General features: G+C 35.3%; 1 protein-coding gene across 1 annotated transcript; it reads right to left on the bottom strand.

The window, feature by feature from the left end:
• Positions 1 to 35,127: 35,127 nt before the first annotated feature.
• Positions 35,128 to 60,409, bottom strand: Polr3F (RNA polymerase III subunit F). The gene is made up of 7 exons (XM_069839731.1): positions 60,214 to 60,409; positions 58,734 to 58,850; positions 57,675 to 57,792; positions 50,382 to 50,630; positions 49,776 to 50,027; positions 40,378 to 40,539; positions 35,128 to 35,267 (listed from the first exon to the last, which is right to left on the bottom strand). The coding sequence occupies exons 2-7, from the start codon at positions 58,808 to 58,810 to the stop codon at positions 35,193 to 35,195; spliced, it is 933 nt and encodes a 310-aa protein (XP_069695832.1). The 5' UTR covers positions 58,811 to 58,850; positions 60,214 to 60,409; the 3' UTR covers positions 35,128 to 35,192.
• Between the last annotated feature and the right edge of the window lie 11,680 nt (positions 60,410 to 72,089).

Raw genomic sequence — 72,089 nt, 5'->3', positions numbered from 1 at the left:
GATTATTATTATGTTTTATTTTAAAATCATTTTCTTTGGCTGCTTTAAAATACTCGTTTTGACTGTACACTTAAATTAAAACCATCATTTGGCAAAGTCGGCCTGGATAGCATAGTTGGTATACCGCTGACCTTCTATGCTCAAGGTTGCGGGTTCGATCCCGGCCCAGGTCGATGGCATTTAAGTGTGTTTAAATGCGACAGGCTCATGTCAGTAGATTTACTGGTATGTAAAAGAACTCCTGCGGGACAAAATTCTGGCATACCGGCGATGCTGATATAACCTCTGCAGTTGCGAGCGTCATTAAATAAACCATATTTTTTTTTTTTTTGGCAATCAAATTTTGATTAGCTACTCGAAAAAGAAAATGTTTGTAGTTTTATTGTATATGTGTTTTTTTTTATTATAATGCGACTTCGAAATATTATTGATTTTTCTTTGTGTGATATTTCGAACTTTTTAACTGTAATTCTCTCAATGTTTCATTATTTGTATTGCAATTAAAATATCCTCATTAAAGAAGTACGTTATGTTGATATTATGATTTAACTCATCTTGATATTTTTATTTAATGTAAACGAATTCCCTGTCACCAAGAGTCGTAAAGTCAGTGCGAACCCGGAATATTGACATATACAATCAACCAAAAATATGTTTTACATGCTTTGTTAATTACACAATAACATCCTTCAAAGGATGAATTGAGTTCAGTACAATAAACAGGCCTACTGTCCTATCTTGACTTCAGATTGGTTCTCTCACGTTGATGACTGATTTTTCACTTTGGCCCAATTTTTTTATCAATAATTGTCCAGAATTGGTGGAAATCAGCCTAGTAGTCCTAAGGTTACGGCCGCTTATTTCTTGGAAGTTTATAGCACTTAACAAATTACTCCCTAGCCGCTTCTTGTACAGTCCGTAGGTCTACATTTCTTTCTGTTGAAAATGTATCCTATTACTACCAAAGCGCAAATAGCAGTTAACAAAACTTCCTCGTTTTCCATGGTCGTGCATCGTGCGAGATAGAATGGAACTAGAAAGGTGTTTGAGGCTTGCGCGCTGCTCAGATGGTTCGTATCGTGCGCACCGCTTGTTCGAGAGTACACAATTTCCTCCGCGCATTACATGTAATGCCGCGCTACTGCCGCAGCGCGTCCGTGTATTCCCGGCCTTGTATCTACTGTTACATGTATTTTGTGCAACATTTCAACGGAGAGTGACTAGATAAGCGTTTGTAGTTTTTCTTGTAATTGGCGATGTCCTCTGCTGGACCATAAAAAGTCTGGTCAGCCTATTTGCAATACATTTCTTTATTTTTAATTTATTGTTGCATTTAACTTAATACTTATTCTGTATTTATTTTATTTCATTCATTTACTTCTTTTAATTTGAATATTTGCAAATTTCTTCATATCTATAAACATATGAACTTATTCCAATCCACAGACATTATGACCGCTACCATTCTGATAGCATCTTCTGGGAACGTAACTCCGGTTCATATGGTGTCAGACCGTCGCGTCAGTTGACTGAACCACAACTGAGCCTTTTCGATATTCTGGCAACCAAGACCGTTCGCGAACCCCGGGTTGATTGCCTGTGAAATAGACAGTATTCCCTAGGCGACGTTATGCGGCACAATTGAGACTGGTTTCGCCTTGCAACAACATCGTGTTCAAAGGCATGCAAATTCCGACAAGTGGAACGTATAAAGTCTCCTATCTACTCGCAGTGTGGCCACGTATCCCCGAGAGTCATTTTGAATTCACCACCTTTGTGGCTGATTTCATATCTAACGTTCAGCCGAGACAGAGAGGGAATTCTTTGAGCCCCGTTCCAAGACTGTTATGTGTTTGGTGCATGAATATATGACAGACCGCCACCTCCCAATGTCTTCTTAGGAACTCCATTGTCCCTGCTCTTCGACGGAACCTCCGATCCACTTCGTAAGATATGGGCAAATTACAGAAGTCAACAACAATGACTATAATTAGTTTTGCTATATTATGTCTGCAATGTCAGACAAGAACTTACTTTGTCCATATGTCTGCTTCTATGTGCCTACTAACGTTTTATTTATGTGGTATAATATCACAAATTCAAAAATGAAATAAAAAAAGGTGAATTAAATAACGAAGTGTTAAAATCTCTTCCCAAAAATAACACAAAATAATTTACTTAAAATATAATACATATTAAATCGAAATAATGATGATGTTAATAGGAATAATAATAATAATAATAATAATAATAATAATAATAATAATAATAATAATAATAATAATAACATACCAATCCTGATCTGTGTGTTTTTTGTTTATGAAATATGTGATATATTTTTAATGTGTGTGCGAATGCGTGCATTTGTCTGTCTGTCTGTCTGTCTGTCCCAGTCTGAGTCGACTTCACATTCCTCGCAATAGCGTAAAATTAAGTTAAAACTTTCAAAATCTCACATATAAAAGTAGTTATTTCAGGTGAAATTGTAATTATTTTGATTTCTTGCTTATTGGAGCTGTCATATCTTAAACTGAAAATTAAATAATTTAGCATTCCCTCATTTCTATCCATATCTTCCACTTCGCTTGTTTTATTAATTACTCTTTAATATTTCATTCTGTAAACTCATCCCCAGTTCTTGATCTAATTCCTATACTGTATTTATAAATCAGACTCTTTGTGTGTACTCTTTAACACCCATATGCTAGCCATATTTGACTGCTCTCGTTCTATTTGATAGCTTTGGTGCGACCATTATTCTATATGAGTTGTTTTTATTTTTCATCCAATTTATTTTAAATGATGTCACATTTAGCCTAAAGCGTTCATATTTCGCTTTTCATATCGCAAACTATGATGATTTTTAATGTTTGTTGTAATATGATGCTTCACTATTTACATGTCCTATATCAATTGAGGCGGTAGCCGGAAAAAGGGCCCATAAGCAAAAGTCAAGTTTCGGGAAAACAAAGATTTAAAGATTTATTTTTATGTAATTGCGATTTGAATGCACTTTTATCGATACAACAATTTGCATACTGTTACAATAATATTTGTCTACAAGTTTTTGTTAATAATGCATTCCGACTTCAATAGTGTTATTTATATATTAAATATCAGCATTGAACAGCGCACATTACAGAGGTTTACAAGTTCATAATCATTTTAGTAAAATTATACAGGGTCATCATTTATTTTTACTTCAATTTTTATTGTACCTGAGTTTTTTAATGTACTTCACTCCCACCCTTCTACTAGTAAACTTCCAATCGTCCATACACAGAACCAAGGCCACGTGTGCAGTCAAAGTCACCTTACAGTCATAGTAAATAGTATGTTCGCGTTTTCCAGTGACGAAAGAACTTTCAATATTGAATCATATTTTCGCACAGGCACTGTCATCCTTTTGCCTATGTCGCATTCCAGTTTCCCCCACCCGCTTCTGCTCGCCCCTCTGTAAAGGCTAGTGGCTGGGCTGCCTTAGCTATTTTCTGAAAACATTAATTTCTGTTAGGAATTGGACGTCTACGTAATATTATACAACTGTTTAAAATAACTTAAATAAAAGCACCTCGTTAAGTAATTAACAGTCACGTGTTTTCCCCCTTTCTACGACTCTGCGACAAAACCACTTGGACGGACAGATAGCATGTCTGAATGATTTTATCTTTTCGGATCGGGCAGAAATGAAGATTGAATTTACAGTACGTCAGGCACTCTTTTATAGAGTAGGTACAGAATTATTTCAACATGAGTTACTAGTACGAAGGACGAAACTGGTAATTGGAAATAGGTACAATAGTCTATAGTGCGATAATATGCAAAAAAGAACTGCAGCCTGTATCGAAATGAACGACCACCATTTTCAAAATTGTGTTTAAATATCCATATTATGATTATTTTTCAATTTAACTTAATTCTCTATATTGTACGCTAATGTGCTGTAGACAGTATAATATACACTGAATAATGAATACGTCCGAATGGATAGCTCAATTGGTGAGTAAAAACACTTATTGTTAATACAGTACTATATTGTGGTTAAACAAAAACCTAATGAAAATTATCAAACTCAAAATCGCAATATTTCCTAGTTTATGTAAATGGATGAACTACTTTTCTTCCCTCCTGTACCTAGTAAAGTAATTTTTTTGTACTTTACGCCAGTATAATCGAACTCCAGTCGTGGAAGGAGGTAGCAAACGGTGTTTCCGGTTCTCAATCGTTAATCCATGGGTATAGCCGGGTTAATATTAGGATGTTATTAAAAATAAAATGGTTCCCTGTATTTCTAACATACAGAGTGTAAGGGGTATAAGTGCCGTCCTTTTCACAGTCCTCGGGGACAGTCTACAGCAGCGGTTCTCAAACTTTTCTATCCACGGAACCCTTTTAAACCTAAAATATAATTGTGGAACCCAGCGGAATATTAGTGATATATATATATATATATATATATATATATATATATATATATATATATATATATATATATATAAAATTACCAAATGTACTTTTACCACTAACATTACACATTTTTATTGATGTCACATATTATACATATTTAAAAATTGTAAATAATATTGTTGAACTATATTTGCTGTTATTACAAAGATGAGTAATTCTAGTTTATTTTTACCACTAAAATTAAACATATTTTTGAACTCACACGTTATACATTCTCGTATTTAAAAATTATTTAATGTTTCTGAAATATATTTGCTATTGTTACAAAGATTAGTAAATATATAACAAGTATAAATGAAATTAAGTCCACTTGCATTGTTAACACTGTTTTGTAATTCACACTAAAATTCAGATACTTAATTTTTTCAGAAAAAAAACCTATTTGAAATAGATCAGAGGGAGAGTATTTTTGTTGTTTACCGCTGCATATTTCTTTAATATCTGGTTTAATGTAGAAAGCTAAAGTCTCATGTCTGGTTCTGCATTCAGTCTGTTCCGGTATTTAATTTTGATAGACGTATACACAGAAAACCCAGTTTCACATAGGCAAGTACTTACAAAAGGAAGTAGAATTGTAATAGCTTTCTTTGGTAACACTGGGTACTCTTTTCTCAGGCTGTGCCAAAAATCCACCACAGGGAGATTCTTAAACTGAGGTTACAGAGATGAATCAGACGTCACTTCCAGTAATGTTTCATATCCTTAAGAAGCGAGGGAAGAAGGTTTTTTTCTTTGATATCAAATTAATTTTTGATCCACAAGTTTTGAGAATTGTTTTTACTTTCCTGTTCTGGAAAATACTGCTCTACAGTGTGGCGCATATCCTCCAAATGCTTTACAAATTCTTCATTGATTTCATCAAGTTCTCGGAGAGTTTCTTCGTTCTCCTCAAGGAAATCTTTCAAAGCAGGGAAGCTCTCAAATTCACGACTGGCTAGACTTCTCATCCAGAACTGCAATTTTCTCTTGAAATCCCTGATTTTATTTGGTGCATTGAATATATTAGCACAAAAATTGAGCAAATAATCAAATATCAAGAGCCATTGTTTGTCACTCAAACTATCGTCCAACTCGAAATGGTGATCAATGAAGGAAGCCATCATCTCAGCCTTACGTTCGAAGAGTCTACTTAAAGTTTTTCCGCGAGAAAGTCTCTCACTTCTGTATAGAGAATCAGAGATGTTTGAAGGCTTCCCATGTCGTCACAAATGATTTTGAAGAGTCTTGAATTTAATATTCTGGACATGATAAAATTAACGACTTTTACTGCTTCATTAAAAACATTTTTGGGGGACAGTGGGATTTTTGATATGGCGAAAGCTTGACGGTGTAAAATACAAGGACTGATTTTGCAATTTTTTGCAACTGACTTTTTGCGCGATACTGCATCAGCTGTTTTCCCAACCATTGCCTTTGCACCATCCGTGCAGACATGAACACAATTGTCCCAGGGTATATGATTTTCTTCAAAAGTACTCACTAACAAGTCTGAAAATTTCAGATCCTGTTGCATTAGTTGGCAGCGGTTTACATATTAGCATATCTTCTTCAATAGCATCTTCATAATGATAACGGACAAACACTAGTACAACTGCCAGATCTGCTACATCAGTTGACTCGTCTATCTGTAGTGCAAATTGACAAGATATGAGCCGACAATTTAATTCTTCCTTGACGTAAGCTGTCATATCTTGAATTCAACGAGCCACTGTGTCATTTGAAAGCGGCACAGAAAAAATTGTTTAGCCTCCTTCTCATTGAGCATGCACTTAACCATGTCAATCGCGCAGAGGTTTATTAATTTTTCGGCCATTGTGTGGGACTCACCTGCCTGAGCCACTCTGTAGCTTACAATGAAAGATGCCTCTGTTGCTTTTTCATTTGTGCTATATTAAGATGACTGAGTTAAGAAATTTTTGTGAATTTAGTAACTCACGACGTTTTCTATCAAAGAAATCAACATTCTTGTCATAAAACTGAGCATGGTTTGTTTCAAAATGGCGACGTAATTTTGAAGGTGCCATCGAATTATTAGGTAAAATTCTGCCACATATTACACACTGAGGGCAATTTTTAGCATCCATGAAATCCAAGGCTAAGTAACTCTCATTATATTTACGTTTTTTAATTACAGATTCATGTTATGTTTTTGATATTGGCTCCATCACATTTTCAGATGACGAGAAGCTATTTTGTACACCTGGTTTCAACAGACCCACATACTTGAAGTTTAGTGGCACAGTTGGATGTCGATTGTTTTAATGATCCTCTTTTAAGCCACCGATCCATGATTCGGTGTCACTCTGTATTAAAAAAGTGGAGTTATGATTGGTATCACTCTGTATTAAAAATACGATGACGTAGCTCGCAATGATCAGTCTTGCCCTCTATTTACACAATTTTGAAGAAGGGATGACAAGACTCGCACAATTTTTCTTTAAAATATTTTAGCTTTTTCGAATATTATTAAATAAACGTTGAGACACACAATTAACACAACTTACCTTGAACTTCAAAATAATGTTCTTTCTTCTCCAAAAGAAGTTTCATGTGCTTTCTTGAAGGAACATCAAAACAACTCTGCGAAATATCCGTCACAGAACTTTCAATTAATTTCGTATAGGGGAGAGTCGGGTAGTATCGGACATCGGGTAATATCGGACAGTGAGTTTCTTTCATCTACGACACGATGATAGTACCTGATTGACATTGTTACGTTTCTGTGATGTCGCATAGAGAAACGTAACCATGTCATTCAGGTACTACCATATGGTGGTAGATGAAAAAAACGCACTGTCCGATACTACCCGATGTCCGATACTACCCGAATCTCCCCTACAATTTACACCTGTGCATTATTGTTGGAAAATGTGTTAGCTGCAGACACTTAAGTTATTTCAAGCGCACCTATTATTATTATTATTATTATTATTATTATTATTATTATTATTATTATTATTATTATTATTATTATTTCAACAATGTGCATTAGTAATCGGATTGCCGTAAACGGTATCCATTGTTGTCCTGATAATTGCCAATAGAATGGCTGAATAAACAGTTAAAGTTCTGTTCTTATTCTCATGTTTTTATAACATATTTTAGAGATTTAAAAAGTAAATAATTTCACATCAGGAATTGCGCGGAACCCCTAAGAGTTGCTTACGGAACCCCGGGGTTCCGGGGAACACACTTTGAGAAACGCTGGTCTACAGGATCAAAAAATGTCCATACAACATAGGGTCAAACTTGATAGTTTTCTCAGAAAAAAAATATTTCTTCTCTTATTTTATTCGCGTTATACTACTTATATCGTTAGTAAAATTACGAAAACAATTACCTTACTAGGTATATCTACCAAAGAGTTGATATTAGTTTAAATAAATATTTGTGTGTTCTATTACGTTTTCGTGAAATTAAATAACATTGCATGCTTAAATTTGTTAATATTCAGGCGTGAGAGACGTGGCAACGTGTTCAAAAGGCAGTATTCTGCACAGACGTACGAACGTACGTCAGCTGAGTTCAAGCTCCCTGTTCATAGGTCTACTGCCGAGGGGATGACAGTTCGGTACCAGGTACTCCATAAACAACTTACAATGTCATTCACAGTTTAGGAATATCATATGTTAATAATTTATGGAGAAAGTCGTAATTCAAGTGAGGCAAGAAGATGTACCGTCAATGTTTTCCGCAATGAAGGTTACCTAATTGGCGAACTTTTGTAACGGTTTCTCAACGATTATTATAAACTAGGAGTCTCTTACCTCGTTTCGAAAATCATACAAATAGAAATTTCATTAAAAATGGTACTGTTTTATGGAAACGAGAAAGATTAAAATCTTGCATTTAAAAGAAAGTTCGTGTGATTTTTTGCAGTAAACCATTATTGTTTACTTTTTTGACGTACAATAAAAAATGGACCAATATTGCTAATATTGGAAATTTACCTTTAAAGTTCTATTAATGAGATTGAAAGTTTGTATTTGCTGGTCGTTTTATGTAAACAATGGTCCGCCTCTGCATTAGAACAGAACTTCTGTTTTGTACTGGTATGTCTGTATCAGCTTGAGCTGTACCGTGTACTTGTAAACTCCCTCCTCCGCATCCAGCAACGTTGCCAAACGCCTAATATTGTAAACTTTATAATTAGGTAGTTAAATATTGCAATTAGAAAAAAATTGTTGCACATTTTTTGTTCCTTATCATCTGAACAATCACCAGTTAAAATAATGGCACTTATACCCCTTACACTCTATATAATCTCCATCCTCTGATTGAAGTTCTGGCTGATGTACATCTATTATCAGGCAGTACATCTCACTAGTGTAATATGTAATTAGTCGGCGATGTATGCAATGGAGGGGGAAAAGGAACTGGCCACCCTACCCCATTACCTCCTGGCCTAATCACACTCACTTCAAAGTTTAACTTCAGAGTGCAGTTTACACTTTAGTGCACATCCTAAGTGAACTCACACTCACTTTGAGCTGATGTTTGCTGAAATACACAACTACGCAAGGAAGCATGGGTTCATTCAATTAGCTACCCTGCCCTCTGTTTATGAGATATTGAAACGAAACTATGTAAGCAAGTAGATTTTAAAACGGAGAATCGAATTAAACATTCTCCCGAAAAAGGGCCTATAGACCTATGGGTCCATTTTCCGGCTACCGACTCAATTGTGCTTGATCCACAGGACGAAATAAATAAATGAATGTTCACTGTGAAACTTCTTAGTGACAAAATTAATAATAATTTTCTCAATTCATATCAACTAACATTATTTTACTTAACAAGTAAAAATGAAATCAGTTCAAGACATGTCTTGTTTTGGAGACTGTCCCAGAACATCGATTTATTGTATGTTTATTCGCTTTGACTTAAAAGTGATGACCGGTTTTACCGATATTAATTTGTTCTTGCTGTTATTGTTATTATTATTATTATTATTATTATTATTATTATTATTATTATTATTATTAATTTTTCCTTCACAATGGTACCACGGGAAAGATCGCTTCTGTTCAGTGCTTCCTTGTAAATTATTGATTCCGAAGTGTCCGCATTCTGCCGACGATCTCTCATCTATTAATACGATTAAAAGAAGTGTAACTCGACAAAATACACTGTGTATACTGTAACGAAGAGGACTTCGCAAAACGAAAAAGAAGGTGGTGAAAAATAACACAAAATGGATCACCAGAACCTGCAGAGTTAAGAAAAGAAAGGGGCGGAGATGGGAATGAAATATGAACAGATATTTTCACCGTAGTTTATCATCAGTCACGAAACTGCATTTAAAACTGTGGCCTTCACTTTATAATGGACAGAGGTCAAAAGTCAACAGAACGCATTACCAAAAAAATGCCTTGACGTTAAAAAACGCGACCGCTTTTAATGCTAGGGGAGTGATTGTACGGGTACCAAGAGTGGGAGGACATGTTGGGGTCGTCATTATCTTGGGTCATTATGGTGCAAGCACAGCTAAAAACAAATGACCGCTAGTGCTTCAAAGCTGTCATTATGCTTCATTTGTTACCACGAAATTAAATGCTGTACATCCTTCCAAGTCTGGAAATGACGACCCAGTGTTCTATAGAATAAAATACTCACCCCGGCTGTAAACTTGTAGAATTCTAAATGCTCTGCCATAATTAGGGGGAATGTGAAACGAAAGCGTAAGAGTTGAAAGATAGGTGAACCTGGATTATTGTTATTTATACACATAGCAACACCCTTCAATCTCGGAGAACCCTTTTAACCGGTAAGCTAATCGTATTTCCAAGTGGAAGGGAAAACTGCAAAGACATGCGATGTCAATGTAATAAAAAATGTTCTTCTTTAACCTGTATAATTACTTCAGATTTCTAAACCCTGCCTTCTTCCATCTCCTTCCACAAATTAAATTGAAAAACGTACATCTTGTAACCATTTTATGTATGCTAAACACGTGTCTTGCGTTAAGTTTGACGTAACACACGTGCTGTCACCTTACGGCCACGCCGTTAACTACATGATATGAGAAATCGTTACTGGTACGCTAACGATCAATTTGTAGAACAACATTGAAATAACAATTCACTCGTACCTTCGTGTCTAAGTACGTTTCATGTTATAGATTAGCTCTCATTTTTACAATAGGTTGCAACCACTGTAATAAAATAACGAATACTGCTATCATAACTCTCAAAAAAAAAATCTGTTTCCATCTGTCTTTCATGGGTTGTATAGTTCTGTTTGAATTTACCCCAAAATCTCACTGTAAACTCTTTAAAATATCGATGCTGTTTAGATAAAGGAGCTTAACCCTCATTTTAAAAAACTGACTTTTTTGCTGTAATTATTGTTAATTACTTAAATTTTAATTATAAAATGTGAAGCTATGTTTTGGCAATTATGTTCACATTCCTTCATGTAAAGTAATAATAATAATAATAATAATAATAATAATAATAATAATAATAATAATAATAATAATAATAATAATAGCCTATGTTAAAATTTAATTTGTTGTTGTTTCTGAAAATCTTTCTTTTGTGGAATAAATCCTTCTACCTAAACACCATCGATAAGATACTAGACATAAGAATAATTCCTGGTCACATATAACAGATTGATCAGCCTAATGCACTTTCAATACAACTGTTATCAATTTCACTATATTGCCATCTAGTGACTGCAAAATAAGTCACGTTATAACCCTTATGAAATTGCATGGAATAATAGCCCTGATCACATATAATAGATTGATAAGCGTAATGGACTTTCAAGGGAACCAATTTTATCAATTTCACTATGCTGTCATCTAGAGACTGCAAAAGAAGTCATGTTATAATTCTTTTGGAATTGCATGGAGCAACTTAACCTCCATATAGCGGTCGTTATCAAATATGCCTTTTCGATGGAGGAGGCTCGGTGGTTGTTCTCATTTTGTTGCCATTTCATAACACGGGAATGGCCAATCTGATATATACAAAGTGGAAGTGAAATAACCTTGTAAATTGAAGGGGACGATAGGGTACACGAAAATGAATAAAAACTTATATTACGTTTTGTGATTAAATTCACAGTTAATTAGAAAATTAAGTTTGAAGTTTCAGCAGTCCGGCAACATCGTTGCTAACACAATCTACTTGTGATACAGATGTAAGAGGTCAACGAACTCGGTGTGTCTCAATCCAAGACGTTGTAGTTATATATCTAGACACACAATTGGCGCTGGTGTCGTGTACAAATTTCAAACCTCTCGCGCAGGTTCGCGCGATGCCATGCCATGAGAGCATAAATTATTGTTTCTATAAAGCATTCGGAGTTTAGAAAATACCATTGGGTACATAGCCGTTTCTTAGCGGACATTCCCCTTCACTGTAATATAATTAAACTTATTTATATATTTTCTAAAATATAATAAGTAAATCTAAGCATTGCTTTAAATATAAACGTCTTATATTGCTCATAAATAGACTTACGAGTATTAGTTTATAAGTTTATTTCTATTTCCTATGACCGAATACATGGAATATTTTTACTTATGTTATGTTATATACGTTATAAAATACATAAATAATTTATTTAAGTTATATTACAAAGAGGGGGATGTCCGCTAAAAAAATGTCTATATACCCAATGGTATTTTCCAAACACCTAAAAGCACTGTAATAATAATCCTCAGTGTTTTGAGAATAAGAAGCGATATGACTCTTTAGAATTTTCAACTGCAGACACTGATTGCAATTCCCTCATTCTTACATCATTCTCAATGATAGAATATTGTGAAAATGTGATTCTATGCATTGCTGGCTTAGTTGTTAAATCATTAAGAAAATATGGTGTAATAAATCTAAAGACTCAATTTATGGCACGTACCAGCAGTAAACAATATCTCTCTCTTTTTTTAACGAAAGAATAATGGAAGTCTTGTCATACCATCATTTGAGATTATAGAAATATGCCGCTTAAGTGAAAGAGCGATTATACAGGGACATCATTTTATTTTTACTTCAATTTTTATTGTACCTGAGTTTTTGAATGTACTTCACTCCCACCCCCTCTACTACTAAATTTCCAACCGTTCTCCACACAGAACCGAGGCCGCGTATGCAGTACTGAGTTAGTGAGTATAGTACGTTCCAGAAATATGTTCGCGTTATCCAGTGACGAAAGAGCTTTCAATATTGAATCATATTTTCGCAAAGGTACTGTCGTCCGTTTGCCTACGTCGCATCCCGGTTTCCCCCACCTGCTTCTGTTCGCCCCTCTGTAAAGTTTAGTAGTAGCTGGGCAGTCTTAGCTCTTTTCTGAGAACATTAATTTCTGTTAGGAATTGGACGTCTATGTAATATTATACAACTGTTTAAAATAACTTAACTAAAAGGGCCTCGTTAAGTAATTAACTGTCTCGTGATCCCCCCCCCCTTTCTACGACCCTGCGACAAAACCACTTGAACGGACAGTAGATAGCATTTCTGAGTAATTTTATCTTTTCGGCTTGGGCAGAAGTGAAGATTAAATTTACAGTACGTAAGGTACTCTTTTATAGAGTAGGTATAGAATTATTTCAACATGAGTTACTCGTACGAAGGACGAAACTGGTAATTAGAATTAGGTACAATAGTCTAGAGTGCGATAATATGCACAAAAGAACTGAAGCCTGTATCGAAATGAACGGCCACCATTTTAAAAAATGTGTTTAAATATCCATATTATGATTATTTTTCAATTTAACTTCATTCTCTATATTGTACACCAATGTGCTGTAACAGTACAATATACACGCATAATTAATAAGTCCGAATGGATAGCTCGATTCGTGAGTAAAAACACACAGTAGTCCTACTGTATTTTGATTGAACAAAAACCTAATGAAAATTATCAAACTCAAAATTGCGATATTTCCTAGTTTACATAAATGGATGAACTACTTTCCTTCCCTCCTATACCTAGTAAAGTGATTTGTATTTTACGCCAGTATCATCGAACTCCAGTCTTGGAAGGGGGAGCAAGCGGTGTTTCCGGTTCTAGACCTTTAATCCAAAGATATAGACAGGTTAATATTAAAAATGTTAGTAAAAATAAAATGATGTCCCTGTATATATTTAACATTCAACATTGCATAGTACAGCCGTCTGCTAGCCTGTGCTTCTTCCAAAGCATGGCGGCGGACGCAAGCTTCAATTTGTCCCTACTCTTAAAACCTCTGCGCAGCCTCGGCTGTACGGGCTTGGTCTCGATAGGTGAGCTGCTCTGTGCCACTTACTTGCATCGTGCAATGGCTTGAATTTAGAGGTTTTTTAAAATTAAATTTAAACGAAAACCGTGCACGCTATTGAAATACGCCAAAGGGATAAATTATTCTTTATTAGATTTCCTATCGATAAGAACAAAACTCACGGTTCTACTCGCAATAGTTACCTAATAAGAGATTGTTAAACATTTGGGGGGGGGGGTGAGAACTTTTTTTTTTCTAAAAAAACTGAATTTTTCACCAATGTGATAAGTTATTACAGTTTTTTTGTTACATACAACATGAGCTATTCGCTCTGGAAATCTGCAAGGCTAACTCACTTCCACCCTGTATGCGATCAGGAGTAATAGCTTGCAGCAATACTGTCATCCAGCGGTCGTTACTAAAAATTGATTTTCGACAGCGGAGATTCTAGTGGTTGTTCTCTTTTGTATTCTGCTATTTCATAAGATGGGAATGATCAATCTGATTATATGTGATCAGCAGTATAATGAATAGGACTCCGCGACAAAAAACCGTGGCTCATAAGCAGCATCAAAGATGCTCCTTAACTTCAGCACACATCATGACATTATTTTCTGTTATTATTATTATTATTATTATTATTATTATTATTATTATTATCATTATTATTATTATTATTATTATTATTATTAGTTTGTTTTATTTCATCTATACCAGGTATAAAGCACAATTTTGATCCAAGAGCATCTCAACGTATCGCGGATACACATCTTTCGAGTTCAAGCACTTAGTTTTAAGGGCAACGCCACGGTGGCTCAGTGCTAGTGCGCTGCGTTCAAATCCCGGTCATCCATTCTGAAGCGTACACCACGGGCTTGTCTAACACAAGTTCCATAAAACTTGTGTTGGGCAAGCCCGTGGTCTACGCTTTTCGGCATTAGTAAAATGTAAAGTCACGCTCGTAGAGTCTGAGCATATAAGGGCAAGTTAAGAGCCTTATCATTGTAAAATAAAGAAAAAGACGTTTTAAGAGAGAAATTAAAACAATAACACGCAACGTTGGGTTCTAAGGCATCATGCCTAGGACTCACGTTACGGAATGAACGCTGGTTCGAGTTCCAATGGGGAAAAAATTTTCCCATGAAATTTCGACTAGTGTATGGGACCGGTGCGCATCCAGCATCGTAATGAATCTGGGGAGCTACGATAGGTAGGGAAATTCGGTTACAGAAACTAGCTATAACTGATGGAGTGGGGGGATCATTGTGCTAACCTTATTATAACCACAGTCTACTATATACAGTCACGAAGCTTGGGATGATTTTTTGCCAACGAGTTGCATTTCTCGCGATAGTTGCTAGCCGCTTGGAGCGCTGTGAGTACTAGGAACAATAGACTGTGTCACTGCCATCGTGATCTCATACAGGCCGTAAGGCAGGCCATGTGACTCGCTTAACCCGATCACGAAGGGCGGCGTTTCAACCATATAAATTAATTGGACTGCATAAAGAGTAACATATATTTCTCTAAAATGTAGTGTAAATGCATTAATAAAATTTAAAACAATGGTTAGGGGACACTTCAGACATTATTCCTTGCGAGTTAAGGTGTAATATTATTTTTGGTGTGAAAATTACGTTGTTCGTATGTGTAATACCTGCCTTTATTTCGATTAAATATTGCGAAATTCTTGTACATTCATTTATGCACGATTCAATAATTTTCAATTGCACCGCACGAATATTTAGATATGTTGAAATTATAGGTTATGTTTACTGTACCAGGTGCCCCTTTCTGTCTAATTTTAGTGGTCTCCAATGCCCTGTCACTACATATGTATGTTATGTCATATGGATATTATAGGTTAAGTTTACTATATTTAACTTATATTCCTATATTCGCAATTAAGTTATACATTATAATTAAACATAATGTCATGTATGACACCCGTCACATTCTTTTGTCTGTATTTTAATACTACAATTGAGTACTGAATTATTGTATTTATCTACTACCTAAGGGACGAAGTAACACAATCGTATGTAAACTAACTTCATAGGAGTGGTATGGTAAATTTTCTGTCTACAATTAAGGAAGGTAGATGTGCTAAATTAAAATCACAATATAAATTCGTTTTTATTGAACCTCAAAATAGCTTCCATTCTAAACTTGAAATGTTGACGCGAACAGATTATGTTAACATGTAAAATTCTCTTCGCATTAAAATAACACAGTTTTGTAATTATTTCTGCAACATATGCAACAAGAAATAAACGGAACTTATGGACAAATTACACTAACAAGGAGAGGACATGCTCTGTATATCACCGAATGGAATAAGATTGTGTGAGATGAAAGTACAAGACGTACTGTTTAAAGTCATACCTGATATGGGTGGCCAATGACCCCTCGTTTTGGAAATATTGGCTATTGTTTGTGACATACTTCCGTTAGGTGCTCAATAGGGAAGCATTAACTTGCGTAACAGCGTAGCCCATATGGTTGGATGCTGAGTTGTTATCCAGGCAACCTGAATTCGAATCTTAATTGGTTCTATATTTTTTTCTTTTAATAATGATTAATATTGTGAACACAGTTATCTATTTACATACCTATATCATATTTCTCAATGTATTGAATGCTTCATCATGTTTTAAACAAATTACTAATTAACTAACATTGTATTGTAAAGGATAAACAATGAAATACTGCTCACGTAGGAAGGTAAGATGTGTCACTGGCGTCTGTTCTACAGTATTTCTGTAGCAGCTATTCCATTTCATTTTGTACCCGATTCATTATGATGTCATAAAAACACACAAAACATACATATTTCCTGCACCATGCACAGCAAATGAAAGAAGGTTGTCCACAGTCACACACATTTTTCCGCACTTATGCTGGGAAACAGATATCCTTCACATTCACAAACACTTCTCGTTCGTTTATCAATTTTGATGCATACCACGCATATTTCAACATGGCTTTGAATATAGGAACTGACAACTGAAAGTGAATTAAAATAATAATAATAATAATAATAATAATAATAATAATAATAATAATAATAATAATAATAATAATAATAATAATATCAAGCTTTAAAAAAGTGAGAAGGCATTACGATTCGAACGCCGATTGCCTGGATGACAACTCAGCATCCAACCACATGAGCTACGCCCTTACACAGTCTAATGTTTCCCTATTAGGCACCTAACGGAAGGGTGTCATAAACAAGAGCCAATATTTCCAAAACGAGGGGTCAATGGCCACCCATACCAGGTATGACTTTAAACAGTGTGTCTTGTACTTTCATGTCACAAAATCTGATTTAATTCGGTGATATACAGAGCGTGTCCTCTCCTTATAAATAAAGCTTGGCAATGATACGCAATAAAGTTATAATATAATATTTCACTGAGCTCCATACACTGAAATAGAAAACCCGAACAAACATTACGGCGGTCTAGATCGAAAAAGCATTGACTGTGCCGTATTTCGCAATTTTGTGGAAAGCTATGTAAACTGTGAAATGTTAGTTATTGGTTGTAATAACTGTAAATGACTAAAATACAATAATTTGAATAATAATATGGGACAAGGAGACGCTTGTAGTACTATAAATTGTAAGAAAAATAGGTTAGAACTATCCTTCTTCCGAAAGATCCAGGAAGGTGAGTTTATAGAATATAATATATATTTTATGAAAATAATATATAAACCTTATGTATTTCATATTTCAATAGTGGAAGGAAGCTGTTAACTTTTTCAAAAGAACACGATATCGAAAGTACAATACATTTTATCGTCTCCTAGGGAAAGAGTCTGTGATGAGGCGATAATAGCGATCCTGGTGGTGAGCAACTATCTATGGATGCATATTTCAACTGTTCATGTTTGCATAGGCCTATTTAGTAAGTATTAAGCTTCGTGACTGTATATAGTAGACTGTGTTATACTTATAACCTCGTTCTGCTTGGATGATCATTCACTATTGCTGAGGCATGTGGACGTGAGTCAAGAAGTCGACTGGTTGGGCTTGGCTCTTCATGGGCTGTCACGCCATGTATACTGGGTGTTCATTTCAAAGTGTGTCATGACGTCACTGTTGTTGGGTCACTGATTTGAAGCGAGTTTCAGTTTATATGTTAGAGAAGTTGCCTATTATTTAAGGCGTTCTTCAATCTGAACTTGAGAAAGTGTACGGTATAACTTGAACGTCGTAGCAACAGATGGCGGTCTGTACTGTCTGTGTGCTACCATAACCTCTTTCGAACTGTGTTTTGCGCCGGCAAGTCGTACGCAGGGTATTTGTTATCATCGGTTGCGTACGGTAACATTCCACAACACAAATCAAATGCTCCGTGTCCATGTAGACCGTCGAAGTTAATGTCAACAAACACGTAAGTAATCGTCTTAACCCTCTCCCCATATCCCGACAGTACGTATTTCCAAACAGTTCACATTCCTGCCACTACCGGCGTTACCGTACGTATCGGCACGTACTCTTCAGAATGAACGCCGTACTTGCTAGCCAACTTCTCTGCCTCTTAGATTATACACCTGAGCTGCGGAAGTGTAGGAAGATTGAATTCTCTAGGCTCATCAGCTAGCCACATGACGGCATACAGCGAGCCAAGACACATTTTGAACTGAACACCCAGTATATTAGGTTGATGCCAGTTCGTAGAGTTTTTGTTCGTCATCACAACACTGCGTTGTTGGGAGATTATTTATCGCGTGTCGTTTGTTACTTGGACTATTGTGTTTGAAAATACGCCTTGAATTTTGCGGATTTTAAGAAAGTTTGTGCCAAATACCTTGCAATAATAATACTGGACAGCTAGCAGTTCTGCGCACGAACGGCGCAGGTGCTGCTACCTAGGCGGTAGGGTGTGCTGAAACCCGCGATGCAAGCTGTAATCTACTATAATGTAGATTGGGTATGCTGTAGATTGTTACTGTGCTAGTAAATAGTTTTATTAATTAGACAGTGCTAAAATGTCAGTGTGTAGGTCTATATGTGCTGTTTATAACTGCTACAATTACAGCATTACAAACTGCTCCAAATCATACTTTAGATTTTCGAGGGATCATAAAACGTGAGTCAACAACATTCTTTAGTAGGCCTAATGCCTATTGTCTTCGTCTCTGTGTTGATAGAACAATTAAAATTAGCTTTTTTATTTAGGCCTATAAATGAATAGAAGTTAAAATGTATTGGGAATTTTAAGGTTTTATCAAATTGAGTTTTATTGTTGTCCACATGTCTTTACTAACTACCATCATATTACTATCAAATTTATCTTTGCAGCTGTCAGGAATGGGTATACCATATAAGTAATGCGTTATTGTAAATTCATTCTTAATGTCGGAATTAATTTTGTCTCACTAAAGCAAAGAAAAAATATGTAACAATTAATTACGGAAAGTAATACGAAGTATGCAATATTTCTCATAATATCCAGCTTTGATACAAAATAATAATGTTACATTAAATAATATTCAACATTTCTTAAGTGCCTCGTAGCTATATTATTCCACATTAGTACCTCACGTTTTAAACAATAGTCCGATTCCCGCTGTTATTATAAATGGGTCATTCCATGCAAAAAAGTATGTTTTGAACCATGATGTCTCAAAACTTAAAAATATTGTAGGCCTAGTAGGTTATTCTGTATGTTCTAAATATGAATTTCACGCAATATTACATTTATATTCTTCATGGTTTGGCAGCAATCAGCATTTAAAACATTGGTTTAGCAAGGAACATGGCTTCATTCATTGAAGTTTTCTTACTATGTAAAAGAAGATGGAAAAGTATTTCAATGCAATTCGAAAAAGGAGAGCCTAGTTTATAAATGCCCTCATAATGAAAAAAAAAAAAAAAAAAAAAAAAAAAAAAAAGTACGTATATTTTTTAAAATAGTTACCCGCAGTAAAATAATATAAAAACATACAGAACACAAAATGCAATTCATTTTTACAGACGAAAAAACATGTGTTTAATTTTTTAGCGTGGGTATATTGATTCCACTGTGAAAATTTTAGAATGTAGGCTTAAATACCATGGTAGTTTTTAATAAAAATAACTCACCGGAACAAAGTTGCTCAGCAGGTAGGCTATCCCGTCGTACAGAATGTCAATGCCTAGTGATGGTGTTTACACTGCTTCTCCTCTCCCGCCTCGACTTCTCCGTCCATTTACAGTAACTTCTTTGGGTACCGGTACTTCACATGACGAAGAACGTGTTTTAATAGTTATTTTGTTCTCGCAAACTGGAACTACACAGTGAATGCTACATGTTCCCGGCACGAAAAATATATGGTTTTAACCTGTTCACCCAAAAGCTGGAGCGTAAACAAAATAATGTCACAATTCGGCGTTTCGCTCTATGTCTAAACTGACACAAAACCATAAAGGAATAATGTCTGTACCTGACAGAAAACATCAACGGCATATTCCTGAAGAAACTGTCACACTTGTCCACAACTTCTACTTAGAGGACGATATTAGCAGAATTTTGGCAGGAATTAAAGATACAAAGTCTGTGAAAGAGGGCGATAGAAGAGTAAAAAAACAAAAACGGCTCCTTTTGGCTAACCTAAAAGAGCTCTACAAAGAATTTAAGAACAGGCATCCACGCTCAAAGAATGAGTTCGTTGAGTGCACATTAGAAATTTTCTCCTTAAACTGTGCGATCATTTCTTCGCCATCGTTACTTTTATTCTCTACATTAAATATTTACTAACTGTTTCGTTCACGGCACTGGCTTTCCTTGCCGCGTATTATTTGACGCGCGACAACTTACGTTTAGAAACAGGAGACTGTCCAAGGGGCGTTAATAGGCCTAATTGATTTAAATTGCTTATTGTGTCCTCCTCTTCAATTTCTGGTGGAACATACTCTTCTTCACTAGACTGCGACTCAATATCAGTCCCCCGGCACACATTCTTCTTCGCTCGATTTCCTCACATCACTTTGTTCACTACAGCTCGCGGATGCCATTTTGATAATTTGATACAACACGAACTACATATTGCATCACCTGTCACTAAATTCGGTATTTTTTCTCGCATCCATTCGATAACTTTTCTATTACCTGTTTTTTCTCGTATGTCCTTGGAGTCCGAAAGAGTTACAACACCACAAATACCGAAAACGACTTTCAGATTTTGGCACTGTTAAAAATTCACAGCTTCAAAGAAATGCTTCCAGATTTATACTGTCAACTCCAGCTGAGCGATCAAGGTCAGAGAGAGGACACGCGGGTTTGAGTATCAGCGTATTCCGAATCTCACCGGACCGGTGGACAATGACGTCACGCTGCAGCGAAATAGGAACAAATCTGCTGGAAGGTTCGATGGCTGTCATGGCGGTTGTACAAGTTGTCTGTGCTACGCTAGCAAAATTTTGCGAAATTTCCGTACTGTCATCTCGTTCAAAGAAAAGAGAGCATAAACAATTTATTTCTTGAACCGGTAGTAATAACTGGTCCGTTGACATGTTCGCTCATAAACCATTAACATATTGTTTTTACGTTGTGCTCATTACAAACAATACAGCAGAACCAAAGCAGAACACACCGCTATGACACAACAGTGCACGATGTCATTCGTCTGCTAATTCCCGCCCTATACAAGAACCAATCAGATTCACTGATGGCGGCTGATAGGCCAAATAATTATAATAATAATGATTATAATCAGAATAAGTGATATAAAATTGGATCACCTCCTCCTGCTGGATCAAAAAAGGAGACTGCCACCACCTCTGCAAGCTGATGGAACTGGTGAGACACCGGTGGAGCATCAGTGACGTCATCATTGAAATTCGGAACACCGTGATGCCATCAGACTGCTCAGCGCTGAGATTCGGAATACGCTCATTACTCATCGAGTTATGACGTCTCGCGACTGCCACACATAGCAAGCGATTTTCAACAGTTAGAACAAAAATTAATAATTTTATGAATTTAATTAGGCCTACTCATAGGATTTTTGAGATTATGTCATAAAACTTGGGAGATGGATTAAGAATGAGATTTTCTTCAATACGAATTTAATTCGCATGAATTAAAAATGTTGCATTCAAATATAAAACTATTTCTTTTTCAATGAAGCGTTTTACAAGCATCCCTTAATATTATTCGAATTAGTCTTTAACATGTTAAAATATGGTTGTTCACGTTTACAATGGCGTCTCTTTAGTTTCGATAACACTTCATACAGGGTGTCTAGAATATTTCAAATTATGAATAACATGTAACTGCCATCCATTTATCAGTCATCTGTATGACTAAAATATTAATGATATGGCGGTCATAGTTGGCAGTTTAATTTATTTTTAGGCTATAACAACATTATTATATTAAAAGTACAAAAAAATTCATGACATCACTGGCATATTCTTAAAATTTTCTATGGAATGACCCATGTACCACAGCCATAATATTCCTACATACTCAGTACATTACATCAACCAGTTCATTTATGTGAATATGATACAGAAATCTATGAGAAGGGGAAGCATTTAAAGATAAATATAAATAAACCTGGAACAATTATTAGGCCTATCATACTTAGACTTCCTCAACAAAACTCTAGCTAGACATCCTATGAGGTCGAATAAAGTTATTTGAATGTTATTCGCTGAGATAGCTGTTATCCCTGCACCAGAAATGGATAACTGTGACGAATGCCATGTCGTCATCAGTGGCAAAGCGTCAGGGTAGGCAGAGTAAGCTGAGCTTTCCCAAACATTTTCGAAGAAGGGTCAAGATCAATTTAGAATTTAGTTAAAGGAGCAGTCCGCGATAAAATTCGAAATTTTGATTATATTATAGGATGTTTACCTAAGTAATCCTTAGATTAACGGCGTTTGTCCCATCTCTCTACGCCTTTTAGTTTATGAAATATTAAAGGTCTTACTGCAAGCTCTGACGTCATAACCACTGATCGCTTCATAAGACTGCATTGTAGTTCCGTTTGACATATAGTGTAGACCGAGTAAATACAAATTCATGATACAGTCAGTTATTATTAACTCCCTTAGGACCTATCACATGCATATACTGTAATAATAATAATAATAATAATAATAATAATAATAATAATAATAATAATAACTTACCCAAACTCTATCCCACTTTAAATCCCGTGTACAATGCATTCTTTTCCATTCTGTGATTAGAACGACTTGGATCTAATAAGGGTTCAAACTGAAAAGGTTTAATATTTTGATCAATTATAATCTAAGTCAACGTCTTCACTGAGTGAGTGAATGTATGTGAGACGTGAAATATTCGTTATGAAGGGACTACAGATACGTGTTTATCTCACGTCAGCAATAAATTAGTACATGGTTTATATTATTCTATTGCACCATAGTTGTTGAGTCACATGGTTTAGGCACCGGGGCTATGTTTGAGAGAACTCTAAAACATGTGCATCGTCGAATTGCAGTAGTGGATAACCAAGAGCTACTTCCAACACATTTCTCTGTATATCTTCTCTCCATGCGTTTTCCTTCCTGCTGTATGTTTTCTTTTCCACCTATCGGTTAGTGGCTTTAGGGTACTGGAGTCTGGAGCCAGTTACATCTCTTTTCACGTTGTAATTATGGCCCACTATCGCAATCATAGTTCTTGTTACTATTCCATCACATGGAAAGTGTTTTCTCTTAGGAATGTAAACCAATCTCTCGTTATGATATGATTCAAGTTTGCTGGTGTGACAGAACTGATTAGACTGCTTTAAGTCTTTTAAAGGGCAGGTTTGCATACATTTTTCAGAGCATTGTAATCATTGGGTCCAGGTTCGATCCATTCCTTCTCGCTATTGTATGGGTGAATGTGTGAACATTTTTATATGTCTCTGTTCGTGTATATTACAAACATGGTTTAATACAGAAATGAATCTGTCTTCTAAGTCGTCAGAATCACCTTCACATGTAGCACATAACCACCATGAGTGATTTATGTTGCTGTCTTTCCATATTTGTATTTTCTCATATGTTTTTTGCAGCGGCTTTAACGTTTTTAGATAAGCTTTTTGCAATGTGCCAAATGTCAAATTGATGGTCCACCATTCATATTTGGTCCTCATGAATTTCCTAATTCCTCTATTGCGGTCCGACAGAGAGGGTAATGTTCATTTTTTCTTTTAGGCGATCTAGAACTTTTGACTATAATTAGGCCCTTTTGCAGAACTATGAAGTCTATAAGATTATCTGAATCGAGGTCCATTACATTGTAAGTGGCATATTTTGCACTGTAACCAGGTGAGTGAAATTGGTCATCACCGCGATTCGCATGTTTTTATCTTTTAGGGAATTGATAAGTTGTTCAGGAATGTGAAAATAACTACACCTACTGTTGGTTCTACGAATTATGAAATTATTTTATAAAATTTTGTCTTGCCGATGAAATATATTTGTAAAGTTTTTGAAAAATTTTCAAACAATTTGTACCTTATACCTGATGAATTAGAATTTGAAGTTTCTTCTTCTATTTGAAAAGATCTGTCTAAGTCAGTTTATGGCTCACTCACATCTGATTCACCACACACATTTCTTAGCATCTCGCACCCTATCTTACACTGCACAGCTTTGTTTATATTAGGTTTCTGTGAATTTTCAGCCTCATCGAGAACTACACATACGTCAATTTTTCAGCTATAGGTGCATCACTGCAACTTGCTATTACTTCTTCGACGATCTTTTTTCATTTATAAGCAGAGGAGCGCTTAGTATTAGACAGCAGTTTTCTTCATTTTCATAGAAGTTCTATTGTCTTTCATTAAACGTCTTTTTAATAGATACGATTCTTCAAAATGAATTTCATGGAAATGATTAGAACACACAACAGCAGTTTTCGATGGTCTAAAATCTTTTTTTTCTTTGTTCGGAAATACATTCTCCATGTTCTGCTTTTGTTCTTCCCTCTGAACACGAAAAATCACAACACCATGGCATTTTAAACTGTATTACGATACAATTTTTTCTGTTTAGTCTACTGTAGTTCAAAGTCATTCATATAAAAGAAAATAGCCCTACATAAAACCACAACATTGGTATGTGCTGTTTTATGATTAAATGAAAAGCAAAATATAACTTCACTCAATCACAACTAAGTCCGAAATTCTGTTCACGTGTATTACGGCACGAGAAGATTATTTAATACAAAGTGCTGCACTCGGGATGTTCACGGCCTACTACGCAATCACACCAGTTCAGTGGCTGTGATGTCATAAGTATTTGTGTGGAGTCAGTAACTCAAGAATCATGCCTTGCATTGACATGCGGTAAATTACATTCTACTTAGATTGAAAAACGTGTTTGATTAAAGCCAACTTAATTTTATCGCGGACTTCTCCTTTAATTAAAAACAGGAGCGTTTCAGCATTTCGTTTACCTTTTAGTGACGTAAAGCATGGTCTAGATCACCATGCCTTCAACCTAGCTTACCCAAAATATTTGTCACGCTTCGCTACTGGTCGTCATGTGTGTAAGTATATTGGCTTGACGTTATGATTTTTTATAACAATTATCTCTTCTAATAAACATTTTCTAGTTGAGACAGTAGATGAAAAAACCTTTAAAAATAGATATTGTTAATTTACAAAAAACTGATAACCACAACTCTAAACTTAACACAAAGTTAACATTAACATGTGTTTCTGCTTGCTAGCAAAATTTTATTTATATATGGTGTTATTCAACCGCTATTAATGGGAGATGTAACATTAAAATTGAGATGAATATCCCTAACATGTAACAAAATTCAGGACTTGGCAGATGAAGATTTTTCCTGTACAGATAGTGATGAATTTAAGCCTTCATGTCGAACAGTAGTACATCTTCATCGTTTGAAAGCGAAAAGACAGAAAAAAAATGTTCATCAGATAAAAATGGCAAAAAAAAAGGAAACCACAAAAATGGATGAAAACTAAAAGAAAGATATAAAAATGTGTCAAATATAAAAATGGTACAGATCACATACAGCTACAAAATCTCCTATAACTGAGTATAATGGTGAATTTATCACTACAAAAACAGGAATCGGTTGGTTGTGCTAACAAAAAAAAAAAAAAAAAAATTTAAGACTAAACCAGGCTTACACCACAAAAATGATCATCCCAGGATGGAAAAGGGATGACCTCCTGAAATTGACAAGTAATACCATAATACCAAAATATTCCGAAAATATATACAATTTACTGTTTTGAATTTCTTCTTCATAAAACAGAAATCCGTTTACAGTTAGGCTAAGATGTTTTAATTTAAAATCGTCCTTCAAGGTTTGTCGTAATTGAGAGATAATAAAATCGTAGGGTAACAATGACACATTTGAGGGGTATATGTCCTTAAATTCCTCCTGGAAAGGTTAATTTACGAAATACCATGAAAGACATAATAAAATATAATAGCTAAATAAATAACAAATCATTTAAATCCATAGAAGTAGACTACTAGTGCATAATTAAGGTATGTTATATCATTTTAAACATTTGAAAAAAACTTTACATGCCGCTCCTGAACAATTTATTTTTTTGCATTTGAGTCGATATTTCTCCAGATGGGTGTTATATATATAAAATGTTTGTACTGTTCAATGGCTCTTTGTCCCTACCACTTCATTTCGAATCCACACTATCGTATTTAAGGTGAGTCACAAAGTTAATTCAATTTGAATTTGTATTTCAGCAAGAGTACTGCATTAATGTGAGTTAAGAGAAAAAGAAAACAGAATAAAGTATTAATGTGGGAGCTGTGTTACTGTGTCACAGAACTATGAGAATCCGAGTGCGAGCAAGAAGTGGTATAAGTAGCATCGATTTTCAAGTCATATTTCGTAAACAAGGAAAAAGCGAAATGAACAACTATCAGCACGTTTCTTAACGAACGAAAATTGGCTTAAATATGCATTTTCATTAAATTCAAGCATCATGACCTGGGACAGTTCCCTTGCTAGATGTTGGTTAGGGCCTAATTTAGGCAGGAGCCTATGGTGCCTCGGGTCTCAAAATACAGGAACAAGTTTTTTGAAATGGATCAAAATTCCGCCAACAGAAAATCAGAATTGAGGAAATACGTAATTATTAACAGGTAATTACGTAATTAACTGTTATGTTAGAAAAAATGTAAAGATGCACTTTAAGCTTGTAAGTTCAGAGTGATAAGTTGATTGCAGATTTTAATGCGTTCAACTTGAAACAGCTGGCTACTGTGTATAGTTTATTCAAATTGTAACAGCATTTAAGTAACTAGTAATGAATGCAGAAGTCAATGTCAGTTCTCTTTGTATTGAGTATTAAACCAAATGGCTAGTGTTTGAGTGTTAAACAAAATGGCTAGTGCTTGTGTTTCCTGTTGGTATAGGACTATTATCCGTGTGCAGAGGTAGTATTTATAGGAACATCCATAACTAAAATGGAATATTTAAGCAAGTATGAGTCAGGAGCCAATAAAAGAAAATGGAAAGCTATTGAAATACAACAGATAAACAACATTGACCACTGAGCAAGTACAGAGAGGAGTATTTATCGAGATCCGAGGTAGCGGCCTGTTATCTGGCGAAGGAACAGCTAGACTTTAGTGTGAGGCATGGACGCGCACACACAAAGAATGACACTAGTTTTCAGATCAGTTGCGAGTAATATGTAGATAGTGTGAGTTGAAGCAATGTTTCTCGAAAGTTTGTACTGTTCAGTGTCTTTTGTGGCAGGATTGGCATGATTTTCCCAAACCTGGAAAAACCCACTAAACCCAGTGAGTTTTTGACTGAGTAGGTTCTTTTTTAAAATTTACATAAAAAGTATTCTAATAAAGCTGCAAGTGGTATAAAATCTTCCAGAGTCAGAACAAGTCACATTGTCACACAATTGTACCTACACCGATTTCACCTTTCTGATAATCCTACTTGTCTGTGATGTAATAATCATGATGAAGATCTGGAACACATTCTTCTATACTGTCCATCCATAAACCACAAAAGAAGTAAATTAAAATCATCAGTACCAGTTGCAGAAGACACAGCCCTGCAGTATATATTGACTACACTCCAACTCTGGCTACTAGCAACAGGCATCTATAATGAACAAGAGGAGTAGATATTTCTACTCCTCTTGATAATGAACACCGATCAAAATACCCCTCATTTCTCATGAAAAACAAAAACTGAATAGACTATAGAGGACTACAGTGGACTTTATGTTGTCAGCAAACAGCTGGATACACTAAGAAGATTGACTGATATAATATGATTATACATATATAAAAAAGAAAATCCGGTGCAATAACAAGACGCAAATTTCGAGTAAAATTTCCTGACAGACCCATGCCTAGTAACTGTATAACAATGCTCTATAAAATTTTATGTGGATAGATTCAATAAACAATCGAAAAACGTAGAAGACGACATGTTCTTACAGAAGAAAAATTAGACGAGATTGGCGAAAGACCAGAACAACCCTCAAAAATCTCTTAGGCATTTGCCACAGGAAAGCAGAATAAGTAAGCATTCTGCTGGTAGACCAACAGAATTACTTAAATTGAAATCATACAGAATTCTAGAAGTCCGAGTTAAGATCCTATTAAGAGACTGAATGTTTGTAATTGGATATTGCAGAGAGTCAATTCAGAAGAAAACAATCCAAAATTATTTTCTTTCTATGAACCCCACTCACCATAAACGAATTTAAAGAATACATGAGTTGCTATAGTCAGTCAGTCGTGAAAAACTTGTGAAAGTGAATACAAATTCACAAAAAGATAATTATGAGCAATGTGTTTTAGCGAATGAGGGACATTTTGAGCAACAAATGTGAGCTAGGTGCAAAGAACAAATTCTACAACTCTTCTTGTAAGTGTCATATCAATGACAGAGATACGGGAGCGCCTTGCGGTAACCAAGCCATAATTCGGATCATGATAAATGCTCCTCACTGTATATTTCTCTCGATATTACTAGCAGTAACTCTCCTTTACTCACAGAGACTCCAGTTTCAAAAGTTAACACTATTTTAACACAGACTAATGAAGTTTCTGGCATACAGGGACAACAATCCGCCACAGCTACTAAATTGTGGAGAGTCAATGTAAGTCTAAATTTGAATTTAGGAAAAATGAAAATTCCTCTCAAACTCCTGAATTGTACTTGAGGAAACAAAGAGATAATGCAGAGCGATTCATACAAACATTTATAATTTTACTAACTAATAACTACTGATCAAAAAACAATACACAGATGAAATCATGAACCACTGAAGTTTATCATTACATTGAACTGACAGCAACTATATTCGAAATGCCTTCCATCTGCATCCAAACACAATAAGTACTTATTGCACCATATTGTGTGAAATTTTCCGAAATGTATCCTCATGAATGTTGTTGTTATCCTCGTCTGTAAATCAAGTTATTGACAGAATGTCTGGGGTTACAGTAAGAGAGGTCTGGAACCATTGGCAATAAGGCACTCACTTTTACAAATCTGGTTCCTTCAGTTCCTGCACTACATGCACTCTGTAATGCTTGTAAACGCGATTTCTCTGCTGCTCTTTGACATGTGCCATCTGAGTAGCCTGTCTCCTGACTTAACGCAATGGAAGACAATTTTGAGATGAACTTGTTCAGAACTATAAGAGGATCCATGACCTCAACTGCAGTATTTGAGAAAAACGGGATTGGAACATATACTTTCAAATGTTGACACAGTATTGCTATTATTGTATCTTACTTTACTGTGCACCAACACTCATTTTCAGTCCTAAAAAGGATAAAACAATAACTCATTTCGAAGCAGCATCTCACAGGAGAAATTGGATGCTCTTAATCTTTTGTGTATTTTAAATGATTTAATGAGAACACTGAACTTCAAAGAAGTATCCGTAAGTGATGAATTTTCCAAAAATGAATGAATGCAGAATAAATACATTAAGGAAAAATAATTTTAGGTGATGCATCTGAAAGTTAGAATTTATAAAACAGTTATATTACCGGTTGTTCTATATGGTTGTGAAGTTTGGACTCTCACTTTGAGAGAAGAACAGAGATTAAGGGTGTTTGAGAATAAGGTTCTTAGGAAAATATTTGGGGCTAAGAGGGATGAAGTTACAGGAGAATGGAGAAAGTTACACAACGCAGAGCTGCACGCATTGTATTCTTCACCTGACATAATTAGGAACATTAAATCCAGACGCTTGAGATGGGCAGGACATGTAGCACATATGGGCGATTCCAGAAATGCATATAGATTGTTAGTTGGGAGGCCGGAGGGAAAAAGACCTTTGGGGAGGCCGAGATGTAGATGGGAGGATAATATTAAAATGGATTTGAGGGAGGTGGAATATGATGATAGAGACTGGATTAATCTTGCTCAGGATAGGGATCAATGGCGGGCTTATGTGAGGGCGACAATGAACCTCCGGGTTCCTTAAAAGCCAATAAGTAAGTAAGTAAGTTCGAAGGAGGAGGAAGAAGGGGGGTGTGGCTTTGTTCTTTCAGCTCATTAGCTATGTTTAAATAATATAAGATACGCCTAGTTGTCATATGTAAAAAGAAGGGGCCTCATGAAGAAAATTACGCTCTGGGTCTCTGAAACTGTAAATCAGACTCTGGTACACTGTGTCTAAGGCTTAAAACGAGTCACCATTTCTGCAACCAGCCCTTTTGTCCTGTCTTGAGGATTTTGAATTAACATTAGAAAATTCATGTGTAGTCGGACACTTTGTTCATTCAAACAGAAAGACCACAGGTTACCACCCACAGACAACATAATATGGCAAACACAAGACAAAAGACACATCAGATGAGATGAATCTCCACTTCCGTACCAGGAAACAAACCTGAATTTGCTAGATTTATAATTAGATATACTGCTATTTAACTTATAACTAGAGACGAGAATTCCATGCAGATGCATATTTTTATAGGAACATAGGACATAACTCAAACTTGGTACTTATCCATTTCATTACTTTCTGGTTCCAAATATGTGTACTTTTTCCGTGCATATTTGCATGTTTTGGCCTTTTGGGGGATAAAAACATGCATAATGCATATTTAAGCAATTTTTAGCTTAATAATGCATATAATATACATTTATTCAGTTTAAATGCATGTTTTAATGGTTCTGACTGGATACCTCAGTTTCTCGATTTTTATGTCCCTTATTTTAGCTTCAGGATCAGGATTGAAGAAGGAAAAGAAAAAAACTAAATAACAGAAAAATGAAATAAAATGTTAAGTTTTCACAATAAGATGTAAGAGGACCTTTCCCTGGACAGAAGTTCACTTTTACAACATTTTACCAATGACCCTCTATAGACTGCATGTCATAAATGAATTTATTATGTTGAATACTTCGAGAATAGTAGAGAGGAAATACAGAGGATTCAAGGAAACTGCCGACAAATAATTTAGGTCAAAAGCACCCTCTTTCAGGGTGGTTGTAAATTCTCTCCCTTTTCCAGTACTAGTAGCAATTTAGATTTTTCTAAAATTGGAATCATTCGCTAAACTGTCTTTGCAGTGTGTGGACCTCATAAGTGGTTAATGTGCTTCTTTATTCTGTTTGCGTGTGTTAATGTGGGTCTAATATGCCTTCAATTAAAGGTTACAAAAGTGTACTCTTTGCACAGTGAATTAAAGGGAAGGATTTTATTAGATCAGATGGGGATGTCGTATTCTGCGATTGTTGCAGTAAAGAGGTAAGCACTGCTATTCTGTTTCCGAATATTTTCTATGGCTACAAAACTTCTTTAAATTAATTAAATTAAGATGTCCGTTTTAAAATCGTATCTAGGTAAGCTCCTAATATTAGAGGTACTAATCAATTACCAAATCCCCCAATTATAATTGAATGTATTCTATACAAAAAGAGTTAATTAATTCTTCCCATCACCCCAACAAAATATATTAGATACTAAATAAAATAAGCAAACAAAACAAGTAAACAATATATAAAAACTCTATAGGGTCTTCTATTATAATTTCAGATAAAATGTACTAAAACATTTCAAGTCGACCAGCATGTCGGATCTGTTTCACATATTGCAAAAATGCAAAAAAGGAAAGAATCTGCAAAGAATTCCATAAGTCCCTCAGTTATGCCCATGGGGAACTGGGTGTAGCGGCGGAAAACAAACTGGACATGGTCGTAAATGCGAACCCAGACTATGGATTCTTTTGTTCAGTGAAGGTTATTTGTTGCGAAAACTTGAATGAAGAATTTGACCTGACACTGTCAGGGTACGGCCACACGAGCTACATTTGTAGCAAGTTTTCTGCGACAAATGTAGCTGGCGTTATAGGCAGCATTGAGTTAAATGGAAGCGGTCACACGGAGCAGTAAATGTAGCAAGTTTGGCGCATCCCAAGATCGTGTCGCAACTCGAATGGGTCCGGGTCCATTTTTTCTGCGACATTTACTGCTGTTGGGTGGCCACACGTAGCGACATGGGTGGCTACACATGCAGCTACATTTCTAGCAAGTTTTCCGCGACAAATGTAGCTGGAATTATAGACCGCATTGAGTTAAATGGAAGCGGCCACACGGAGCAGTAAATGTAGCAAGTTTGGCGCCATCTGACATGTTAGGTCTATTCGTGACCAATAATTTTCCACCTTAAACGAATTAACATTGTTGTTAGTTACTGGGAATTTCTTATTATGAAATCCATATTTTTAAACTTTAAATTTATATTAATATTTATTTCCGCTTTACTAATTCCCAGAGTGAGTCAAAGAATATACATGTCAAAAGACTTTTATCTACTAACTGACAATAAATTAAGAATAAATATCATGCAAAAGAAAACAAAAAAAAAAATTGTAATAAAAGTACAAAGAACCGGGTAAAATGAATGGTTATGCTTTAATTTTTAGGAATGAGATAGAAAGCGAAAATCAAAGACACACAGATTAAGACTTTAAAAAGAGTGAAATAACAAATCAAAATTATTCATTTTACAGTAAGAATTACAATAATTTAGCGCTTTACTAATTCCCAGAGGAGACTCAGTGAGTCAAAGAATATACATGTCAAAAGACTTTTATCTACTAACTGACAATAAATTAAGAATAAATATCATGCAAAAGAAAACAAAAAAAAATTGTAATAAAAGTACAAAGAACCGGGTAAAATGAATGGTTATGCTTTAATTTTTAGGAATGAGATAGAAAGCGAAAATCAAAGACACACAGATTAAGACTTTAAAAAGAGTGAAATAACAAATCAAAGTTATTCATTTTACAGTAAGAATTACAATAATTTAGCGCAATGTAAATTTACAAATGCGTATGGATACACGCGTAAGCTAATTTTAAATACTATTTTCTTAATCTTACTCCTGTTTTTTGTTACTTCACCAGAAGGAAAAGTAAATATCGCCACTAAGTTCCTTTCTGGTAATTGAATTTGCAGCCAGGCATACAACACCTTGGCATTTTATTCAGGCCTAATGTATTTAAAAATAAAACAAGTGACAATGATGAGTGCAGTGAAATTTGTCTCTCAAATTAGCTATAAGATATCGCAATTTGTACCACCTCGCTTGTCTTTTAGCGTTAAAATTTTCTTTTGTTGGTAAAAAACTTTATGAGACATGAAACTGTAACATACTCTAAGATTCACCTTTCAGTTTCCCCCTCCCCCGAAATTTAATAATCTGAGAAACGTGATCTATCATGCTTAAGAGAACGTAAACTCTGTTTTCTATTGGATAAGATGTAGGCCTACAATGGGAGAAAGGCATTCTCAAATTTGAAGGAAAACCCGTTTTTTTAATGGTTGAAATTCTCAGTATGTATATGTAATTATAACAGAATTAACTTGTGTTTATGAGGGAGTGAAGCAGAGATGGAGATTGACTTTTAGATGGGAAATTATCATGACAGATTTATAACAATACGATGCCAATATATATGACATATTTTGTTACTAACAATACGGTGCCAATAAATATTGCTTCGCTTACGTATAGTCCAGCTGAGTTGCCCTATTTTTTTAACTCTCTTCAAAATATCTTTCTTTAAAAAGTACATACATTTTTCTTCTTTCAATTTCGACCTAAAGAATTCTTCAATAATAAAATGTATAAAAAAGCGTTCTAGCAAACCCTTCACAGCAATTTTGTTTGGTAAAAAAAACGTACAATTCTTTTGCAGGACAGACCTCACAAATCAGTATTGTTTATAAAGACATTTCCACTTTGAGTTGTATTTTGGGACATAAGGGTCAAGTTTAAATTGCCGCAACGTCCAATAAGCAATCTGCAAAACCAAGAAAAAGAGAACTTTTATGATAGATGAGTTTACTTATACTCTTTTCAAAATACCGTTCTTTGAGAGTACACATTTTTTTTCTTTCATTTTCGACCAAAGGTTTCCTTCAATAATAAAATCATACAATAGCGTTCTAGTAAACCCTTCACAGCGACTTCATTTAGTACAAAAAAAAAACACAATTCTTTTACAAGACAAATCTCTCAAATATGTTACAAACAGATTGTCTCTTTGAGTTGTGTTTCGGGTTATGTTTAAAACTCCTTTTTACTTGGAGACGCTTCAGAAATTCGTGTATTGACAAGGGAAGAGCATGTCTAATCTGTCGTACAATCCCAATGACCCTTCTACAGAACCACGAGAAATTAGGTCTTCATACAGCCTTTCAGCAAAACCTTCATCCACACCGTACTTCCGATTGTTACTGACGAACAATATTGCCTGTTATAAAATCGACGCAGGAATTAAAGTTAACTTTATGGCACTGCTATAAATTTTCTTCCCATGCGCATTACAATTGTGTGTGACCGTAATAATGTACACTAACAACACACACAAAGTGACTTTGGCTTCATACTCCATGTCGGAAGAAAGCTTCCACTACACTACAGCTGAGTGCTGCAAAACGCAAAAGAACTAGCTACAAATGTCGCTACATGTGGCATGTCATGTGGCCACACGTAGCGACATTTAACGCAGAAACTAGCAGTAATTGTAGCGCCCGCGTGGCCACCCATTTTGCGACAATTACGGCAGCTACATTTGTAGCAGAAAACCTGCGACAAATGTAGCTCGTGTGGCCGTACCCTCACAAATATGTTCATTCAAGTTTGCACCCGTAACGTCTTCTTGCAATGTATAGAGGACATTCTCTGCCTACAAAACATATTGACTGACAAGCACAGGAACTTCACAGAAACCAATTTAGAAATGTTGTTAGATTGTTAACTGTGCAAAAAAAAGTGAAGTGAAATAAGACATATTTGGAATAAAAATGAAAGTGCATATTTTAATGTATTTTTCGCTTGATAGTGCATGTTTCATAGTTTGATAGTTCATGAATGCATGCATATTTTGGGATTTTATAGTGCATGAAATTCTCGTCTCTACTTACAACAATACGATAAAAGGAAGATTTGGGGATAGATTTTAAGTATATAAAAACATGTCAAAATCTTTACTTGTTCCTTGATATATGTACATAATTTTCAAGTTTTTATGCTTAAGTTACTCCAACCACTCCTTCATATAAACACACTTCTTAGCATTCACAGATCCAATATCACTGCAGTGTCGCATAACCTGAAATTAATAAATGAAATGTTATAAATGTAATTCAACAAAGACAGTTAAAATCATATGAATATAGTAATCCTCCCTTATTTGTAGAATCTTTATCCATTGAATAATTTCGAGGGAAAAATTGTTCTGGGGCCAGGTATTTTTATCCATTGTTTCAGTTATTTGCAGAGTTAACATATTTTTTTTTTAAATTTAGTCGCACCCTGTATTCATACATTGTGGTAATATCAATTGCCAACACAGTGCTTAGTGCTGTCCTGACACATGCTGGAGTAGCATCCTAGCAATGGGATTTCCCTTCTCAAGGTCTCACAGAACAGAGCAAATGTGTCTGTAAGTATAATATTGTACAAGTATTTATTATACTTACAATATTAACAATATTACCATATTTCCTTCTCTGTATTATCTTATTGTTTGTAATTTGTCAATTGAACTTATAAGTATGTATGTTAACGAAAAAAAAAAAAATTACAGGTTTTGCTATTATCCCAATTGAATAGGGGGAGAGATTGATCCTGAAAATCTAGGATGGAAAAGGAGAGAAATGTCAGAAGAGTAGAACACGAAAATAAAATAAAAGAAAAAGATTATATTCGGGAATCAGAAGCTGTTGAACTCCATGAACTAGAGGAAGTAAAGGATTTTAGAACTTGCATAAATTTGTTTAAAACCAATATTGTAGTCAAGTAACGAGACTTGCAGAAATAATTTTTCTGTTTTCAAGATTATCCTTAAATTAAATAAAATGTTAGAATGCTTACTCATTACACAGTAGTGAAACTTCCAGACTCTCCCTCAGGCCCAGTTTCTTTCGTAACAAATAATACTGAAGCACTTTCCACGCTCATATATTATCGTATAATGATCTACTTACTAATATTTTCCTTGTGTCAATGTTATAAAACATAACATGTACATGAGGAACTTGACCTATGGATTATATAAACCTGGATAGCCTATTCATAAATTTTATTTCTCTCTCACTCTCTGCTGTTTGTAAGTTACAACAAACTTGAAAAAAAAAAAGTTACATAAAGAGATATAATATACTGAAAGTACTCAGCTTTGTACTTTTCTGAAGGATTCAATACTTGTTCTTACAATGGAAAAATCAAAACATGTATTTATATTTATATGTTGTTCAACAAGATGAATATTATAAAATCTCATTTTTAACACAGGCGCAATTCAAAGCATACTTTCTGTACATACACAAATGAAGAGTCCACTGCAAGAATGATGGATGTCACTTTCTTGTCGAAAATGAACCAAGACTGTCAATGCATAGCTTAAGACATATAGAATGTACATAGAGAGTTATATGGCATTAACACTGATAGTCATTGTCCAGTAATGATCGGAAAATCACAGTTAAGCTTTGAGCACTAAGCATTTCAAACTTTCAGTTGCTTCTCCTGAAAAATGTATTCCAAATGACATCCATCAGAAGAGGAAAATAAGGATACCGTTTTGTAAGTAATGTCGATTTTGAAGCAAATTTTAGTTGGTGTGTGTTGTGACAAGAAATTAATCTAATTTTCAAATTAAAGTCTTTTAGATTTCTTGAGCCATCTTTCAGCAAAGTTTGTTACCCAGCAATGGCACCAGTTTCTGGTTTTTAATGTGAAGATTTTGGTGATATCCATTTCCATGGCTTCCAAGTTTAGAACATTTCTTCCAGACAGGAAGTCGGCCATAGATGGAAACAAATGGTAATCTGAAAGCGCAAGATCAGAGCTATATACTCGTATGGGTGTGATAGCAATTCAATTCCTCCCAATTCTTGGATTTTTTTTTCCATGGTTGTTCAAGCGGTATGGAGTTTTGCATTGTCCTGTTGCAAGAGAATTTTTATTTTGAATAGCGTTTGCCAGGTACCTCTCTCTCAAAATTTCATGAACTTGTTCTAGCTGTTGAGAATAAAAATCCGCATAAACTGCATATCTGTTTAGAACAAACTCCCAGTGAATTACACCTTCAAAATTCTACCTGACACACAACATTATTTTGAGACTGAACTGATTTTAATGACAACTTTGGCAGGCTGACGAGGATCGAATCACGTTTTGAAGTGACAGGGTTTCAGTAATATACCCATTTTTCAACATATATGACAATTCTCCTGATAAATCTATCATCTATGGGATTAGCGATAAGCTGACATTTCCACTCTGCATTGACCCTGTTCATGAGGTACAGATCTACAACTTCTGTATGATTTTATGATAATCTTAATGTGATGTATTGTATCTTTTGAAAGACCAAGTTCTTCTGACAACCTACGAATAATTTTTGTGGATTTTCTCCCAAAACTCTGTATGTATTCTCAATATCTCATACCTTTGGCCTTCCAGGATATTATAAATTTTTAATGTGCTCTTATACATTACTGAAACACTGGAACCATCATTGTGTTATATGCTTACTAACAACATCTTCACCCTCGACTTCGCATATTCTTTGAGCTGTAGCAGCAACTTCAAAATCTTGTTTCCAGTAGCCCTTTAGATGGACTATAATTTCGAACTTCATCATTTCCATTTTATACACTGTGTCCCACTTAGAGGGAGCGAGAAATATGTGATAATTTCAAGTGTAAATAATGGTTTTGTAACATAATTTTTTACATAACTTGATGTAAAAACTCTCAGAGTTTCGAAGAATGGTCAATGCAACTCGATGTATGCGCCTAGTTACCCTGCAGACATCTAAATGGATACTCAACCTCCTGCCAAGTGTTCTGTAACACTTGTGGAGTGACTAGCACAGCTGCATTTGTAATTGCCTTGCCTCAGTTCTTCCAAAGAGCCAAATCTATCACGTTGGTACACAACTCTCTTCACAAAGCCCCAGAAAAAAGTCAAAGGGGGTCAGGTCGGGTGACTTAAATAGCCACTTAGCAAGGGTAACTCATTTTCTGATCAGGAAGTTTGCATCCAAGAAGTCATTCACTGCTTCATAGCAATGGCTGGATCCCCATTTTGCTGAAAAACCGATCCTGAGGGGGAGTTGGCCAACAACAAAAGCTCTGCAACATGTCCAGATACACATTCCCTGTGACTGTCGCCTCAATGAAGAAGAATGGTCCAGTGACGAAATGCTCTACTCGTCTACTGAATGTCGTCAGTCTTGTTTCCGCATTAAACATTGGTGCACATACGCATGAACGTGTAGCTGTTTTTAAACCATTATTGCATAAACTTGGCCAGTTTCTGCCTTTTCTCAGATGTAAATCACAACAATGTTTTTATCTGATTTTAAATGGTGAACATTTATTTCTCGATCCCTATAAGCGGGACACGGTGTATTGCTTGTATTAGCAATTGGTGATGTTACATGCTCACTCACAATATGCAATAACCTGTAAATTGCAATGGCCAACTAAAGAGAATCATTAAAATCTTACAAAACACCAGATTTAAAAAATCGTCATTAGTTATAAGACGACCTAATATAAAGTGAAATGATGAAAAAGAAAAAGGTAACAATAGATCTTGGTTCCCAAGAGTTTGAAGTAAATACGTCAAAAAAATTCCCAAATATGATTTCTGATTTTGAACTGTAATAGTACAAATACATCCTATCCAGTACCGGTACATAGAGAATGGAGCTCGTCAGATCATACAGAGAACCACAAGATACTTGACATGTTACACATAAAATTTACAAATGTAATCTTCATCTTACGATGTTGGATAATGTATAAACGTCCGTTGATGTGACATATTAATGAATTTAAATACTATTATAGTCACAATCATGCCATGGTATGAAAGAAGACGATCTCAATAGCTCAGTGGTAGAGCGCCTGACCAGAGTACAGGAAGTCGCAGGTTCGAATCCCGCTCGAGGTTGTGAAATTTTTCTTTCATACCATGGCATGATTGCGACTATAATAGTATTTAAATTCATTAATATGTCACATCAACAGACGTTTATACGTCATCCAACATCGTAAGATGAAGATTACATTTGTAAAGTTTCTTCCCACCCATAAGCAGTGCTGACTAGATCAGACGCTATGGACAGTACTCTATAACAGAGTCGCCAGTATGAAAGGATAATTCCAAGCCTTTGGCGTGAGATGGTCTCGATAGCTCAGTGGTAGAGTGCCTGACCGGAGTACACGAAGTCGCAGGTTCGAATCCCGCTCGAGGTTGTGACATTTTTCTTTCATACCATGGCATGATTGTGACTATAATAGTATTTAAATTCATTAAAATTTACAATTTTCTTTCCTTGATTCCATTACCCAGTTAAGTTATCCATATTTCTCTAGTGATTCTTCCATATACTGTAGACGTATTTACGTCAATAATTTATTTACTTTCTACTCTACAGATAAAAATTTAATTTCAATCACAACAGACTTCAAATATTTTAAAAGTGATATTTTAACTTCACAATTAAAATAATTTAATTAATTTTCTGTTTTGTCTCAATTTTTTTTTTCAAACTTCAGTACACAGATACGTCATTACTAATAGCCTAGATCATATATGTAACAGATATGTCGGGCTTATAGGCTTTGAGGTTAACAACTTTTGTCAGGTTTACTATGCTGCCATCTAGTTGTTACATAAGGAGTCACGTCATAATTCCCATTTGAATTGCATTAGCGACTGTGCTGCCATCTCGTGTTCGTTTACGGCGGACGGGTGGCGATCCTGGCGGTTGTTCTCTTCAAAGTGCTGCCGATTTTAACATAGCAAAGAGTTATCTGTTACATATATGATCTAGGCTAATAGTTAATAGAAAATCAGACATTTCTCAGAGAGTGACGATAATAAGATGAAATTGACGAGAAAAAATGTTCCAATATCGACTTTTTCCAACACAAATAATAACTGGACTCAACAAAATATAAATTCAGAATATATAAGTCACTATTCAGCTAACAGTGTCTAAGACAAATCATAATTTATTTAAATATATAACTGTAATATGCTTATAATATCTCTATATACTAGAACACTGTTATCAACGGAGTTAATGTAAATCATGCAATTATAATATCCAAAGTGGTGTAAAACATATAAACAACCCCAATGGACAAACTGATAAATAGAAAAGGACATTTCAAACAGAACCACATTAACATACTTACAGGACACACTCCACATGGAATACGAACAATGCCTGGAGGAGGTAACAGTGACTCAATAGCTCTATACAAATGTGTGCCATCTGTTGATATAGACCTCTCAACTTTGCCATCATACAGAAGAGTATCTAGAATTGTCTCCATATCTTCTACTGAGAGTTGTACCTAAACAAAATAAATTATTTAGAAATTTGACATACTATATTTCATACTCTCGTTATAAACATTAATATCATGAGACACACATTTCATAGACTACAAACACTAAATCACAATTGAATCAGGGAATACAGAACACATTACGTATAAAAATGCATGCTCCAAGGGTCATTCCTCATCAATCATTACAAATATTGTTGGTAGAATCTATAGCAAATTAACAAAACATTGGCTCAGTATTATAAGGTTGTAGGTATGTCACAAAATATGAGAAATTGAGGTTTTAGTGTTACAGTGTTCTATGACGTAGTATCTACTTCTGAAGACTGTCATAGAATGGCAGTACTCACTGGTGTAAATACAAATTCTGATATTTGTATGGTGTAGGTCCATTTCTTTCCTCTCTTTGAGTTACAATGTTGTAATGTATATACACAGAGTTATGTGATACCGGAATTTGTTTATACTAGAAGTTACAAGGTTGTTATGTACCTACTTACACCTTTGTAATATTAAGTCTTTAGAGTAATACAACTGTTATTCCCAACGAAGTCTTGAACAAAAGGCAGGTACAGACCGATTATTTAGTCCTGACAGCTACGTGAAAGAGGGGAAGTAATAGGAGTAGTAGGGAGAGCTCCAGAGTAGAGATAAGGGCGAGCGGTCGGTATGTACTGGAAACATACCGCTCTACCGCATGTGTGACATCCAATCGCACCGAAGGCAAACGAGTTAATAACCCAAACACTCCTTGGCGTAACTAAATGGACTCACCTGACTCAGGCACACATCTCCGGTGACTGTCAAGACTAAATAATCGTACTGTATTTAATTTGTCTAATTTCATACATCTTACTTAATCTTATATTTTAAGTTTATGTTATGTGGCATAGTGTTTTGATAACCATTTATGCATTTAGACCAATAGATTGTAAACATTATTTAGCATGTTTAGACCTTGGTGTAACAGTTGTCGAAATATATAGGTTATATTACCAGTCAGCAACTAGAAGCCAAAATGAGTGGACGTACTGTAAAGAGCTCCGAATTGCACAATCAGCATAGAAAGAGCGATGTTCTAAGCTAAAGTAAAAAAAAAAAAAAAAAGATTGTCAGGCAACAGGAATAGCAGTAGACGAAAGTAAAATGGGTATAGATTTAAAAGAATTGGAAGGCTCAGCATAAGAAGAGTCAAAGAAGAGAGAAGACAGAAGAGCGGTGAGAAGAAAGAATTAAAATGGGCGATTGAAGCAGTCATAGTGATGATATTAATAATGGGAGGAATTGAAGTGAATCCAGAGCCATTGTGTGAAGAGTGAAGTAATTAAAGAAGAAATGAAATTAGGGTTCATAAAACTTAATCAGGAAATAAAACTACAATTACAGGATTTCAATCAGACAATAACAAATCTGAAAACAAACATGGAGAACAACAACAAAAGAATCAAAGAGCTACAACAGTTAAATAATCAGTTGTAAAAGAAAATTAGAGATTTAGAAGATAGCCAGAGGAAGAAGAATCTGATAATTTTCGGTACAAATGAGAACAAAAGATAGCCAAAGGAAGAAGAATCTGATAATTTTCGGTATAAATGAGAACAAAAGAGAATATGGAAATGGAACTACAGAGCATTCGCCTACGGGTGGGGCCAGGAAAGCGGCCTGTCTGCGGTGTCGCTTGCGGGAATTGTCTATCCGTAAGCTTCCGCTTTCTATACTATACTCTGTAGGGTTTTAATTTTAAAATTTTAGCAGCAGTAAAGACTGATGTTTTTGAAACACTAACTTCCTGTGAAACATGTCTTAGAGATTTATTAGGAGAGCATGTGAATGATGCACTGATTTCATCAATTTCTTCTTCCGTCAATACTCTTTGATTTCGCTTAGGAATTGTAGCATTTATCGACCCTGTTGTCCTTAATTTGTTAACAAGACGTCTAACAGTTTCTCTACCCTGAATTGGAGCACCCGGATATTTCACTTCAAATTGCCTATGCACCTCTCTACATGACTCTGTTTTCACATATGCATCATACATAAAAACTCTGTGTTCAAGCGTGAATTTTTTAATTTTGCATTTTGCATTGTTAACAAATTTTACACACACGCTGAATATTTAAGCAACTGTGTCAAGAAACTGCACTGTACATGTTAAATACTGCAACATCTGGCTCACAACTGACAACTTGTCGACCTTGGTGTCCTTGATTGTCGAGCGTGTCTCAACAACTACGCGCACAAAGCGGCGTATCAGTACATGCCACTTTCCTGGCCTCACCCGTAGGCGAACGCTCTGTACAATGCAGTTCGAAGAGTGTGTTGGGAGCTTTTTGAAAAAGATGTAGATGGTCACATAGAAGAAGCTTATAGAGTAGCAAGGGAAAATTTCGGCCAATTTTAGTAAAATTTCAAAATTTAAGGACGAAACAAATGATTATGAACAGAGTGAAAAATGTGAGGGAAACAAAATTACGCTTTGAAAATTATTTTAGTTACGAAGTAAGAAGAAGAAGAAAGCTATTATTACCATATCTGAAAACAGCGAAAAGTAAAGGACATTTTGCAATCATGAATAAGGACAATGATAAAGTTTAAGATCTCGAATACTGTGAAAAGAATTGTGACAAACCAGAATTTTGGACTGAAATCAAGCAAAGTCAGGTGAATCATGGAAGCAGTGGAGGTACAATGAACGTGTAAATATGCTTAGGTCAGCAGAAGGAAGGCAGCATGCTAGGAAGAAAGAAATGCAGACGACACTAAATTTCAACAATGGTGGGACAAGAGAAGATATACAATATTGGTACCGGCTACAGGAACAAAACAGCTGACCAGATACCAAACAAGGAGGAAAACAAAGCATGAGTCAGATAGCAGATACTGCTGACGAAGGATCATGGAAACAGCTGGAAGTGACTGAGGTCAGGAGCATAGACAAGACAAACAGAAGAAATTAAGGTAAAGATATGATAAGAATGAGCAAAGGAACGAAGCAACTATCAGATATTAGTCATTGTGAGGACAGAATAGATAGGACGTTTGAGAGGTTTTAAAAGAGAGTGCCAAAATGGAGGACAGAATAGTAAGGGCGATGGAATTAGCAAGGAAGAAGAATGCTAAAAAGTGAGTGCAGGAAAGTCAGGGGTGACATAAGTGATAAAACAATAATAGAGAAGAAAGTGTCAAGTGACAGAAGAAAGTGTAAGAGTGTAGTAAGACAGACATAGAAACAATGATTTAAAGAGAATTAAAGTGAAAGAATATCTGAACAAATTTCAAGTGGAAGAGACAGAAATTAGAAGTGTAATGAATTGGATAATTCATGTGAATCAATGTTGTGGGTGGGAATAGCATCAGGGGTACTGTAACTGTAGGAGTATTCTAGATATAAGTCTATGGAAAGAGGCAATAAAAGAGGGAATTTAGGAGTTGGAACAAAGAGAAAGAGAAGTACGTAAACAAGCCTATTGTCGTCAGGTTTAACAAAAGAATTAGTCGAGACACATGGCTCCAGAAATTCAAGTTAGAAGCGAGGAAACACCCAGAAGGCCCAGGAATTCCACTACAAAGGATCAACCCTTTGCTACCTGATGGGAGGCTGACTGCTGGTGAACATTTGACAATTGCTACCCGTGACCTACTAAACAAAACAAGAGAGGCAGCTAATCAGAAAGAGTACCGTTTTGTATGGACGAGAGATTGCAAGGTATTTATTCGTAAGGATGAAACGAGCCCTGCTTATAAGATAAATTCTTTCCAAGACTTAATTACATTGTAATTGTCTTACTGTCTGATTTTTGTTATCCTTTTTAATGTTAATATTTCTAAACAATGGATTGTCTAATAAATGAGCTAAATTATTATTCCGCTAATAATAACACTCGCACAGCAGTTTTGGAAGACTTTAACTCTTGCAACAGTTACATTGGTAACAATTTACACGATTTTAAATTATTTCACTTAAATATACGCAGCTTAAATAAACATTTCCTGGAATTCTGTGCCACTATGCAAAATTTTAATAATCCTTTCGACTTCATTATATTGACGGAGGCTTGGTTAAATCATGACTCTGGCTATGATTTACCAGGTTATAAAAAGTTTGTCAAAACGAATAAATATAATAAATGTGATAGTTTAGTTGTCTATTGCAAAAATAATATTGATGTCACAATAGTACATGTAGATATCCCAGAATGTAATTCTATTCATCTTAATTTTATATGTAATAATACTCCATTCTCCATTGTGGCGATATATAGATCCCCAAACAATTGTATAAATGAATTTTTAGACAATTTTGAACTATTTTTGTTTAATTCTAAAGACACAAGCAATCAAATCATTGTTGGAGACATTAACATACAAATTCTAGAAGACAAATTAGACAGTACTGGCAATAGGTACATGAATATCTTACACGAATATGGATTTGTCAAATTTTTACACTCTATTACTCGGCCTGATTCTAAGTCTTGCCTTGATCACATATTTTTTAAAACAAAGAGTAACTGGAAATTTGTACCTGCTGTTTTGTGTAGTGCTATTACCGACCACTATGCAGTTATTGCATTATTCGAAATTGGAATTAAAAACTCTAATACATTTCAGTATCCTCTCCATATAAAAAGAAACATAAATTACAATAAGCTAATTTCGCTTATAGAAAAAGAAAATTGGGATTCCGTGCTTAATTGTGAAAATGCTGAATTATGCTTTCAAGTATTCCAAAATTTAATATCTAATTATATAGACATAAGCACAGATGTATCTTACTTTAAAGTATCTTGTAAATTAAGAAAAATAAAACCCTGGATCACCACAGGTATCATTAAGTCAATCCGTATAAGAGACAAATTAGCCAGAAATATTAGAAAAGAACCTGATAATATAAATCTAATAAATTATTACAAAAAATACAGAAATACCTTAACTCTTATTATAAGAAACATGAAAACTAAGTATTATCAATCTCAATTTCAGAAGTATCAAAATAATCCTAGGAAATTTTGGCAAACTATTAATGAAGCCACAGACGTAAATGTGAACCAAAATAGTATCATATCAGAGATTTTAAATGAAGAGGGAGAAATATTTAAAAACAAAAAAGACATAGCTAATGAATTTAATAAATATTTCTCAAAAGTAGGACATAGCATTGCATCGAACATCAACAAATCGGCATTTAACACCAAAATTATTGCAGTGGCCATAATAAGCACGCATCTTCCTCCATGTTTTTATCACCAGTAACCGAAGAAGAAATTTATAATATTGTTAAATCCTTAAAAAATAATGTCTCACCGGGAATCGACAAAATTACAAATAACACATTAAAGATTATCATTAAACATATATTAAAACCACTTGTTTATGTATTCAATCTATGTCTCACCCAAGGAGTTTTCCCAGAATCTCTGAAAAATGCTGTAGTTGTACCGGTCCATAAGTCAGGGGAAAGAAAAAGTCTGAATAACTATAGACCTATATCCTTGCTCTCTAGCTTCTCAAAGATATTAGAAAAATGTTTAAAAAACAGATTAGTAAATTACTTAGAGAAAAATGAAATTCTCTCCAAACATCAGTATGGCTTCAGAAATAAATTATCTACGGATGACGCAATTATTGAAGTCACTGGTAAAATTATGCAGGAGTTGGATAACGGTTCTAAATGTTTAGGGATTTTCTTAGATTTAAGGAAAGCTTTTGACACGGTTAACCATCGTTTACTTCTGGACAAATTATTTGATATAGGAATCAGGGGTATTGCGCATAAGTTATTTCAATCATACTTAAACAAAAGAACTCAGGTAACCAAAATTGATGATAATATCAGTGAAAATGTAAATATTGATATAGGTGTCCCTCAGGGAACAATTTTAGGTCCTATTCTATTTTTAATATATATTAATGATTTATTAAACATTGATTTGAAAGTACATAATGGCTCCTGTTATTCTTACGCTGATGATACGGTGGTGATTTTCAGTGGTTTAACTTGGGAGGACACTTATAAACATGCCAATGTAGGTATAAATTTGATCAAAAACTGGCTTGATGCAAATTTGCTATCTCTAAATATAACTAAAACTACTTTGGTGCCATTTTCTTTAACAGTCTCTGGATTGAACAAATTGAAATCACTTTCTCATTTAAAATTAATAATCCACAACTCATTTTGTAAACTCTCTGCAACCTGTAAATGCCCTTGCCTGAAAGAATCTGTAGATGTGAAATACCTGGGAATTATTGTTGATCAGCACTTGAAATGGGATAGACAAATCACCTTTTTATGTAACAGGATACGTAAAACAATTTACAAATTTGTAAACCTTCACCATTACTTGCCTACTCATGTATTACGTTTGGTTTATTTGGCTATAGTTGAATCTGTTATCCAATATGGTATAATTGGATGGGGAGGCATTACAAAAACTGCTCTTTTTCCTCAAATTATGTTGCAAAAACGTATAATCAAAATTTGTTTGAAAAGGCGACTGGATTATCCAACAAATTTGATCCATTCTGAATTGAATGTTTTTAGAATTGACCAAATTTATAAATACTCTTTAATGAAATTCTATCATAAAAATAGAATGAAATTTGTAGCTCAGCCACATGCTCATAATACGAGACGAAATGTAATTCTTAAATTAGTTGAACCTAAATATTTCACATCTGCTGCTTTTCTACACAGTACAAATTATGGTCCACGGCTATATAATTCGATAATAAAATTTCATCCAGAATTGACTAATTTAAGCAATGAAATTTTCAGATCCAGAATTAAAAAATTTATATGTATATGTATTATGTACCATGTATTGTAAAACAAGTTTATTTCTATCCTAAGTGTATTTTTCTATTTTATCTTGGTTACTATATCAACATGACCTGCACTAATTATACTACTAATAATAATTTAATATTAATCCATCAATCTAAACATCGTCTCTTTTTTCACTCAGTTATTATTAGTATTATTATTTACTAATTTTATTACAATCTTTATGTGAGCTTTTTTCTTAAGTATTTTGTCTACAAAGTATGTGTATCTATGTAACGGAACTGTCCCCAAACACGAGCTTTGCTCTTTCAGGGTATTTTAATGTAACGTTTTTATGTATATGTTATTATTAAATAAATAAAATAAAAAAAAAATAGAAGAAAGAATAGTAAGAAAATAATAAGTGATGTAAGTGTAATAAACCATGTATTGTGGGTCCCTATCACCACGGCATGGAGCGTCCTCAGATTGCGGATAAAGGAGACGGCCTCCAGATGTGGAGATAACTGCGAATATATTGAATAAGCAGTCGTGGACAGCCGATAAGGGGTGGTCCTCCAACTTGGGGGTTGGGCGAAGGGCTAACAACCCATCACCGTAAAAAACAGCTTGTTATGAATCCCTACAATAAGCCTCGGAATAGGACTGATTCTCTGGCACGACCACAGCAAAGGAATAATTCAGTTTCTATCTGATGCTTTTCCAATTCACTGCGGGCTAAAGCAGGGAGATGCACTATCACCTTTACTTTTTAACTTCGCTCTAGAATATGCTATTAGGAAAGTTCAGGATAACAGGCAGGGTTTGGAATTGAAAGGGTTACATCAGCTTCTCGTCTATGCGGATGACTTGAATATGTTACGAGAAAAACCACAAACAATTAGGGAAAACACGGAAATTTTACTTGAAGCAAGTAAAGCGATCGGTTTGGAAGTAAATTCCGAAAAGACAAAGTATATGATTATGTCTCGTGACCAGAATATTGTACGAAATGGAAAAATAAAAATTGGAGATTTATCCTTCGAAGAGGTGGAAAAATTCAAATATCTTGGAGCAACAGTAACAAATATAAATGACACTCGGGAGGAAATTAAACGCAGAATAAATATGGGAAATGCATGTTATTATTCGGTTGAGAAGCTCTTATCATCCAGTCTGCTGTCAAAAAATCTGAAAGTTAGAATTTATAAAACAGTTATATTACCGGTTGTTCAGTATGGTTGTGAAACTTGGACTCTCACTTTGAGAGAGGAACATAGGTTAAGGGTGTTTGAGAATAAGGTGCTTAGGAAAATATTTGGGGCTAAGCAGGATGAAGTTACAGGAGAATGGAGAAAGTTACACAACACAGAACTGCACGCATTGTATTCTTCACCTGACATAATTAGGAACATTAAATCCAGACGTTTGAGATGGGCAGGGCATGTAGCACGTATGGGCGAATCCAGAAATGCATATAGTGTGTTAGTTAGGAGACCGGAGGGAAAAAGACCTTTAGGGAGGCCGAGACGTAGATGGGAGGATAATATTAAAATGGATTTGAGGGAGGTGGGGTATGATGATAGAGACTGGATTAATCTTGCACAGGATAGGGACCGCTGGCGGGCTTATGTAAGGGCGGCAATGAACCTTCGGGTTCCTTAAAAGCCATTTGTAAGTAAGTAAGTAAGTAAGTGTAATAAAATTGAGAAAATGGAAATACAGACAAATAATTTAGGAGGAAATAGCTGAAAAAGGATTAAAAGTAAGTAGATTTGAAAATAGAGAATAAAAAATAACGCAAGTAATTAAAGGAATACACAATATTTAATAGGAGTGAGAAATGGAAGGGAGACAGTCTGTGTATGACAGAGAATAGAAGAGGATAGATAGAACAGGGTAGATAGCAATTCAGTTAAAACAAAAAATAGGAAGTAATCAGGAAATACTTGGCAAATGAATACATTAACATAAAAGAGTGATATTGAAGTGATGGTGAATCAAAAAGCAGAAATAAAGGTCCACCATAACTATGAATTGTAAAGTTGGCTGACAAATATCAATATCAATATAGGCTATGTAAAAATGCCAGGCTATCAAATGCAGAACCAAAGCTTAACAACTCCTGGCTTTGGAAAGGAGAGTCTTAAGATAGGTAGCTGGACTTCTGACCAGAGTCATCATCTCACATTTTACTGAATTGTTCAGGTCTAAGCCACATCAGTTATCATTATCTCAGGAAACATATCCTGTTTCCTGAAGAATTTCAGGAAATAAAACCCATCAGCATCACAAAGTTAGTTACCCACTGCAGTCTTCTGTATTGATTTTCAGTTTATGGGGTGCACAATGGGCCATTTGTGCCTAAGTGCTTAAATAACAGTCTACACCCCTATATACAGAAAGGAGGAAGAAGAAGAAACCGTCAAATGCGAAAAACATACGCCTACACAAAACAACTGAATCACATACTTACTCTACTAATTCCAAGTTCACTTATATATTTCCAAACGTCTTTGGATGAAGCATATGAGATATTGCGAGCAGCAATAGGACCCCCTTTACAGTCTTTCGTGTTCTCTTGTAATTGTTGCAAGTACCTATAGCATTGCTGATTCAGTACATCCACAAATTCGGCTTCAAAGTCTTGATCACAATACCACGCACCCCCAGTCACTGACCTATCAGGTTCCAAATTGTAGAGCATGTAAACTTTCTTCTTACTGGCCTAAAAAGTTACACAGGCGTAATAAATTAATGTGGCAATACATGCCAGAAGAAATTCTGACATAAACTGAAGATGCAAAAATATTTTTGTTATATTCTTAATTCATTTAATTTAATTACACAATTAAGTAAAAAAACTGCCCACACAAAATAAAATATATGAAGTTAAAAATGATAAATCTGCTTTTTAATAATCAGCACTTTGTCTATATAAGACGATAGTATTGTATTCTTGTAGTTGTATTGCATTTCTGGTGGTGTGGAAGAGAAGGCCTGATGGCCTTAACTCCACCAAAGTAAATAAATAAATAAAATAATAAATACAATTAGCCATATGAAACTAAACAATACTTACAGACACTGATTTCACAGCTTTAATTAACTTTTTATTTTCAAGAATTTTTAATATCTTGTTAAGTTGTGTAGGCATTAGATTAGACTTATATCTGATATCCCGTATCCAAATTCCTTTATTACCAGCCTCTTCAATAATACTGTAGACAATCTTCTCTTCATTATCTGCCCCTTTCACTTTTTGGACTCTTGATGGATCTTTCAGTTTATAAAGAAGTGTTCCACCTTGATTAAACAAATCAAAATAGCCCTAAAACAGAAAATAAATTAACATAAATCGTGCAAAAAAGAAAAAAAACAAAAACCACACTTATACAGTATATACACACAAGTACCTATCATTAGTAAAAAAAAAAATTGAATTACTGTAAAAACTAGTCAATTGTAAAAATTCATCAAAAGTTATTAAAAAAAGGCCAAAAAAAATGATGAAGTATATGAATAGAAAAATACAAAATTCAGACAATAAAATTAAAACTATTGGGAATATTACGGTATTAAAAATGAAACTGGATGATATCCAAAGAATGAAAATATTTTGAGTAAAATCAATGATTATAAAGTAAGATTCAAATTCTACTGCAAATTTTGTAAACAATTTTTATATAAATATCACTCACAATATAAACAGTAAAGACTGTAGAGATGTTGTAATTTGTGATTGAACAGATACATTTAACACTCCATTTCTAAGTCTCAAATTGATTCTCTACGTGATAAAACATCTAAAAATAAATAAATTCCTGTAGGCCTATACACACTTCTAGTTGCAAAAATTTGAGTAAAAACTTTATTACTAAATTGATACACACATCATGGGATGGCTGTGAGACATGTTTAACAACTGCTATCACAGTAAGTGCTTGAAGTGCTTCCCATTAGCATCCAGACACTTCTGGGTTCGATGAACTATTCCAGTGCAACATTAATTGATGTGTCCATTGTGATGATTGCACACGGCACTTCAATTTCTTCATGTTGCTCCACTCAATTTATTTCTATTCGTCTGTCTGTTCATCCTTTATTTATTTCATATTTCATAAATTGTATACCCTAAGACAAGCCATAACGACCTTCTCCCTTATCCTAGACTTATATGGAACTGGAATAACCAAGTAACTCATATTATCAAAAAAGTGCTTTCCATACTACATTCTTTAAACAGCATTCGAAAATTTCTCCCACTATCACTCAAAAAAATACCAGTGGAAACACTAGTAATGCCCCACTTTGATTATTGTGATTTTCTACTGACTGACCTCAATGTCAACCAGTCGCAAAGATTACAACGTGTTCATAATTCTTGTGTTCACTTCATCTGCGATGTCCGTCGTGCTGACCACATTACCCCATCCTTCCAAACTCTAAACTGGCTGTGGCTTAACGGACGTAGAAATTTTCATTCCCTTGTTCTCCTTTTCCAAGTTCTTCACACTTCTACACCCACCTACCTTGCCTCCCGTTTCAGTTACCTGTCATCATATCATAAACTCTTTACACACTCGCAAAATAGCCGCATACTAGCCACACAACACATAAGACATCATCGTATTCATCATCATACACGATCTCGCTATCACGCTTGTGGAATACCCTACCCAGTGACATCAGAGACTGTCGGAATTTAGCAGTGTTCAAAAACAAACTTATCAAGCATTTTCTTACTGGACAGAGTAGGTTTAATTTTTACTTGATTAATAAAAAAATTTTCTTTCTTCTTTACTTCTACAATAAACTGTCTAGTCTTTATTAATCAGTAATCTTTTACTACTTTGATTTTTATTGTATTTGTAAATTTAATATTAATTGTAATTATAATTGTAAATGTATTCTTAATATTGTAGTTGTAATCCCCCAGTAGAGGGGAAGAGAAGGCCTGATGGCCTTATCTCTACCAGGTTAAATAAATAAATAAATAATAATAAAAATAATAATATATGAAGCAGAGTCGCTAAGGCTTGTCTCAGAATATATTATCAAATATATTATATACTATAATAATAACGGACAACTAGCAGTTCTGTGTGCATACAAGGCAGGTGCTGCTACCTAGGCGGTAGGATGCGCTGAAACCCACGAAGCAAGCTGCAATCTACTATAATGTAGACTGTTACTGGGCTAGTAAATAGTTATATTAATTAGTGCTAAAATGTCAGGGTGTATATGTGTTGTTTATAACTGCTACAATTACAGCATTACAAACTGCTCCAAATCGTACTTTCGATTTCCAAGGGATTATAAAACGTGAGTCAACTACATTCTTTAGCCAGTGCCTTCGTCTCTGTGTTGACAGAACAATAAAAATTAGCTTTTTTTATTTAGGCCTAATAAATGAATAAAAGTTAAAATGTATTGCATATTTTAATGTTTTATCAAATTAAGTTTTATTGATGTCCACATGCCTTTACTAATTATTACAAGCATCATATTACTATCAAATTTATCTTTGCAGCTGTCAGCAATGGGTATGTAATGCATTATTGCAAATTTATTCTTAATGTCAGAATTAATTTTGTTTCGCTAAAGCAAAGAAAAAACATGTAACAATTACAGAAAGTAATACGAAGTATGCAATATTTCTCATAATATTCAGCTTTGATACAAAATAATAATGTTACATTAAATACTATTCAACATTTCTTAAGTGTCTCATATATTATTCCACATTAGTACCTCATGTTTTAAACAATAGTCCGATTCCTACTATATTAATATTTGTATTTGTGGACGTAATTCCACACCGCTCCGCTAGATGTCAAGTCCGCAATATTTTGCACTCACATCAATGCTGCTAGTATACAGCTGTTCGGTATTATTATAGTAAGGTATTTGATATTATGTACCCAGCATTGTTTCTTCACTAGTAAATTATTGTAACCATATGCTCAGTTGCCAGTGCTGCCACTTGAATTCTCGTGCCAAGTGGACTTTCAGCTACACAAGCATTGTGGAGGGACTTCTCGATTGTACTGTGTTAGCTTGGCTTAGCTTAGTCCTTAGTTCTGTGACAAGGTTGAGGGTTTGATCAGGACAAAACTGTCTCTTGTACAAAACATTAAGTTATCTTGATTTAGCTTAGCCCTGAATTGAGTGAAAGGGTCAGAGAGTAAAGTTAGAGGATAGCTATCTCTTATAAGAAAGATTAGGTCAGCTCAGCTAACATTACTTTAGAATGGAATGTGATAGATTGCTCATCTGATGTATGGAGTGTGTATACAGAGTGTCCCTTTTATCTTGACCACCCTAAACATCTTTGTACGCAAGCACCAACTGAAAAATTGTTTCATACAAAAGGTGTACAACTGAAAGGGGAAAATAATACTGTTGGAGAGGCAACTTTGTAGCATTATTTATTAATGAGATACTAAAATTGTTTCTTTAAATGAAATTATGTATTTATTATTCAATATTTCAATTAAGCTCGTCAAGATCTTTTCAAAAATGTATGACAGTAAGTCATTCTAATAAACGGAACATTAATAAACGAAACATTATTGATGCCTTGACAGCATAGTTCCTGTGCATGATATGAAGTTTACTTTAAGTTGGTGTAAACAATATGTAGCACATTGCAGATGATACTCAGGGTCGCATAAGCCATTACATATAAAAAAAATAAATAAATAAATAAAAAAGAAGGTATCCCCGTAACATGCCATGAAGGCACTTGGGGGCATGGAGGTAGAGCCCCATGCTTTCCATGACCTCGGCACTAGAATGAGGTGGTGTGGTCAGCACCACGCTCTGACTGCCTCTTAATCTGGGAAAGACCCGGTACTTAATTTTATAGGAGGCTGAGTAAACCTCGGGGCTGTTCTTAAAGTTTGGCAACAAAAAAAATTCTGTTACCACCTGGGATCGAACCCCGGACCTTCCAGTCCATAGCCAGCTGCTCTACCAACTGAGCTACCCGGCCGCCAGCCATTACATGTAGCTTTGGTTTTATTCTGCTGAACACTGATCGACTGAGTGAGTGGTCTGTGCTACATTTGGTTTCATGTGTTTACTGTAACCAAAAACTACGTGAAATAGATTACGCAACCCTGAGTATCTGCACTGTAGGCCTACTACGTATTGTTGTTGTTGTTTTCTAATGCCAGGCGTTTGACAATAAAGTCATTTGACCTCTTGCACTCCAATATTTTTCAAAGATATTATCATGACCAGCCACTGAAGCACAGATTTTGAGGTGATCCGAATCCATTTCTTGGTTTGAGTTGCACAATGGACAGTTAGGGGACTGATATATTCCAATTCTATGCAGGTGTTTGGCCAAACAATCATGGCCTGTTGCCAATCTAAATGCAGCTACAGACGATTTTCGTGGTAAATCGGGAATTAACTGTGGATTTTGATGCAGAGAGTTCCATTTTTTCCCTTGGGATTGTGTTATCAAATTTTGTTTGTTGAAGTCTAAGTATGTAGATTTAATAAATCTTTTTACAGAGTAATACGTAGATTTAGTAACAGGTCTGTAAGTAGCAGTGCTGCCCTTCTTTGCTAAAGCATCCACATTCTCGTTTCCCAGGATTCCACAATGGGATGGTATCCATTGGAATACAATTCTTTTATTGAGTGATATTAATTGAGAGAGCATTTTAGTTATTTCTGCTGTTTGAGATGAAGGTGTGTTTTTAGAGACTATTGATAGAATAGCTGCTTTGGAGTCTGACAATATAACTGCATTTTTAAATTTACTGATGTGGCATAGAAGATTCCTGAGACTTTCACTTATTGCAATGATTTCTCCATCAAAACTTGTTGTTCCATACCCAAGAGATCTATAAAGTGAGAAGAGACAGCACGTAACACCTGCACCGGCACCTTGTTCTCTGGAGATCAAGGATCCGTCAGTGTATAAATTAAGCCAGTTTTGTGGAGGGTATCTAATGTTAATTGTCTCTAAAGACAATTGTTTTAGTATTTCAGTGTTTACTTCTGATTTCAGTATTTCTTCTGTTAAATTTAGATTATATTCCATATTTAATAGAGTTAAAGGGTTTGGTTTAATTTGTAGGTTTTCTTTTAAATTCGGGATATTGATTTTCTGTTTTACTTCTTGAACAATGGATATGAAACTTTTTTGAGTTTTCAATCTACAGAGAGGACTGCATAAATGCCAATTATTTCCTGGTAATCTAATAAGTTTTTCATATTGAATCAGTGCTATTTCTTCTATTGTCATTTTGATGCTGTTAATATTAGTGAGGAATCTCATACGTATTGTTTAAACCAACTTAAAGTCAAACTACTTCCTTTGTAAGTACTATGCAAAGGAACCATCCATCAAGGTATCAAATAACATTCGGTTTATTAATGTTCTGTTTATTAGAATGACTCACTGTGATACTTTTTGGATATGTCTTGACGAGCTTAATTGAAATACTGAATAAATACATAGTGCCATTTAAAAAAAAACAAATTTGGTACTCGTATCTCATTAATAAATCATGCTACAAGGTTGCCTCCCCTCAGTATCATTTCCTCCTTTCAGTTGTATGTACACCTTTTGTATGAAACACTTTTTCATATGGTGCTTGTGTACAAAGTTATGAGGGGCAGTCAAATGAAAATGGGTCACCATGTGTATATCTCACGAAGGGCAAGTTGGTATCACTGGAATTTAATTGCTGAATTGACATCTCGTGGCGATTTGCGAAAACACAGTTACAATCTCTGCTTAGACACTAGTCGTTGGTTTATTGTGCTGGAAGTGAGGTTAGAGATACATGTGTTCGTCCAACATTACTAATGGAGGCAGGTAAAGAAGAACAACCAAGTGTCCTTTCGGAGGGTTAGGAGCATCTAGTACAATGTATGGCCATCGCTCATATCTGACCTAGGAAATAATTTCATGAGAGCTAAACACTAGACGACTGTACAACTTTACGATAAGACCCTAGTATTGCAACCATTTAATTACTGTACATTTCTAGTATCCTGGCACAATACTACTAATCTTGGTATGTGTCAGTTATCCATCTTGTTTCTGCCATAATTGCCACAACTAGGCACTATTGTAGGTTCGTGTCTTGTGTTCTATGCTGACTATGTTCGATCTGATATTTCCTCCTAACCTAATTATTTTTGTTTTTACCAATAACAGCATGAGATGTCATTTCACTGGAATACTGTTTTGGAATAGGCCTACGGGTAATTTCGTTGCTTTGAATTCTACCATCTCCAGTGGTAAGTACGTTTACAATGTAATAATAAGACAGCTATGATATTATAGTCTAGAATGCAACAGTTGACAGAGGTAAGACTAGACAGGAAACCGAGAGAAGAAACGAGGAAAGATGCTGAGGGAGGAGAAAGGGGTAAAGTAAGACAGGAGGGATGATTTGGATAGAGCCATCTTTTAACCAAGTTTCAAATTTATTTTTATCTTAAGCTATATAATACTGGTACATTGCTGCATTCACACAACAATGGCTATAGCCATAGGCTTTAACTGAAAAAGTTTAAAATAGAATAAATAAATTTTCTCTAAATCCATATCTTCCGCCCTGGGGCTACAGTGCATTACAATATACAGGTAAGTATCAAACGATTTTTATGTTGGGAGTAGCTATTTGTGGCTGCAAACTAAAACCACGTGTTTATCAGTATATAGGCTACATCTCACAGACCCCAGTGAAGCAAAATAAAATTGTGCCTTCTAGGGTATAGTTTTGCAGATTACTGTGCTGAGATCTTTTATCTCTTAAAGTCTAAAAGATGGTGCAAGTCAAATTGTAAAATCTGTGAGGTATAGGCATCCAACAAACAAAACTCAGTGTGCAGAAACCAGTGGGCATGACTGACTGTCTCGCGCAGATGACGTATACTCCCTTTCCCAGCATGCTCCCCGTCTCCAATCACACCACCAACACTATGCGCAAGCGCATGTATTATCTTCTTGTGCTGAATTGAACATGTGTTATTGCTAGAGTCAGGGAGTCACATAGGATTTTATATTAAATATTAATTTCATTTAATTTAAATATTTAAAATTTAAATATAAGGACAGTTCCAGTGAAGAAAGATACCGATTGTGACTTAGAAACTGACAATGTTGACATCTTGTAATTGGTTACTGTTACAGCTGCTTTTTGAGTGCACATGTTCGCAACCACAGCCATTATAGCTATACCAGTAGCCGCTTATTAAAGAACCCACCTACTGCAGGGGGGTAAGAGGGGTATAGCATATGCGGTGCAAGGAGTCTGAGCTGAGTTTTGCTTGTAGGACACCTATAGTAATGGTGACAGTGATGATGAATTTGGAGGAGGAGGAGAAGAAGAAGAATTACCTGTGCTAGTAATTTGTTGATTATGCTGGCACGTTGATCAGGGCGAAGATCAGGAATTTCAGTCTGTATATCTTTGTCAGATATTCCTTTGGTTGAAGATCTGGCCAGGGCTATAATTCTGATTTGAAAACAAAAAATTATACAATCATACAGTTGCAACAATTACAGACATGAGAAGTCATAAAAATAATTGATATTTAATTGTCGAGGAAAGGTCACCTTCTTCACCCTACCGCCTATTTTATACTCTTACCTCTCTAGCCTAATCTCATTCATTCCAGCTAGGTTGGTTTGATGAATTAGTTTAGATTTAATTATGTTAGATTAGATATAATTGATATTTAATTGTCGAGGAAAGGTCACCTTCTTCACCCTACCGCCTATTTTATACTGTTACCTCTCTAGCCTAATCTCATTCATTCCAGCTAGGTTGGTTTGATGAATTAGTTTAGATTTAATTATGTTAGATTAGATCGAACTGTTGAACCTAACATTCATTTGTACCGTTCTTATAGGGAAAAATTTGGTTTTCTTCTCTCCTGCTCCCTACGCCTCTCCACCTTTAGTGACAAACAGTCTCACTGTAAGTGACAAGATTAGCTAGAGTTTGATAAGAAGATAGATTAGTAACAAGTAGGCCTAGCTCCACTGTTAATGATAAGATTAGGTAGGTTTAGTGACAAGTAGCACCACTATCAATAACAAGGTTAGGTTAGACTTGATGAGAAGAATAGATTTTACTGACAAGTATCACTATTGTCACGATAAAGCTAGACAGGATTTGATGAGACGACATTAATTACAAGTACTATGCGCAAAAATTACATGTTAATATCAGGCCCATTAACTTATCCCTGTTCTGACTTACGAAAAGTGAGAGCAACTTTTCTTGTTAATTACTGCGGGTCTGTTTGTTATTTCAACAATTGCTCCCATTTTATTCACACTTTTTCTCTTTCTATGTATAAAGTATCTTAATAAATTAAAGCAGTTCAAAGATACGGTGTATTCCCTGCGTAATGTTAATCATGTTACCAAATAGTACATAATTTCACTAACCTATGTTCTACATTGGATCCTGAACCCGAGGCTTCTTCACCATTTGGAATAGATCCGCCCTTTTCATTCGATGTCATTGCAGCACAAGAAACGCTTATTCTATTATCGATGATCGTCCTATAAACAATAGGTGTTAGTGGGCAACAACTTCAGAATACCGTGTAAGTACATACTGAATGTCGTTATTGCTTTATTGAATTATTTATTTTTGGTCCAGGGCACATCTTTTTTATGTACTGTGCTATCAATAAAAAAATATGTGCTTAAGGGGTTAGGTACAGCTACAGCAGTAAAATTTTTGGAAATATTCAACAATACTTTTTTCCTCCATTACAGTATTTAGTACAATAATGAAAATTGGTATGTGTAAAACACTGTCCTTCTGCTAGGCCTATATGAAAAAAATATATTTTTACGATTTAAAAAAATTTTTTTTTTTTCAAAATTCAAAATGGTGGCAGTTCACTGTGCAGTGATAAAGCATTTCCCTCATAATTCATAAACTTCTTAATTTTTTCATGTTCTCTCGCTTTTATTTTATTGCTGAAACTCATATTTACAATATTTCAAATACATTCTTTAATAAACAATATTTTTTTATTATTTTTTGTTAGAAGACAATACTAATATTTGACCATATTTTTTAATGAATTTATTTTTTATTATACAATCTATCAAAGGTACAGAAATGATCTTGCATCATATTGTAGACATGACATGCATAAATACACACAAATAATTTCATCGCAGAACGTTGGATAGTTTTTGAGTTATGTGCAGTGTTGTCATAGAGGCCATACGGTGCCATACTCGTATGGAAACCAACAATTTTTTAATTAACCGCATGGGGAAAAGAAAATTTTGTCTGTATGGAGCCATACGGCATATGGGTGCCTAAGTTTTATACGCGGAGATCTGTATAGCTCTTAGATCATCTCTTGCTGTTCCGAATCTATTTTGTTTGATGTTCATAAACAAAAACTGTCCATCTCTGCAGCACTGAAATCCAGAATTATAAAATAATGGTTGAAAAACAAGAAGTGCTGCAAGTACACACTCCAAGGTTCATCCAGACAAGTGTGCATCTACGGTGGTACTACATGTGTATTCTTTAAAAATCAAACTTCTTGTACAATTAAAAGTGGAGAGTAAAATATATTTCAAGGGAGAAAACAAGGGGTGGGGCGTATGGCCAAGAAAAAAATTACCATGACAGCACTGGTTATGTGGGAAACGCCTCATCAGTGCACAGTGAATTGAATTTTGGAAGAAAAAAAAAAAATTGTAAATAATTTTTTTAAATCGTAAAAATATTTTTTTTTTTCATATAGCAGAAGGATAGTATTTTACACATTCCCCTAATTTTCATTATTGTACAAAATGCAGTAATGAGGGAAAAACATGTTGAATATTTCCAAAATTTTACTGCTTTAAGCTGAACCTAACCCCTGAATCTGCACAGTTCTACATAAGTACTTACGCGATATTCTGAAGTATAGCGGTTGGGGTTAACAAAATAATTTCGTTCACATTTTTGCCAGAACCGCTATAAACTACAACACATCAGTTCCCTTAACCTCAATTACTAAACCAAACCAGACCACGGTAGCTTGAGAATTGAGATTGAGAAACACTCGTTGCTTACGAGATTATTGTGTAATCCCGTAAGCAACGGAAACACTACAGATCACACCACTGCCTGCTGCTGTCGCGAGCCTCTCGTTTCGTACCGTGAAGTGTTACAGCAGAGGTTATAGCCGATGCTTACGGTTATAGCATGGATAAATATATAATAGGATGCGAAACTGCCGTCAGCACCATCTAGATTTGGTGCGCCCGACGTCGTAGGTGGTGAACATTAGAACTACGTGTTGGGTACATTGCTGAGAGTTCGACAGTTGGCTGTGGTACGCGGTGGAGAGCAGTCCTAGTCAGTTAGTAGCTGCGTCTTTTTGCGTACAGTGCTCACATTGTGTTTAACTTTCACTAGTGTTCAGATTATTTAAAATTTGTGCTGAAAGCAAGTTCTTAATTTTTGTGTGTTAATTACAATTATTATATTTATTTGAGTTACATTCTCTTCGTTTTTGGGCCGTCTGTAGACGGACCCATTGTGTTGTTTATTCAATATGACTTCTAATGAAAATTCGAGTGATTTCAGTGAAATTATAACTACTGCTCAGGTTCATTCAGACATCTATGATGCTGCTATAAATCCACAACTGGAAAAGAATGCCATTTCTTCGCATATTGATGAAGTTCATAACTCTTCTGGAACACGGCGTAAAGTCGGAAAAATGTCCTCACCTAGAGAAGCCGACATACATGAATTTAAATTCAAGTCAGTACATAGTAAAATGAAGGGAGTTCTTCCCCGAACTTCAGCTACTCGTTTGTATAAGAAAATGGGAACTACAGTTCCGGTGAAAACTAACAATGTTTTCCAACCACTATTAGAAGATCCAGAAATTGAAATAGATAATTCTATAAGTCAACAACCTACATCACAAATGGATTTTTCCACCACAGAAGAAAAATCTGCAAATTCCCAAAATGGAAGTCGGAAACATAAGCCACCACCCCCTATTGTGGTAACAAGTAAAGTTGATTACTTTAAGTTGCAACAAACTTTGAAGAACTCGCTTCAAATATTAGCAGAAGGGAAGTTTAGTCCTGTCGGTCTGAAACTATATGTTTCAACAAAAGATAATTTTGAGAAATTACAAGATTATTTGATTCTGCAAAAATATAATTTCTATACCTTTCCTTATAACATTTCAAAAGTATTGAAAGTTGTTCTAAAAGGACTTCCAAATGAATCCTCGTCTGAAGAAATTCTAACTGAACTTCGGAGTTTAAATTATCCTATTGAGTCAGTTCGACAATTAAGAAAAAAAGTCCAAGATGAAAACACAGGCTTAATGACATGGTTACCTATGCCAATTTGGGTCCTGACAGTAAATCAATTACAAGACAAACCCGATATTCGTCAGTTACGCAGTCTTTGCCATCTTAGAGTGGAAATTGAAGATTACATCTCCCGGCAAGGGGCGATTCAATGTTACAAGTGTCAAGGGTTTGGCCACAAGGCTCATTCATGCCACATCCAACCACGATGTGTTAAATGTGGTGAGAACCATGAATCATATTCTTGTCAAAAACCTACTTCTATTCCTGCAAAATGTGCAAATTGCCAAGGGGATCATCCTGCTAATTTTAGACAGTGTCCAAAATACCAAGCTTACGTAAATGGAGTGAAAACCAGGAATCCTACCCATAAGAAGCAGCCAGATCTTTCTGCCCAGTCTTTTCCTCCACTTCCTGTCACTCAACAGGTTATTAAAGGATTCCGAAAGGTAAATATTGATAATAATACTCGACAGGCACCAGATCAATTTGCTGACAGTTCATCTTTTCGTCAATTTTTTCATGAATTGAGAGAATCGTGGAACTTTTTAAAAACATTCAACATCAGTTATTATTTAAGATGTTTACATCAAACCTTCTTGCAAGTGAAGCAACAAAATGATATTTTTAATAAAATATCATTGTTCATTGATGGTGTTTCTAGTCTGTTTGGAAATGGAACAAAATAAACCCAGACAAACGTTACACAAGCCACTAAAAATAGTGACCTGGAATGCCAATGGAGTGACTAGGGATAAAAATGTACTTGACGACTTTTTACATCAGCATGATATAGATGTGTTTTTAATCACAGAAACTCAATTAACACCTAATAAGAGACTCAGCGTTAAAAATTATACAGTGTATCGCTCTGATGGAAGTAATGGCCCTTTTGGTGGAACAGCTATCTTAATTAAAAATTGTATTAGACATTACAGAATACAATCACCCCAGCTTACACACATATCTATAACTTTAATTGAAATTCAGTACAATAACGAAACCATTTTAATTGGATCGATGTATTGCTCTCCAAATAAGCCTTTCTTAGTTTCAGAACTTGATGCAATATCCTGTATATCAAATAATTTTATAATTGGCGGTGACTTCAACGCTAAGAACATTGAGTGGAATTCACGCGTAACAACAACCAGAGGTCGCATACTCTCAAAACATGCTGACAAGCACGGCTATCAAATCTTAGCTCCTAACAAACCTACTTTCTACCCTCAAAATGCAAATCATAAACCAGATGTACTTGATGGATTTCTTTTCAGATGTAATATTGTACCCCTGTTTATAGACACTTTACAAGAACTGTCCTCTGACCATAACCCTGTAGTTTTAATCATTGAAAGAGCAACTACTGAGAGGCTATTTCCTCAAGCTTTCTTAAGCAGCATGGATTGGTCGTCCTATCGGGGATATATTTCACAATCAATTTCTGCTAATCCATTGATTACAACAAAAGAAGACATTGATGAAGGAATTAAAATCTTTGAAAATACTTTGAAAGCAGCAAAATATGCTTCACTAGAGAAAGAACCAATACAAAGTTATCTCCATCAAAACTCGAATTTACGTCTACTAAGAATGGCTAAACAGAGAGCTCGTAAGCGCTGGCAAAAAACTAGATCACAAATTGACAAAAACGTATATAACATTATGAAAAATAGAGTGCACAAAATGGCACTAGAAATCAAAGTTTCGAAATTTGAAAAAGATGTTGCTGATGCAGGACAGTCAAATAAAATTTGGACAATCACCAAACGGTTAACCAAACATGATTCCTACTCTAAAAATCAACCTTTACATGGCAAAGATGGCCCAGTTTATAAGTCTTGTGAAAAAGCTGAACTGATAGCCGATTGTTTTGAGAACCAATTTAAACCTGCTAATGAATGTGACAGCTTAGTTGAACATTATCGCCATGTCGAGGAAACTGTCAGCACATTCCTACTATGTCCCGTATCCCAGTACATTTGTTTAACGAGCCCGTCAGAAGTCAAAACCATTATTAAACGCCTTAAACCAAAAAAGGCACCAGGTCCTGATAAAATTAACAACATGGAACTTAAAAACTTACCTAGAAAGGCACTTATGTATATTACCAAGCTTTTCAATCAGTGTATAGCTCATCGATATTTTCCAGATGCTTGGAAACTTGCATATATTACTGCCATTCCCAAACAAAAGAAAAATCCAAAGGTTCCAGCAAATCGCAGACCAATAAGTTTGATTAATGCCCTTGGCAAAGTATTCGAACGAATTCTTATGACCAGACTTCTACAAAGTGCACCAAACCTTATTCCACCCTATCAGGCTGCATATCAACAAGGTCTCTCTACAACACACCAACTGCTGCGTCTTGTTGAACAAACAACTATCGGTTTCAACAACAGAGCTACTACCGTAGCAATATTTCTCGATGTCAAAAGTGCATTTGACTCTGTGTGGCATACTGGTATAATTTATAAATTAATCCAATCAGAGGTTCCTGATGCACTGATTCATATTATTGCTGATTTTCTTCGGAACAGACGTTTCTGTGTTAAGGAAGACGGCTGTTTATCAAGACAAAAGAAAATTCAAGGAGGAGTTCCGCAAGGCTCAGTACTGGGCCCTTACTTATATTGTGCATATACTTCAGATCTTCCAGAAACTGACGTCACCTGGTTAGCCTTATATGCAGATGATACACTAGCATACACTACACATCGTAATGCCGATCTAGCCATTGGTCGACTTCAACGGCATGTCCACCTTTTAGAAGAATGGTTCCAACATTGGCGCTTAACTGTAAATACAATGAAGAGTCAAGTCATAGCCTTCAGTAGAACTCGAAGTGTACCACAAACTAAACTCACACTGTATGGTACTGCCCTTGAATTTCAGGATTCTGCTAAGTATCTTGGAATCCATTTGGACAGTCGTCTGTTATGGCATACCAACATTGCAAATATACGAGCAAAAACAATAGCAAGAATGGTACAACTGTATCCCCTTTTAAAAACACGTGCATTGTCAACATCTAAAAAAGTAACAATTTATAAATTGCTGATTAGATCAGTGCTTTTGTATGGTTCTACAGTATGGGGATACGCACCTAAGACAACATTAGATCCCATTCGAGTTGTACAAAATAAAGTATTACGTGTAATTCATAACAGCGGGTGGTACACAAGAAACGAAGAGATACATCAAGATCTAAAAGTGGAAAGTATCCCAGTTATCATTAGGAGATTCGCTGAAACATTTTATAAACAGGCACATTCCCACCAAAATGTGTATGTATCAAAACTAGGAACTTATAACCCTCAGTACTACACAAGACATCGTACACCTTTGTTCCTCTTCTCATAGTTATCTGTCAAATTTGTTTTCATGCTGTTCATCCTGGTTATGACGGGAGTGCAGCATCATAAATGAACTACCTCTCAGCAATAAGTAAAAGTAATTAGGAACAGTCGGGAGATCACCCAAGATTTCGATACTGTATCCAAAAGTTGACGAATTTAAAAAAAAAAAAAAAAAAAAAAAAAAAAAAAAAAAAAAAAAAAGAGAGAGAGAGAGAGAGTTCGAGTTCGCATCGAGTGCTGATCGGAGAAGCATCTTATCGAACAGTGCTCCGCCCTGATTTGTGTTTACGTAGTTGCGTAGTTTTTTCAAGTTATATTTAGTCAGGGGCGTATTTTGCGGGCTACCGGGGCTACCGGCAGTAGCCCAAGGAAATTACAAAAGAAAAAGTTTATAATATAACATAATGTAATAATTTTGTATTATTAGTTTTACCATAGTAATTAAAATTAAAGTAATTGTTAGATATATTTTGTGTAATAATAGGGTCAGCGGTAGCCCAAACCCTTTAACCAGTATACGCCACTGTATTTAGTGGAATTATATTATTATCTAACAGTTTAACGACATTGTGTGGTGTTTGTTTAAGTTATAACTTTATTTCTTCATCATTTTGTGTTACGTGCGCGAACATAATCGAGTGATTGTGTAGTAATTACTTTAGCTTGGCTCTCGGAGCCAAGCGTGGTGGCCTGTTAAAATGACTCAAAATACTGAAGACTGGTGTCTAATCGAAAATCAACCTGGTGTATTTAACATAGTGACTACAAATACGACAACCACAACATCTGTAACAAGTAGTAGTACCCCTACATCTACAATGACTACATTATGTGATCCTACTCGCGTACCCAATTCAACTAGCAAAGAAATTAATCCCGCGGAAAACGCAACTTCAAGTAAAAGTAAAGTAAGAGATCATGTCGTTAAGAAACAGAAACTAAATACGGACAAAGCCAAACCGAATTCTTCAGTTTCCGATACACAAACAACATTATCTCATGAAACATTAATTCATCCGGATATCAAACTACAAAATGTTTTTGATCCTCTTGTCCATGAAATGGACACCGACATATCACCACAAAACCAAAATAATCCTCAAGTAGGAAACCAAAAAGATAACAACAACACAGATTTTCCTAGACCCAAATCAACTCGAATGCCGCCAATTATTGTGAAGAATATCCCAGGCGGAAATTTCTTTGCAAATAATAAAAAACTGCAGTCACTACTTAGCCAGCCACTGAAAATCACATACTCTGCTGAAGGAATGAAATATTTAACTAGTTGCCGCGCTGACTATGACAAGTTATATAATATCTTGCAAACTGAAAACCTTCAGTTTTATTCTCACGAACCTCGGGAAACTAAATTACTACAAGTAGTACTGAAAGGACTTCCAGCTTTTGTAGAATCTGCTACTCTCAAAACAGAACTTGAACTCTTAGGTTTCCAAATAGAACACATTCGTCAAATTACTGTTCCTTGCTACGACACTGATGGCATACCTACACGACGTCCCATCCCCATCTGGATAATTACACTTCCAAATAATGAACACTCCCGAACCATATACCAATTGCAAGATATTAACAATCATATCATAAAAATTGAATCATATAGACCTCGTCCGCATATTACACAATGTCATAAGTGTCAGGGTTTTGGTCACACTTCACGTCGATGTAATTTGCCTACTCGATGTGTTAAATGCGGAAATAATCACTTATTCGCCGATTGTCCTCTGAAAGGCCCTGTACATAACCCTAAATGTGCAAATTGTGACGGTACTCATACTGCCAGCTACAGCCAGTGCCCAATTCAACTAAAGAAGAAAGCGGAACTTCAAGAGAAGATGAGGAACAGGAGAATTCTTTCCGAAGAACGTTCTACACCACCGACATGGAAACACAGTGACTTTCCTCTACTTGCTAATCCTGGCAACACCAAAGCTTTCCAGTCAACATTTAATTCTCAAAGTGCTACATCAACATCATCTGAATCAATATCAGACTCCTTCAAAGATATTGATAATATCTTACGCTCACTGAACATTCAACGTACAATTCAGCTTGTCCGCACAACACTTCATAAAATCCAAAATGCAAATGACTCAATATCCAAGGTCATAATATTTATTGAAGGTTTCATTAATCTTTTCAATTTACAACAATCTATAAATGACCCCTAAATGCTTTCCAAACACAGAGGACTAAACATCTTAAATTTCAATGCCAATGGAATAATCCACCAGACTTACGAACTACAAGCCTTGCTCTTTAATTATGATATTGACCTCGCATGTATTAGTGAAACTCATCTAAAACCCACTATAAAATTTCGTGTACGCAACTATACTGTTATCCGTACAGATAGAAACAACCGACCTGGAGGAGGAACTGCTATACTCATTAAAAATTCCATACCATATCGAACAGCCATTCTACCGATTTTTCAGAATCTTGAAGCCACTGGTGTATTCATCCAGCTTGAAGGAACAGAAATACTCATAGCATCTGTTTATTACCCGCCATACGCTCAACTCAATGAAAACGACCTGACCCTGCTTATCACACATCACAAACATTTCATTTTCTGTGGTGATCTCAATGCAAAACATAAATCATGGAATTCTAGACTGAATACTCCGAAAGGTGAAACTTTGTTATTACATTCCAATAAATTTCATTACTCAATTACAGGACCAAAAGCACCTACAAGATTTCCCTGGATAACCACTCATCATCCAGATGTACTTGATATTTGTTTATGTAACACAAAATATTCCCCGGTTCAACAAATCTGCTTAAACGCTCTTGACTCCGACCATATTCCAGTACTTCTGACCTTCAAGGCCCCTTTCCATATGATATCAGATCAACTTTCTACAGAAAAAGTTACAGATTGGAATGGCTTCACAAAACGCTTGCACCAAATCATCCCAGGTACTCTGCCGACCTTAAAAACTTCAGAAATAGAAACTGCTATAAAAATATTTTCAGACACTATCATAGACACATTCGATGAAATGTCCTCCACATTGACTTTTGAGAAATCAGATAACAACGCTTATGGTAAAAATGAACTAAAATATCTTCTTAAAGCCAAAAACCAAGCTCGAAAACGGTGGCAACTTTATGCGGATCCTCAAGCAAAAAGAGCTTTTTATCGGTATCAACGTGCTATCCGAAGAAAATATGAACTTTACAAAATCAATAAGTTTGCCGACACAGTGGAAAACATAAAGCCTACAGGAAAAACCTTTTGGTCGTTTACAAAACGAATGTTAGGAAAATCTATCACAAAACATTCAACACCTATTAAAGATTCAAGTGGTACATTTAATTATGATCCCATTGATAGGCTTGAAGCTCTTGCAAACTCCATTCAAAACCGATTCTCCTCCCATCATCACTCTTCACTACAAGACTTTTCAACAACAATATCGCAACATGTACAGTCCATATTACATCCCCCTGAACCGGGAAATGCACCTCACGTACGACCACAAGAAATCAAGATCATAATTCGAAATCTAGCACCGAAGAAGACACCTGGTCCGGATAAAATCACACCAGCCATACTGAAGAAATTACCAAAAATAGCAATAACACATTTAACGAAGATATTCAACTCATGTCTACATCATAATTATTTTCCAACAGCATGGAAAACAGCACATATTATACCAATTGTTAAACCGGGAAAAGATCCAACATTACCCCAAAGTTATAGACCAATCAGCCTAACCAACTTCTTTGGAAAAATTTTTGAACGTATCATTCTGGCACGAGTAAAGCCATATTTAACTGCACCAGATGTCATCCACCATGAACAGTTTGGATTTAAACCCCACCATAGTCCCAGAGAAGCACTTCACAGATTAACAACATCCGTTCAAAGAGGGTTTCAACTTGGACAACATACAGTAGCTACATTTATCGACATTCAGCAAGCTTTTGATACTGTCTGGCACACTGGTTTATTATATAAACTTCACAAACTTAACATTCCTATAAATTATATTCAACTTATCGCCAGCTATCTTTCAGATAGAACTTTTCGTGTTCAAAACGGACGCTGTCTCTCAAACGCTCACGTCATAACAGCAGGAGTTCCTCAAGGATCAGTTTTAAGCCCAACACTGTACTGTGCATATGTCCGTGATATACCAATTCATCCAAAATGTAAACTTACACTATACGCTGATGATACTGTTATTTATACGAAGCATATAAACATTCATTTTGCTTGTCTACAAATGCAGGAAGCCTTAAATATTATTACCCAATGGTCCACAAAATGGCGCCTTAAGATAAATGGATCCAAGTCGCAAGCAGTTGTTTTCACAAGAAGATTTCCGCGGCAATCACAACCCTTAACCATTCAAAATGAAAATATACCTTTCACAACAACCGTCAAGTATCTTGGAGTTTTTCTTGATAAGAGACTTACTTTCAAACATCATGTCTTACATATTCGTGAGAACGCCTTCCAACGATATATGCTTCTTTACTCATTTTTCAAGAGCTATACATCTTTAAATGTTAAAACCATGTTGTACAAAGTTCTAATTCGATCCTACATGACATTCTGTTGTGAAATATGGACTCAAGGAAATCCGCGACATCTTCAACGACTGGACGGACTTCAACGAGCCATCTGCCGAACCATCACTGGAGCGGACTATCTCATTCGAAATAGCCAACTGTACGACGATCTTGGCATACTGTACTTCTCAGCTTATATCAAAACTCTTCGTACAAAATTTCTAACATCCCTCCATAAACATCCAAACCCACTAATAATTAAAAATATACCGGTTCCTTTTACATGACATTATCAACATGCTCACTCTGCTATTGGTAGAGTTACGGTGCCTTGAAATATTTTAATTTCTAACTTGTCATATGATCTCCTACACTTCTTTTAAAAGGAAAGGGTCAATTTCGACCTGGTACTTATGAAAAATCAATCAATGAAAAGAAAAAAAAAAACTGAGAGTTCTCTCATCGAACACGTGATGTTAGCAGTGTATTGGATGTATCAGCAGTACGTCGCGTATACTTATATTAAGTATTTATTACAACGGTATATTAAATTAGCGCTATATTCTCAAAAGTTTATTTTCTTTATATTGTAACCATTATCGTAAATACAAAATTAATAAGTGTTTCACAATTAATTCGTATTAGTGTGGTTTTTCCGGACACCGACCCCAGCGCCAACATGGATAACGTAATGGCTGACACTTCCCAACAAGAATTGAAAGAAACAAACAAAATCTACACAGATTTGCAGGAAAATTCAGCAATGGAGATACTCTTCCTGTCGAGGCCAATTTAAATTCAGGTAATATGACTTATACTCTTGCTGTGGTAGACAATACATCGGAACATATGGTTCAAGCAACCCCAGAACCTGGAACATTTATATCATCGACTGGACAACTCTACACTATTCAACCCTATAAAAGAAATCATCCCAACGATGAAAATGACTACCAAACACCGAAAAAGACTGCAACACAACGAACCCAACCTACTTTCACAATGACATCAAACCAATATGAATCACTAACAGAAACAACACTAAATGCACCAGAATCACATAGCAAAATTTCTGACCAACCGAATACTGCTGCAACAAAGATAACAAATATAAATCAACCAGGTCCATCTGGAGTTAAGGCCAAACCAAGCCATTCAACAACCACCACAGGCAAACCGTCTCCTATTGTACTCGTAACAAGAGTGCCTACAAAAGAACTTCACACTACCTTGGGAAATTTTATACAAAACATTGAGTTTCAATACACAAGACAAGGTTTGAAAATATTCACAAATACTCAAGAGCACTACACAGCGATTATTCAATTACTAAACGACAAAAATTACCAATACTTTACATACGGTCAACAAGACAAACAGATCATGTTAAGGGGTTTACCCCCTACAATAGAGTCAGACGAAATCAAAGATGAGCTACTTGCACTGAACTATCCCATTACAAGCATCCGACAGCTTACTAAATCGATCAGAACAGACTCCCAACACGAATTGATCAAACTACCATTATGGGCTATCACAAACATATTGACAACGTTCCTGATATCAAAGGACTTCGTGGATTATTACATTACCGGGTTACCATAGAGGATTATATTGGAAAAACAGGACCAATTCAATGCTACCGATGCCAATCGTTTGGTCATAAAGCACAGTGGTGTACAGTAACTCCTCGATGTATGAAATGTGCAGGAAATCACTTTTCATACACTTGCACGAAACCAGCCAACATACCAGCGACATGCTGTAATTGCAATCAAGATCACCCCGCAAATTACTCCAAATGTCCGATTAAGGTGAAACTCACTGAAAACCATCTTATCAAAACGAATTCCCAGACTACCAACTCAATTCCACAAAAAAGTGACTTCCCACAACTACCTAAAACACATAAAACATTTGCATGGACACGTCCTTTGACAAACCAAAAACAGGAAGCAACTAATGATACATCTACCAGTGAATTACTAAAAGATTTACTCAACATTCTTCAGGTAGTCAACATTAGAGAGCTCTTAAAAAAATTAGCAAATCTGTTTATCCAACTCAAAATGACATCCAACGTCATAGATAAAAGCATAATTATCTGGAACTTTGTTTCTACGATACTCGACAAAATACTACCAACTGAATCTACAGAACAAAAACAACAGCCATAAATAGAATATACTATCACCGCACACAACCACTAAAAATTATGACATGGAACGCTAACGGTGTACAACGTGACAAATATCTTTTACCTACGTTTCTTCAACAACATGACATTGATATACTATTGATCACAGAAACCCATTTAAAGCCCAATCAACGATTTCATATTTCGAAATATATAACATATCGCACGGACGGCCCAAGTGCACCACATGGAGGAGTAGCTATACTCAAAATCTGCAATTGTACATAGCTATGTCCATTCTCCCAATCTACAATATTTACAGGCTGTGCTTATATCAATCAACACTGTAAATGAAAGAATAATAATTGGGTCCGTATATGCACCACCGAACAAGATTTAACT

The sequence above is a fragment of the Periplaneta americana genome, chromosome 11 (assembly GCF_040183065.1).
Source record: "Periplaneta americana isolate PAMFEO1 chromosome 11, P.americana_PAMFEO1_priV1, whole genome shotgun sequence".
Lineage (NCBI taxonomy): Eukaryota > Metazoa > Arthropoda > Insecta > Blattodea > Blattidae > Periplaneta > Periplaneta americana.
Note: the sequence above shows the minus strand (reverse complement) of the source record. Positions and strands in the feature narration are given on the sequence as shown.

What these genes read in the sequence shown, in the direction of transcription:
- Polr3F (XM_069839731.1), bottom strand. Translation starts at nt 58,810, where the DNA reads ATGACATCGAATGAAAAGGGCGGATCTATTCCAAATGGTGAAGAAGCC. An exon ending in GGATCCAATGTAGAACATAG is followed by an intron (nt 57,793 to 58,733) that starts GTTAGTGAAATT and finishes TTTTCAAATCAG; the next exon opens with AATTATAGCCCTGGCCAGAT. An exon ending in TTCCATGTGGAGTGTGTCCT is followed by an intron (nt 35,268 to 40,377) that starts GTAAGTATGTTA and finishes TATTAATTTCAG; the next exon opens with GTTATGCGACACTGCAGTGA.